Consider the following 72,089-nt stretch of genomic DNA (forward strand, 5'->3'; position numbering starts at 1 on the left):
TTTCCATTGAAGTAGTAAATTCCTTCTAACGACTTTAATGCTACAAATAATATTTATTTTCACATACATTAGAAGTAGTATTATAAAACTTAGTAAAACAAAATAAAACAGATTGGTTAACTGCATATTTACAATATCTTTATAAAACAAAAACTGACGAAACACACGAAAATAAAGTTGAATATCAAGCCTTACACCACTTAATAGAATTTGTATTTTTTTCAACATCTCTATACAAAACACTTATGAAACAATTTTGTAAAAGATGAACCAGAGCTTAAACTAATAAACCCTTGATTAATTAATACTTTTATCACCAGACTTTAACTACTTTTTGAATTCTAAAAGTAAAAGTTATTTTCATATAAAGGTTTAAAAGCAAACATTAATTAAATGATACGCTTAGAAAAACTAGTCTTTAATAGTAAGCAAGGCTCTCTCAATTTTAAACGTGATTTTAAAACTTGAACTAATTACAGTTTAAAATTACATCTGTGCACTTAACAATTAAAGCGATGGAAACCATGACTTCTTTATTACACAAAATTTCCAAGTTTATGTCTCGCACTTGAAAAACTTTCAATCAATTTAAATTCACATCTCACGCAGCATGATTTCGGGGGAAAGTCAGTGAGTGGCCACTTAAAAGCAAAAGGATAAAGCCGCACCGCCAACTATAACCAGATTAAGTCAAAGCCAAGAGCTTTGTTTTTGTCTGTTGTTGATGTTACGTGTAACAAAGGCCAAGTTGGGTTGCTTCTTAGAGCATTTTGTGTGCACGAAATTACATAGCTTCAAAGAGTATTAAAAACAACAAGCGACTGAAAGTTGTTTAATATGCTTAATAAAACAGGTGTCGCAAAAGATTGTGGTTACATATAGACACTTTGAAATGGTGTATTAGACTGTAGCTGGCATGTTACTATACCACAACGTTTATAACTAGTTTTTTTAACTAACTAGATTAACAATAATAGAGTTTATAAAAAGCTCAATCAACTCGTTTTAATTAAAGATTTTTTTTTACTTAAAGCTCACCCAAATAGTTTTGACTAGTAGAAAGTTCATAAATTTTTATATTTCTTGTTCCACTTGGTATAGTCACTATATCATGGTAGCCAATATCATCATACTGCTTTCTGTATCTTTCTAAAAAGTTATAAAAGTAGTAAAGATTTCAAATCAACAAGTGAAAAAAATCTAGCAAAAACATAAAGTATTTGTTTGACAAACTAAAAAATACTTTTTGTCAAAAAATTCAAATATATATATATATATATATATATATATATATACATATGGTTTATTTAACTATTAAAAAAATCACTTAGAATATTTAGTCTTAGGACCTGGTGCACGAAAAAACCTTTCGGTTATCGAGTCGCACACCTTCGATACCTTTTAACGTCTTGTCCAGATAAATAGTATACAATTTTATATTCAAGCCGTAAAATAAAGCCTTAAAAAATGACTTAAATATTTTTTTTGTTTCAAAAGTGTGATTTGATTTAAAGAAACGTTTAAAAAGTATTAAGTATCTTTTTTTAAGTTTCTATTTCTAAATACAAACAATTTTCTAAATTATGTACAAATCTAAGGGCCAAGTTTAATATAATTATATAAAATTGTTTAACGTTTTCTGTTTTTAAATGTTCAATTAAACTGCACTTTAAACAAACAACTTTGTTCTATATTCTTTTATAGTTTACATGACCCACTGTGAACTTTAAAAGACTTTCATTAACGAACATGTCAACGGATCGTTATCAAACATCTTCTGTGGTTTATAACGTTCACAAACAATTGAAAAAGATCAGATTGTAAATAATCAAAATAATAAAAAATTGAACTCAAGTTTGATTTTTCAAAAGATAAAAGGACCGAGTAATTGACTCCTAATTATCCGTGTAAACAGTGCTGAAAAGTGTTTTTATGTAAACCTGGCTAAAAGCTAAATTGTTAACAAGGAATATTTGTTTTTAAAAGTTTAAAAAAATATACAGCACGTATCTTTCAAAACAACTATTTAAAACATTGAAAACATTTTTGCACTCGTTATGTTCTAAAATTTCCTAATTTTATTCATTTATAGAACTAATGAAAAAAAACTAAATATAAACCTTCAATTAGCTGGCAACTTGAGTTGTTTCCTCCACAAATTCCACAAGAGTCCACAACTCTTTGGGATCCTGCAATGAGGTCACATCCAACTGTCTGCAATTATTACAATATTTTATTTTCTAAACTTTTTTTTTGCTTACTTACCAATTTTATCTTAAAGTTTACAAAGCATACACAAAATTTAGATTAAAAAGGTTTACATTTTAGTTGATCATGTCTCTTTTATGTCGAGCTTGTATAAACAACCTTGTGGTATTTCTCTTTAGCGTTGTGAATAAGTCAGCGAACACATTTTAAATTGGTTATCAATGCTTAAGAGCACAGACGGTAATGTTGTTTAAAGCAATTTATCATTGTTCAGAAATACGCCCAGTGTGTGTCGCACACTGAATTTGTTTCAATAATTTTTTAAACCACACAAACTCGATTCAACTTATCATGTGTAAGGTGCTGCTTATGGAAATGAGATTAATGCTGACCAAATGTTTTAGGTTTTATGAATTTTATTGGCTAAAAATTTTACTTTAGCATAAAATTGGATAAAGTAAATTAATACTTCTTTGTAACAAACAAAAGCTTTTCGTTTTAAACTGTTTTGCTTCAAGTCTAGTAGTTCTATACTTTTAAACGTGAAAAACATAACTAAAAACTAAAAATTGTTCTTTGACCAATTAGCTTGATTTTTTAAAACTATCACTCTTTATTTTTTGCATTTTTGAATTGTCTAAAGATCATTTTAAGTCGTTATGCTAAAACTAAGCAGTTTACTTTAGCTTTTTTCGATTTAATGTTTTTTAAAGAAATATCAAACATAGTTAGAAAAAAATACATGTCAAAATTGTTTTTTGATATTAAAAAATCAATCGTTAGTCTTATATATTTTCAAACATTTTTTTTGTTTAAAAATGTTCTTAAAGTATTCTAAATGATACTTTAATAAGTTAGGCAATCTGTATTAAACTTTTACCTTTGATAGTAAACAAGTTATTTAGAAACTTTGTTCGAAAACCTTTAAAAGTGCAAAAAATAAACTTATTGCTAAAAAAACTTATTTTCTTAATATGTTAAATGTTGTTTTCACATAAATATATCTTTTACAAAGTATACTATCAAATATTATTGCAAATCATAAAGTGTTTATTTTATGAAAAACATTTTATTACTTGTATCATATCAAATGCTCTAAAACAATAGTGAGGATAGATATCAGCTTTCAGCATCTATGTACGACCATTGTGCATTAATTAAAGCTTCTATTTACTCATTTCACTTTAGTTTAAATTACACCGGCCGCCATGCCTCACCATAAAACCGTCACGTAAAAAACACTGCTTGGAGAATTGTTGTATTTGTAAAATTTCTTAATGCAGTCTTTCCCTTAGCTCTAGTCTAGCGTTTAATTCAATGTGGTGTGTCATTTCACTTGTAAAAATAAAAATATGTTTCTAATGAAATGCATTATGCGCAGCTTTTATTTTAAATTCAAATTATAAGCCAGCGCCTAGCACGAAACATGTTTCGTCTATTGAATAATGTATACGCGCATAATTGTGACGCAAAACAGTGAAGAAAAATTTGGAGCACGAGGAAAGCTGAAATTAAATATTAAAATTTTCATGTTAGTTAAAAATATTAACTTGTTTCGCCTGATTATGTACATGGTATGATCTAAGAAAATAGCCATCTCAGTTGATAAGAGAAAAAAACTGTGAGCTGTTATCGCAATATGTAGTTCATATCTGTCTCAAGTGTAAGTACATTTTAAAAACATCTCACCTTTTTATGTTTCCTTTTTGCTTTTACTGTTATACTGAGTTGAAAGAAAAATATTGTGAGTGCATATATAAGTACTTTCATGTTAAAATAAATGCAAAGAATTTTACCAATTAAGTATTATTTTTCTGCGGAACAAACAGTATAAATTTAATTGAAACAGACACTATTTAATTAAAGTATGAAATAATATTTAAGTTTAACATAGTTTAGATATTCTATAAAAACAATTTTTAATGTCGTTAATGGTTCAATATAAGTTGAATCCAGTTATAAGTAACAGTGCTTAATCTTGTATACTGGCGTTCAAAGTCTTTCATGTCAGCTTATTGTCGGTCTATATATTTATTTTTCAGAACAAACTAGCATATGATGGTTTGACAAAGTATTTAGATCATTATGCTAAAATTATGATGTAGATTGCAGGTATAATTTAATAATCTAATTTTACGCAGATTTTTGTGCAAGCGATAAGTAAATAAGTACGATCAAAAATTTACCAGAAAAATTTGTTTAATCATAAAAAATACACAAACAACAAAGGTTTATAGAAAAATATGTTTTCAAATAATTTATTATTCAAATTCCGCTAATAACATTAAACAAATTCTACATTTTTCGATATTTATTTACAAAAGTGTTTTATATCTAAATTTTAAGTTTCTGATATACCAAAATTAAATATATTATAAAATTTTTTTCATCAATGATTTTTAATACAAACAAGAAAGATCTTTCGCAATTTTAGTAATTAGATTTTTTTTTTAAATAAGTTTTAATGATAGTTTTTTTTTGTTTAAAACTTTAACATGTAATTTAAATAACTTCAAACTAAAGTTTGCGTTTTTATATATTAATATTTTAGCATAATTACTGTAAGGAATTTAACTTATGTCAAAATATATCTAAAACCTAGTTGATTAATTTATTTATATATATTCGTGTGACGCAAAAAGAAATTTCTAGACTATTTTAAGTTATTTTAATTATTTCAATTGTTAACTTCAAAAAATTTTTTTATGGTTTTCTTTATTAAATAAGGTTTTAAAATATTTCAATCTTTGAAGTTTTAAATTTTTTCCTAAACTTTGCTAAACTTACAGTCTGTAAAAGTTCCTCTTTTATTCATGTATAGAAAATCTTTCCGGGTGTATTAATCTAAGCTTTGTACAGAACTTGTTAACTAAAACAAACGTAATACGTGTGATCACTAATAGAAAGTTAAAAACACATACATAATAATATCAACCTGAGGTGAAATACAGTCGAAACAAAATTAAACTTAATACAAATATTTAAGAGAACTTCAACGAACACACTAATAAATCTGCGGTACAAAAACGAAGTATCCTTACAAGAAGTCTTAAGCTAAAGCTAACGTGATCAATGTTATATATTAAAGCGACATTGCGACTAAACTGGACTACATTTGTCGCCTCGGCAGCGTATGAACACTTTTTTCAGTCAGCTCTCTCTCAAACCTGTTTTGCTATCGCAAGTAAAACCGCTAAGTACACCGTGACTTGGGTCGCGCAACTATCAGCCGTCGAAACGTTGTTTGAACAGCGGTAGTTGACCTTCCATCTTTCATTCTGAATCTCAAATCATATGCTGTTAGACATAAGTAGTTCGGCACTTTAAAATTTAAATAACTTTTTCTTTCATTTTTAATGTAAAACTTTCAAAGTTTCAAAAGTCTGCGTTAAACTGTTTCAAAAAAATGTATGTACAACCATTACAAAAATTAAAAGCAAGTATTTGAATAATAAACTTTTCTATTCAAGGATTTAATTTCAGCTAGTCTGTTTTTTGTTATCTAGTAAACTGAAACTAATGCAAATTATCCTTAATCGATAACAAATATAAAACTCTGTCTAAAAATAAAAGTTTAAAATTTACAACTTCATCGTCTGAAATATTTTTACTGCCAGGCTCAAAGTTTTATAAGACTGTAATTTAAACTAACACAAGAAAGAATAATTAGTTCTATGAACAGCAGTAAAATACTGTAATTTAGTCCGTTTTAAACAACTAAATCATTCTTAAACCACTTCAAATCAGTTCTTGATGCATCAAAAAAAAAACTTGTCACACTAAACATTTATAAATAGAGTAACAAAGCTATGAAAACTTTCAGAAAAAACATCTAAAATATTACGTTGAAAAAAAAAGTCTTCTACCGTTAGATAACACAATAAAAAGCAAAAAAAAAAACTTTTAAAACAATTCATTGTCAAAAGATCCAATCGTCTTAACTTAGTTGTGCAGTCAACAGTGTAGTGAAAAAATAAAGCATGTTTTGGACGCACCTTAAAACCAAGTTTTAATTGAGAAAAAGTTAATGTATACCGCTAAAGAAAATTGAACAACTACATAATTTTTTGTTTCTTTTTTGACTGACCGCCATAAACTAAAAACAGCTATATTGATCCACCTTCTAAAAGGGAAACTTATCTAAAACCCCTGATATGTTTTTAAATTGATTTTGTACTAACTATAAAGTTACATTCTTTAAAACAAAATACAAGTTATTTCCATATTTTTTTTATTTGGACAATTGTAAACAAAATGTAAAAATTAGTTTGTAAAAATTTGACAATCTGGTTAAATGGTTTATTCATACTAATAAACTAATAGCAAACAGTATATAAGTTTGACTATGTAAACAGTTCAAGAAACTAAACTTTTGTTTGTAAAAAATGTGGTAAAATGTGGTAAAGAATTTTTTTTTTAAAGAGTATCTTTAAGTTATTTAAACAAAAACAGTTTACTAGTAATGAATTGTTTTTAATTTTTTTCTTAGATCAATTTTGTTAGTATTTTCAGTAACGAAAGATTTTTTTTCCTAATCTAAGCATATCTACAAAAACAGGCTGTATGTGTATCATAAATGTTAAAAAAAAAATTCACAATTACACCTAGTTCTAAATTTAAAGTAAACACAAGTACTTAAATTTTGTATACAAATTGCATAGTGTATGTTAATTTGCTATTATGCTTTAAACTATTTATATGTTCACTACACGATATTAATCGCCTAAAAGTACTTAGTTTAAAAAAACTTTAAACTATGAAAAAGCTTTCAAAATTTAAACAGAGTAGTAAAATCTTAAAAAAGAAATAAAATTTGTCAGAATCTTTCCTTCTTGATTTTCGCTTAGACTTTTTTTTCATATTTCTTGTTTTACATGTAATAAAGTTTTTTTGAATGACTTTTACATAAAACACCCACCCGTCTTTGGTTCGAAAGATTTAGTAAAAACTATTAGAATATTTAAACTGAATAATCAAAAACAACATAATAAAGATTATTTTTAAGATAATAAGACTTAATTTGTTTATAAACAACATTATATTCAACATGATAATTTATGAAAAATTTGATCAACCAAAGTTAAATAAAAGCAATGATAGTAAAAGCGATAATATAGTATAAAATGTGCTTACTAAACTAAAAGTGATTTAATAAAGTATATAAAAAATCAGTAAATTAAGAAAATTAAAATATCTGATTTATTATTATCAATAGGATAAGTACAGATTGCTTTTCTATAAAAATAATTATAATTATCAGCAAAAGCTAATACTATTAAAAATAAACCTTAATTTACTATCACAGTAGTCCAAGAACCATTAACAAAAAAGTAGTTTAGTTACGACAAAATATAAAAGTAATTAAAATCACGTCTCATCATGAAAGCAAAATGTATCAAGTAAGTAATAACTGTTTTTTTTTTTTGTTAATCAACTTCATTAAGTTATAATGAAGTGAAAAAGTTTAAAGATCAACCTACTTCTAACATTGCTAACAAACTTGTCACTGTTTTTAAGTATCTTTATTGGTGTTTAGTTCACTAAACTTTTGTACATGCGTTGCTTAAAACACCTTTTCGCAGTAAAAGAAATTGCTAAATCTCAAGTTAGTTTTTGTTTATTAAACAGATTAATGTATTAATTTTTTACATCAATTAAGTATTTAGATGTAAATTTTGTTAAATTGGTTAAAACGTAAAAACATTTAACTACTTTTAGAACTCATTTATAGTTTTAAATTTGTGACATCACCATCATTCAATGACTTAATGTTTATTAAAAAATTGAATGTTTTGTAAGTAGAATAAGATGAGTCTTAATTTTAAATTAGTTTCATTTTAAGAAACCCATACAACAAACATTATAAAACCAACTGAAAATCAATTAAATGTGCTAAGGTGGTATAAAAAAACTAAGAATGTTTCTATTTACAAAATATCAAATTAAAAGTTAAATAAAAGTTTTACACTTAAATTAATTAAAAAACCCCTGAATTTTTTAGTTGTCCATACCGTTAGAAACTTGTATTAAACAGCTTTAATCCTTTTCTAAACGCTTTGTATATTTTTTATCTGTTTCTCAATACAACATTAAGTTTAGTATAAGGTACAATAAATAAAAATTAAAAGACTTTTTTAAAGTAATAAGTTTACTAACTTATAGCATTAGTGTTACAACACGGGTTTTTTATTTATTGTTAGGACATACTAATTCTAAGTCTAACAGAAACAATTTTATTAGATATTTTTGGTGTTTATATGCTTATTTGAACTTATTGTAATACTGTACTTTATTCTTAACTATATCAGTGTTACCACAACTATTTCTTTATTAACGTATTAATAAATAAAAATACTAAGCATTTGTTAATAGAAAGTTTTGTAATAGTGTTTTAGCTTTTTTATGTAGCATATGTAACTAGTTTTTAATAAGATAATATGAAACTAAATTATTTAAAGTTTTTTGAGAATACTTTCAATCTCTGCAACAATTAAGTTATAAAACATGTTAAGTATTTTATGAACTTTTTGATATATACTTCAAATTAGCATTAAATTTTTACTATGTTTACTTTAACGTATTCAAAAATTTATGCTACTAATTTAGTTTATCGTTTACAAAACAAATAAAACACTTTAAAGCTAAGTACTAAACAAATACAATTAAAATTTCTGTTAAAGTTTAAACTTAAAATAAATTTAAAAACTGTTTGTTTTTCTAATAATATATATTAAAATTATTTACTTACAACTTATAATATCGTATAAATACATAGTTTTTTAGTAGTTAGCAAACATGCAATCTTTACTAAAATGTTTTAATGGGTAAGTAAATACTGATTGTTTAAGTACCTTATTATAATTATAAAGCACATATAGTTATAAAACTCTTTTATAGATATGGAGAAATTAAATAAATTAGGTTTAAATATATAAATTTGCAAAAATATATACTTCCTTTCAAACACTCCTTTAAGTTTGTTTTGTAACTAATGCATTTTTTGCTTTGTAAGAAAGTTTACATAAGGATTATAGTTTCATTGAAAAAGTAAGGTTTAAACTAACAGATTTTGAATATGTTTATTTATTTACATAAGTTACAATTAAATTTTTGAAAAAGTATTATTATTACGAAACATTCAAATATAATTTAATTCTTATAAAGAATACATATAACAAAGCTACCAGTAAAATTTTAGACTCAAAATTTATAAGTACTTGTGATGAGTTATTTTAGTTTTTTTACAGCCTTGTACACATAAATAATTATTTATAAATAAATTTATATAAAAAGTATGTACAGTTTTTTTTTAGTGGTTTGAAATGATCAAGTCAAACTTAAACTAACAAAAAAAAAACAGAGAACTAAACTTTTCTTTAAACCAAAGCTAATTCTTATAAGTTTTTTTGTAGTCATTTGTTTTTGTAACTTTTAATTTAAAACCTATACTGATTTATTTTCAGAAGTAATTTTATAACTTTTATAGCATAATATTACTTAAATTCATCTTTTAAAGTAATTGTTTTTTTATTAAACCGTAATTTACAATTTAACTATTTCAAAATTATCTATAAAAAAAAATTTTGTGATTAGTTTAAATAAGTAAATTAACTTTTTTATTGTATTTGAAGTATTTTTAAAGTTTTATTATGCACTAATAATCCCTATAAAACTAAAATTTGTTTTTACTTCAAAACTAATTTAATCTATTAGGTGTTAATTAGCGATAGATAAAAGTATTAACCACTCTATATGCAGTAAAAGATAAATGATGTAAGTAACATTTTTTACTACATGATTAATCAAAAAATGTTTAAAACTAGATTTTTATATCTTATATTTAAAATAAACGGTATGACTTTGGTAATATCGCAAAGTTATTGCATCGTCGAACTTTTATTTTTTGTCTAAACCTTGTTTTTTTTTTTTTGATTAGCGCTTTGTTTATATTTTACAACTAGTTTTTATAACTAAGACAAACCAAGCAATGACCCTGAATGCAAACAGCTTTGTTGTTTGGAGTAAATCTATCAGTAATATGACACTCAGTTCCATCCGCTACTGTTTCTTTTGCCTGAAAAAACACTGCTTGTCCGACAGCTTTGCAGGTCAGCCTACACGGTAGACCACCTGCATTTTATTGGTTTGGTTTATTTTGAAGATACAATTTAAATAAAACATATTTGGTTTTAAATTTAAGTTTTTATTTATTTTTTCAGAAAACAACGTTTTTAAAAAGGCTAGTTTTAGCATAAAGTAGTTAAAGCAACAACTAATTTTATCAATAAATTAAGTAAAACTTCAAATCAAACATATTTTTTTTTTTACAATTCCTATATTTAAATAACTGCCAACAAAAACTACTTTTAAAATTTGATACAAAAAATATTATTTTTAAGGTAGACAACTATAAACATTTTTGTTGATGTCTACAACATTTTTCAACAAATTATGTAATAATAAGTTACCTTTGTCCCACGGCTTCCAGCTGTATTGTGTTTGTTGTTGCAAATAAAGTTGCTGGTTGCTTAAAGAATTGCATAATGAAGCACGACTGTTGTTACTACCATCAGCGCAATTCTGTTACCGTTAGGTGGAGTCGTGAGTAATCGATGACAACGATAATTCATTCGACGCGGATGAAAGTTATATTTTTTTCAAACTTTATTATTATTTATTACGTTACTGTTGTCTACTGAATTTCAATTTTGTTCTAAATGATAAATTATTTGTTTGTTTACAAATAATGTGAAAAATTTAACATTTTTTTAAAACAAACAACATTTTGTTTTTATGAATTTTTTTGTGGTCGAAAGTAAAAATTGAACAAGCTTTTAAAAACATCTTCAAGAAACCTGAATGTTGCATATTCTAAACTTTTTGCTTGCTCCTTTGCATGATGGAGGTAGTGGGCGGTAGTTTCTGTTAGGATTTTTTTACTTTTTATTAAAAATATTTTATATATGTTATACTATTTTATACTATTACATTTTTAATATTTTATACTGTTACAGATAGTTTAGAAATAAATTTTATTAAAGTTTTAAGTATTTGAAAACAATTAAGATAATAGTTGTACTTTATTTATACTTTTAATTCTTTTACCACTACCAAATTTCTTTATTAGGGTTTCAACTACCACTACTATTCCGTTACATTGGTTAATTCACCATTTAATTCAAACCAACTGACTGCAAGTGATGCGAGTACTGGTTGCTTCCTCTCGCGTTCAGTCTCCTCCTGTAGTAAGGAGTGTATGCGCACCTCCTCGTGCGAACCTGAACCCCAACACCGCAGCTCCTGCTGCATCCGCTCCACGGACCCCAGCTGTGCCAACCTCCTCCAAAAGGTACCGCTCTCAGCTGGTGGTAACTTGGTTTATTTCTTTTCGGAAATCCCTAAAAATTTAGTTTTTACTCTAAATAGTGCTAAAAGTTATGTTATTACTGTCAAACTGTATATTCAGTACTTTACGATAGATTTTCCGAGCTTTTTAAACTTTTTAAAAAGTAGTTTAATTTAAAATTACCTGCAGTATACTAGAATCTTGATACAAGCTTCTAGAAGGAATTTCTTGTCCGTTAATTAAAACATAAGAATACAAAATTAGTGGTAAAAATATGATTGTTGAAACTGATCCCATGGCTAATTTTATTTTCTAAAATGTATCTAAACGTATAAAAACGAATTACTTTTAGCTATAGATATCCTTAATAGAAACCTTTTTATACTTTAAACTATTTAAAACTCTCTTAAAGTTGGTAATAAATATTTTTTTTACAAAATTTAATTTTTTTAATGCTATTGTTCTTATTATTGTATGCATCTAACTGAAAAAAAATTAATGAGAAAATATTTTTATACTACTACAGATAGTTTAGAAATAAATCTTATTAAAGTTTTAAGTATTTAAAAACAATTAAGCTAAATATAAGCTATATAATGTATAAAGAAATACTACTTTAAGTATAAACTAAACTTATACTTTATACAATATTTTGATCTATGAAAAACTATTACTTTTTATTTAAGACAAACAATAACTAAAAAATTTATAGAAATAAAATCATATTTATTAATTGTTTAAATTTACACTTGATATCTATTGGCAAAATGGAGTATATTTGTGACAAATATGAAACATTAATTTTTGAAATAAATAAAAATTGCAGTAAAAAACAGTTCTATTTTAAAACTATATTAATAGTAAAACTCAATAAAGTTCAAAATTTTAGTAATACTAAAGTTATTTTTTCTTCACTAAATTTTAACTATTGACTTTTAGGTACCCTAACATTTTTTTAGACATGACAAAAACTCAAAGATTTATTTAACAATCATTAAATTAGTTCTCTATAAAAAAACTGAACTATAATTTTTGCTAAAAAACATTATAACTCTAGCTACAAATAAGCAAATGTTAAGACGACGAAAGCAGTTTACTAAAACTTTTATAACAAATGTCGTGAAAGAAAAAAGCAGAAGCTAACGAAAGGTAAAGAGAAAATTTTGAATATCTTGCTTTACACACTTCAATAAAGTGACGAATAGCTAAATTTTTCATACAATTTCTAATTTATACTTACCTCAATTTTAATAAATTTGTCTTTAATCTGTCTCTTTTTATAATTAATCAAACCTTCAAAAAACTATTATCTTAATATATTTTTTTTATGTTTTTAAAATTTGTATAATAATATTTGTTGTAAGTTATTACAATTATTAGTGTTTCTGAAATATATCATGAAGAATTTTTTAAATTTATTTTACTCAAGAAAAGTGTTTTTTTAATCAATATCTAATCATTATGGTAAAAATAACTTCTGTACATTTCTATATACATACAAAATATATAACAGTTCTTGCATATACTGGTAAAGTGCTATTCAATTACCTTCCAAGTGCCTTTAATCAATACAAAATTAAAGCAAAAGAAATGTATACAGAGATTTTGTTACATTAATTAACTTAAAATTAGTTTTAAATGTTTTTATCAATACATTTTATTAATTAATTTGTAGCTTGATGTCTACAATACATGTACATCTTTAGATATATTTAATAAATTATTTTATAAACTGACATTGTATTTAAAAGTTAGCCAAGTACTGTCTAAAAAGATGAAACTTTACCTCATAAGAACTCAAATAACTTTCGAAATGCTTGAGAATATTCCTCATTTCAATAACTCATAAAAACTAAACAAACTGCATATATTACTTATAAATCAAAGCCGCATTTGATCAATTACTATGACAAAATGTCAACAGACATAAAAGAATGTTCTTTTGAGATTCAAGTCTAACCTCCTTCTTTAATTTTACTCTTAATAAACACAGTAAAGAATTTATTTTCACACTCAATTCCTACGCAGGTGTGTTGATTTCACGTTTCGTCAAAATTCTTTTTGTTATGTTTTCACGGGATACTTTCACATACTGAAACACATTCTAACCTTTAAAACTTACATCCAACATTGAAAGGTTTATTGCTGTTACCAAGAAATATTAAAATCATTAAAAGTTCCATCTGACCTCAGTAAATAAATATCCAAAGCACACAAAAATTTTTTGTTTACAATATGATCTTTTTTCAATTATATGCGGTTTACAAGCCGAATTTCTTGTGTAATGATATATGGCTTCCAACTTTGTTTGCTACTCATATAGCAAACAAAAGAGTCTAAAGTATTTTTAAGCAAATAAAATACGTCATTCATACGGCTGCTCTGTGTCTTAAAAACTATTAAATAGTAGCTTAAGCAATTTTTAATTTCTTTGTTAGGGAAAGTTTTAAAAATGTGAAAAGTCATGTACTGTAACTCTTTTTAAAGTTTTTTCCTGATGAGAAAATTTCTTTATTTTGAATGTAAAGTTTGTTTGTAAGCATTTTACATTAAATTTTAAGAATTTCAAGTGCAAGTAATTTTTTAAGTATAATCTTATCTCTAATGTCAATACAAAGCGAACGTTAAAGTTAAAAACCTCTGTTTAATGTGTATTTTGTTAAGTGAGCACTACAAAAAGCATGAAAAATAACCACATTTTAGGAATGCTTTAAAAATTTGCTCACGTAGTAAAAACAGTTTTGCAAAATTAAATATTTCTCTTTTGTTCAATACATCAAAGCATGTAACGGTTGTTAAGTTAACAACTAAAAGTTTTGTATTTTTTTTCACGATACTTTATGTATTTTTCTTCAAAAACTTTTTTTTTCAAAGAGTTTATACTAAGCTCAAACTTATTTCAAAATTAATAATTCTTTTACTTAGCTTTTTTTGCAAAACATTTTCTAGTCAACTGAAAATAAATAAAAAAGCAGATTAATATTTTAATCAACAAAAAGCTGCAATAAAAAAACAAACACTTGTTTATGTTTCACGCAACACCACAATAAGATGCTACAATGTTAAAAAATGAAAAACATCCTAATGTATTCAAATATAGCTAAACGCAAGTCATACGCGCGCGCTATATTAAAAATACGACTGTTTGTTCAATACACGCACCACGCAAACTGTTGTAAGGTGCCTTTACTGTCCCGCCCTGGGTCAACAAAGTCCCATGTATGGAAAAGTTCGCTGGTATTACATCACGCATTATAGATCATTTCTTACTACTTGTATTTATGTGATACTTTTATTTAATTGGCAATTTCGTAAAATTTTTGATTATGAGTCCTTTTTTAATTCTGTGTCAAACAGTAAGTTGCATCATTAGCTTTTAAGCTCAATATAAACACTAGTCAGGGGTTAAAAAGTCAACATTCTGATAAAAATATTCGAATGTTTGCTTAGCTTGTGTAATTATTACGGTATTCAAAAAATGTTTGTATTGTATTTTAAGAGATTTACTTTGTTAGCTATTTTAATTTTACAACACAAACTAGTTTGTAATTAGTTTTTTTTAACTTTGTTTATACATATTTTATTTAATTATAATTTTAAATGTGTTTTAGTATCTTAAGTAGTTTTCAACAAACTAAAACTAAATATATTATGTACGTTTTTAAATCTAACAACAATTAAAAGATATTTATATATTTGTGGCAAATTAAAGAGCCTGTTAACTATAGTTTTAGACTACATAGTTTAACTAGTCTTAAATGCAAAAAAAATGGTAAAATATTTTATTTTTTGTAATCATCTTATTTAAGTAATTCAAAACAAAACTATTCACAAAGTATCTTAAAATTTAAAATTGCATTTAAGTATTGTGAATTTTATCTTAAAAATTATTGTACTTAAATTAAGAAACTTTTTAAGTAAAAAAATGAGTATTATACAAGTTAAACTTTATTAAATGTATAAAATACGATTTTAATAGTTTTATACAGTTATTGTAACATTAAAAACATTAAATTTCTAAAACGGTGAATAAAGATCTACGTAAAATATATTCTAAAATAATTCAGCAATTAGTCCTCAAGATTTTCTAACAGTCTAACTAAAAACTAGTACAAATTTTTACTGATACATCTTTAGTTTTTTTACTACTTATCTTTACACTCAGCTAACACAGGCATAACAAAAAAATGCTTAAACATTTATCATTATATCTAACAATCTTATAATGTTGTATTGTTTATGTTTCAAGTCGACCGATTGAAGCAAAACTAATATACAGCTGCAACTACAAAAACTTAATTTGCATAAAATAGTATTTCAAACATTAAGTTGAATTTCACTAAACAAAACTGATCTTTATACTAACCATGCTGCTCCTACTTTTTAAATGCTATGATTTTATAAAATTCAAAGTTTAATTGACCAACAATGTTTTTATGTTTATCAACATTGCGTTGTTGACATTGTAAGATAACAACTAAAGAATTTCTAATAAAATATCGATAAGTTAAACAATTGAATACTGTGTGTTGAGCTTGTGTGTTTAGTTGATCAAAAGTCAAAACTATATACAAACTGATTAGGAGCTGTACAAAGAACTCATTCAAAACTAACCGTTAGTTCTTCCGTACAAATTAAATGTTTATTATATTTTCTGCCGTTAGTTTATAAATTAATGTTTTCTAGTTGTTTTCATGTAAACATTATATGTCTAGATACAAGGCAAATAAAGCAAGTACAACACAAATGTGTGTTTACTTTTAACTCTGAGTTGTATTCAATTAAGCTCTTAATAAACTAAGTTTTTTTTTGTAGTATTATTTGAAAGCCAACATCTTTGTTTTTTGGTAACTAATTAATTGTTAAACTTAAAACTCTCAGATGTGAAAATAGTTTTATTTAAAAAATTATGATATTATATTTCAAATATTTTTAGGACGAAAATAACTATAAAAACTTTATATTAACTTCATAAATATATTTGTTTACAATTGTACATTTTAAAATTAAAATATTCATCATTAACTTAAAGATTTGTATTGAAATACAATAACAAAAAGTTTAACTTTTAAATATAAGCTAAAAAGTTATTGTTTTTGGTTTATGTTGTTTTTTATTTATTTAGTCTACTGATAAGGTTACACAACATTAACAAAAGTATTAATTAAAAATAACTTCCTCCTCAAAATTCAACCTTTTTAATTATCTTGGATATCTATTGATTATTATATTTTAATATTTTATTGTTTTTTAACAAGAGTTAGTCTATTTGTTCTACAACTATAAAAGTATTAAAAAAATACGATTTAATTCGTATTTCAAACACCAACTACTGGATCTATTAGTTTTTTAAAATTCAGTTTAGTACAATTAAGTTTTTTCCCTTAATTGTTTGATTTAAAAACTTATATTTAGTGTTTATAAATATAAGTAGTACAGGTTGTAAATCACAAAACTAACAATTTCAAAATAAGTTAGCATTGATGTATTAAACTCTTTCAAACTTCAACTTTTTATATCAATGTTTTTTTGGATAGTTTAAAATAATTTTCTATAAAAAAGACAACATGGTGTTTTTTAGTTTAGAAGTCACCTGTTTAAATAAACTATTTAAAATAATGGTTTTCAGTGTTCTTAAAACTATAGCTTAACACAAACTTAAAATACTTATTAATGAGGTATAATTGTGCTAGTTATTTTTATTATACATTAGTGTAACTAGGCTTATTTGTAATTTAATTGAATAAATTACTATGTTATACATCTTTTATAAAACACCTTAGATTACATACTACTTATATTTCCATAACTTATTATACTATTAATATTGTAATTTGTTTTAAATCTTACTTAATTTTACTTAAGTTTAGCATCATTAAGTTTTTTAACCATAAGTTCAATACTTTGTTTTTCATTTTGTTTTATTTGATATTTTTACATAACTTCCATTTAAAAACTTTTTTCAGATTTGTTTATAACAACTTATGATCTCCTATATGCCAATAGAAGTGAAACATTGTTTAGTTTATAATAAAGTGTAAAAATAGATAACTGATAAACTTATTATACTCTTAATAGAAAACACGTGTAGTTATAAAAAAAAATAAAATTAACTTTTGAATAACAAAATTTTCAATAAATATTTTACTTATCGAAAAAAAAAGACAAAACTCAATTAAACTAACCAATATCAACATTCTAAAGATATAAATATGGTTTTAGTCATAAAAGTTATGGCTAAGTAGAGAAGAGTAAAATAAGTTTTGTATAAATAGGTATGTATTTATATTTTAATATTAACAAAATATTTTTATCATTTTCATTTACTACATGTATTTTCTATAGTAGTATAATAAGTTTAGAAAGTCTTGTTTAACTTTTTAAAGTTTTGTTATAAGTTTGTGAACATTGAGTGAATAGTATATTTTATCAACCTCAAAAACTACTTGATATTTATTATTTTATTGGTAGTCTTATTAAACTAAGTTTTTACTTAAATGCAAGCTAAATTTTCCAAAAAAAAAAACAGTTTATAACTAATTGATTTTAGAACTTATTTTTTTAGTATTGTTTTCTTAATTAACTTTAAAACTAAAGTTAGACATTCAGTTATCTTAGTTGTAAAAAGTTAAAAACTAAATTTATTTTGCAAACATATAAACGAACAAACTTAAAATATGCACGAAAATTCAATACAATGTAAATAAATGAAAACAGTGACAAAGCAAATATTATTGACCTTTAAACAAACACGTTGATAGCTAAAAAGAATAGTACTGAAGAAACTTGCTTTTTTGTCTAAATTATTTTTTATTCCAAAGCTTAAATAATTTTAGTTGTCTGTACACTGTAGTAGTTAATTTTTGATAGTCCAATTCAAAATAACATAGACTTCGTTTTTTTTTTTGAATAAATTGCAAGTGTATATCTATTAAATAGTTTTTAATTAGTTCATATAGTACACTTTATTTTATTTTTGATTCACATAACTCAATAAGTTTGGTGGGTTTTAAAATATATATAACATAAGCATCAGAATTGTGCAGGTAAATTTTGTTACACAATTCGTCTAATTTTCTTAATATGTTTAGTACATAACTAAAAACTTCGTATTTCGATTATCTTTTTTTACCACACAGCTCTTGAAGTTTAACCCGTGATCAAAAATTTATAAAACTAATATATAAAGGTTGAAAATGAAAATTTTAGGTTGAATTTATAAAAATACTAAGCTAAGGAGTTAGGATACAAGGTCTAAAGTAAAAGTTTATACTTACGAGTTATAAGCTAAGTTTTATGGTTAAAGGGTAGGGTAAAAATTTAGAACTTAACAGTTACGCCTAAAGGTTAAGTTTATTGATTAATAGGTATAATATAAGGTAAGGATGCAAAATTGATAACTCGCACAAACATGTTATCCAAGCAAAAGTTAAAACCAATGCACACCTGAATTCAGCGCATAAAATTAAATATATAGTTAGTTTGATTTATTATTTTAGAAGTATGCAATTACTAAAACATGTATGCAGTTTAATCATAGTATCTGAAACTTTTATTTTAAAAGTTTTGAATTAGAACTACTACTAGAACTAGAAAAACCAGTCTAAAACCATTTATAGAAATATTTTTAAGGTATCAGTGGAGTATGAATCAATAAATTAAAGATTTTATTATTCCTTGGACTAAACTTTTTAGCGCTAAGTTTTATCGTTCAATAAAAATTACTGGTATATTTAAAAAGAAAACTTGTCAAAATTTGATAATACACACACCTTTATAACAGATTTATGTTGAATAAGCTAGTAAGAAAGTAAAAGTTTAAAAAATATACATACTACTTTCTTAAGAAGTTACAAATTTCAAATACTAACCAAATAGAAAAAATACTATTAAGCCGATTGTAAGGTACAAACTTTAAATGCAAATTTTTTTAGCATTGTTTCGAATACAAATTGTTTGATTATTTAAGGTTTTTATAACTTCGCATACTGTTTTCTTTTTTTAACTGTTTTAAGTCTTTTAACGTGTTATTAAGCAAACAAATAGTTTGACGATTTCAAATATTTATAATATCTAAAAAGTAAAACGTTAAGTTTAAGATATTTAACCATTATCATGTTCTATTAATTTCGAAAAATTAAATAACCAACAAGCTGTTTAATATTCATTAATAATTATGCTGTTTAAGTTCCATCACAAAATATTAAGATATAATCACTAAAAAACTAGTTGAAAAAATTATAGAAAAATATATTTCAAAGTGTTAAATTTATATAGTTAGAAGAATAAAAAAGATGTTAAGAGTTGAGTTAAGACAATTGAACTTTTTTTTAAGTTTTCTTATACTGTTAATCATATTTATTTAAGCATTTTTTTGTAAAGTGCTTTTTATAAGAATAGTTACCTAAAAAAGCTGTGTAAATAAATGTATGTCAAAGCTTATAGAATAAAAAAACTGTCTTTAAAAAATAATATATATAGGTTAACTCTTGATTTCTTTGCTTTCTTAACCTCACTACTTTTTTTTTAGTTTTTAGTCGGTTTTTATTTTTAAATTAATATTTTTTGTAAAAAATTTAGATTGCATACAATTCCTGGTACATTTTTTAATTTAAATAGTATACAGTTGTTTAACAAATATTTTTTAATCTAACTTATCGATTTTTTCTCGCTTGGTAAAAGTTTTTACATAATTAATGAAACAATCAACACTAAACAGGAGATTGCGTTTCTTCAAGTTACAAAAAACTAATATACAAACAGATCTTTTGGAGTCATCAATCTTCTTCAATTCTAGCGGTTCTTAATTTACAAGTAACACAAGAAGGTCAAAGTTAAAAAAAGATACAATTATTAAATTTGAAAAACTTAATTTATATCAGGTATGCTTGAAAGTACGGGAAAAGCTTTTATATTAAATGTTAAAATTACACCAAAATACGAACTAGACTATTAATCCTTAAACTTTTACCTATTAAAAATAGCATAAAAAGGATCAAATATATAAACAGAAATATAAAAAAAGCACGCAATGCTGTTTAAAAGTCTAAAATATAGGTTTATCTAAAAAAAATTGGAAACAAAATTAGGTTTCAAATTAAGCAAACTAAAATATTCAAAGATATTTTATTATTTTAGTACAATTTTTGTATTGTATTTTTAAAAAAGTTACCAATGTGTTTTTTCAATTTAATGTCTTCTCTTTTCAAATAATAGTTCTTGGAGAAATACGTTTGAAACAATCAGGTTGTAGGTAGATTTAGTTTAATAGTTTGAGAAATATAGAATTCTATCATTTATTTCAGAAAATTCTACAGTAAGTTTAACATTTTGAAATGCTGTTGAGAACTTTTTTGGATTGATATTTTTATAGGTCTAACGCATACCTATAGTGGGTCTTCTAATAAGCTGTAAGTTTTGTAATATCTTCTTTCAGGCATATTCACGACTATGTAAACTTATATTTACATACTTACATATATAATATGTATATGAACAATACTTTACAAATTTAGTTCGAGCTACTGTTTAGTTTAGTTAATACATTTCTCAGAAAGTAATGTTATAAAGAGACAAATACTCTGACTACAAAAATAAGATGGAATAAAATAGCTTAGAAAATAGCATCCTCATTATAGCATAGCAACTGTAAAGTATTATATGAAAAAAATTATAATTAACTAAACTAAATTCTAAATAAGCAATAATAAGATTTTTTAAAGTGTGACATGAGTAAGCTTTAGCTTCATTCGACCACAATTCGGATTTTTTTGAAATATTATTAAAGATATATTGATACAAACAATTAACATATTAAAAAATAGTACAAAAAACACATTGTATTTTTCAGATTTTTTATTTCTATTTTATTTGTATTTTAAAATCTTTTAAAGCTATAAAAATTGGTAAAGCGTCAAATATGCACAAAGGGACACTTTTGCACGAAGACACTTTAGACACGACTTATTTACTGGTTATTAATCATTGTTATTTCTTTCAATGATTAGTAACCAATAAATATTTAGAATTAGTACTTCCTTCATTTTCATGTAAGTAGTTTATATTATGAGTTGTTATTTTATTTTGTGTTTTTGCTTTAATTTATTTAATTTTGACTTAATAATTGCATGTATTATATATTTTATAACAGTCGGATTTAACATTAAGTATTTTATCTATTATTAACCATTAACCTATAAAAATCTATAGCAATTATTTTTATTTTTAATGGACACATGTATATACCTATTCTAGCTTCTATTCTTTCCTTACAGTAATTATTTTTTACAGAGCTCCGTTGAAGTGTGTTAATCCGTTAAACAGAAACATGTGTTAGTGTTATAAAAGAAGGATACTGTATAATTTGTTATTATTAAATAAAAATATATTAATAAAGTAAAACAAGAAAAGAAATAACTAAAAAATAAATTAATTTAAAAAACACTAAAAAAAAGTTACCTACCGAGGGTAAGGGTTAGGGGTAACAGTGATAGGAAAAATAAAACAAATAAGAAATTAAAATTAATAAAAAAATACAACAAATTTTAAAAAGTTTCAACCCGTGCGAAAGTGATTCTTCGTGCAAAAGTGTCTTTGTGCAAAAGTGACCCTTCGTGCCAAAAGTGTCCTTTCGTGCATATTTGACACCTACCCATAAATATTAGGCTTATTTTAAAACAGAATTCTAAAAATTTTTAAATAAGTATATAGTTTGTAGTTGTATACAGTCGCACACCTAAAGTTTAAAAACTAAGTAACTTTAAATTAAACCTGCTGAAACCGTAAAAAAAGGGTTTTCCGCTTAACATAAAATTATTTTCAAAAGTGTTGAGTCCGTTAGAGACACTTAAAAAATACTAAACTTAATCAATAAAGGTGTAGTATAAACAACATAAATATTCTTTCAAACGAAACGGTAATCCAAAACTAAAGCATCATAACTTTTAGACGCGTTTAATTTAAGAAAAAACAATATGATAAATACATTTCAAAGTTAGTCAAAGTAAAAAAAAAAAAAATTGAGAAAATTAAATGTAGTATAGAATATATTTTTTTGTTCCTGATATTTAGTATATCATTACTTAAAGATTAAGCTAATATTAATCAGTACATACCCTTCCTGATAAAAATTTTATGACATTTTTAGGAATATAAATTACAAAATTTTTTGTTTTATTTTTTCTATGGAAAAAAGTGTTTTTCTAATTAATGATACAGTGAACACTTTTAAATTTACACTATAACTTATCAATGTTAAATGAAATATTAATACATTACTTGGTTTTCGATAACTTTTGAACAACTTGCTTTGCAACAAATGAAATTTTATTTGATGAAAACTTGTTTTTTTAAAAAGAATAAAAATCACTAATTTCATTTTTTCCAACATTTTTTGTTTTAAGGAGAATTCTCTATACTTATTTTTTTCCTTTTAGAATTTCACTACCTGTCATTGATAAGTCTTTTTTAAACAAACTTTAGCAAAACTATGTCATTACTACTATCTATTACTTGGTGTTAAAATTATATTGCAAAACTCATATAAAATTATAGATTATGCAGTAAATTAAAAAACACAACTTGGAGGTCAATGAACATCAGCAGACTATCGTAATATAATTTAACAATTTAAGATAATACTTGATGAGAAGAATCAATAACAATGATATTTATATAGTAGTAGTTTCGGTAACTTTTTTTTCTTTTTTGTTTTGAAATCATTTTAAAGACTTTAAGAGACATGTTGATAAATCTTATCAATTTAAATTGTTCTTGTGTTAGTTAGTAAAATTCAAACTTGTAAAATTAAACTTTTATACTTATTTAGTCTTAACTAATTCAACAACCCGCTTTATACTAAATAGTAAACTAATGCTTAAAAATAATTTTAATTATTAGAACTAATGCAAAATATTAGTTACATCAGCAAGCAGAAATATGTTAATTAGATATAGTAGCAAAAAACACTAAAGTTACTACTACCATTTCTTTTTTCTACCATGTAAGAACAAAGAAATAAACGCTTTAAAGTTTACTTATAAAAATATAGGCCGTATAAAACTTCATCAACGATTAAAATGTTCAGCTTACACTTAATACAAATATGTTCCTTCAAAAACGTTTAAAGCGATTCAGATATGTTATACTGTTACACATACTAGTGATTTTCAACCGTTCGAAAAGCTGTGCATAGTAAATAGAAACTTAATTTTATGCACACTAGACTATAAAAATGTTTTTTTATAATATTTTTTAATACTTTAAGAGTCCTAACATGTAAATAATTTGTTAAAAGTTTTTAAATTATTATAAAATAAAATTATACTTTTATTGTAGAAAAAATAAAACAAACTTCATTTATAAAAAAAAAATTATCTTACTATGTTTTCTGTACACAGTTAAATAAGTTTCTATGCACAGGTGTACACCGTAGATCCTATTAACCTGGTTGATTAATCAACATCATAGCATACCAAAGTAAACTAATTCGACGGACATAATTTGTCATTTGCTTTAAGCTTATCATGAAAGAAACATCAATAAGAATATAAGCATTTTCGTTTGAATACAATTTATTCCAAATACCATTTATAACATGTTAGAAGTTTTTTTAACTAAACGTTCATATAATAAAGTGGTCTAGTGATAATAAAACAAAAATTTCTCAACTATTACAAAAGTTTCTAAACTATTTCTTAGACTAGCCCTAAAAATATTTTTCAGATTGAACTTTTTGTTAAACTAATGATTTGTTATCTTAAGTTTTTTTAAATTTTGCACCCTTAGGACAATTTAGAACAATAATAGACAACAAAAGGATGTAGGTAAGGTATTTGTTCTAGAGTAGAAAGAAACAAACAGCTATTATATGGTTAGATAAATTAAAGTAGTCACTAAAAATTAATATATTCTATATAAAGTAACCTCTTTGTTGGAAAATAATACAAAGTACAATTTTCTTTTAAACATCTAATAAAACTATGGAACATTATGATTTTAAAATAGGTAATTACAAAAACTGTATAGTATAAAAATTAATAGTTTAAAACTATTTAAATCAACTTAATTATTCAGAAAAAAATTATATATTAGTTTTCTTAAAAAGCTATTTTTCTGATAAAAGTTAGTTCTAAGTACTTAAATAATGATATACATTAATTTTTATTTACTTTTAAGTTTTTCTAAACTTTAAATAAATATTACGGTAGAATTTTAAAAAAGGTAAATTTTTTCGTGTTTGTTTTTGCTGAGGTCTTTTGACTTAAAGATGGTAAAAATATAAACGTTATTAATTGCTATTTTTATTTAGTTAGTTTTTAATTAATAAAAACCATTCAAAATTTTGACGTTTCAAATAATGTTTTTGTAAGTGTTTTTAAACTAAAAAAGGATTAATTATGGGTAAATTACTGACCATATACAGTACATATATAACCCTTTTTACTACAAAAGTTCCCAATTCCAATTAAATTGTGCTATTAAATTTAGTTTTTCATACAGAAATCGTTATATTGAAGTCTGTATTTCAATGTGCGTTTAACATTTGACAAATCACGACTGTAGTTATTTATAAGCTATAACCTTATTTGTTAGTTGTTTCTTTAAATACTAGCAGCATTCTATAACATATAAATAATTTCACAAAAAAGCAATCAAATATTATTAAATAGATGTTTATAAAATCATTTAGTTTCAAAAATTTTTTTGGTATTTGAAAGTAATCATGAAGTCATAAAAAAAGTTTCATTTTATTATTTTAATATGTATTAATTTAAAGCAGAGGTCGGCAAACTGCGGCTCGCGGACATGCTATGTTGGCCCACAAAAGAAAATTTTTGAAACTTACACTAGGTATTCTAAAGTTTTAAGTGAAAACAAAAAAAATGTCTAACGTAAAATAATCTACAAAATATCTGAAAAAAAATTGTAATATTTTGGAGTAGTAAAAAGTACAAATGCGGCCACAATTTTTGTTTTCGAAACTTGGCCCGCGACCACCAAATACCTGCCGGCCCCTGTCCTACGTTAAAAAATTTGAAAATATTTAGTATATTTTGTTACTCGGGATAGAATACAAAGTAATATCACAAAATAAATTACTATACATTTTATACTAACAAAATAAAAATCAAATTATGTAGAAATACCACAACCTACTAAAAGTCGCGTATATTGAAAAAAAAATATTTTGAGCATTGAAAACATGTTGTAATTTTTTTCTTTCCTATAATTTAAATTAAAAATCTCTGAAACATGAAATAGTGCTACACTGCAACAATATCAAGCATATTTACGAAAATAAGTTAAAACTTAGGCAACCAAGTTCAAACATTTAACCGTATTTTATCAACAAAAACATCGGCGAAAGTCTGCAGAGCAGAGGTCTGGACTTTCGTATGCCGTGAGACAAGCTCAAGTTAACAAAAGAGTTGATCATACCAATTCGATCATAAGACTACAAGCTTCGATAGACTGAAACCGGTTTTTTATTTTCGTCCTTATTAGGTCTCAGTCTACTGAAGCTTGTGGTCTGGTGATCGAATTGGTATGATCAACGCTTTTGTTAAACCGTATTTCAATGACAAGTGTGGAGCTGCTAAATTAATCTATCTTTTTATGTGCTTTTAGTTTCATTTTATATCTTCAGTACATTTAAAAGTTTATATAGACACTCAAAATACGTTTTAATGGTACATAATTTTCAAATTCAAGGTAGACCTCAACTATTTAAAGTAATAAATCCAGGATAACAGTTTATTTAATTTTTCTTTCGATAACATACTTTACGAGTATAAATTCATCTTATAAAAGTTTTTTTAATTCTTTATAAGAAAGAAGTTACGTTGCTGCTAACAGGCACAGTTATATAGTTTTCCATTTAAGTATTTTCTATTTCTTCAATTTTTTCCTTAGAATGAGTTTTCTGTTTGCGCAACATAAACTTATATTAAAAGCATTAGATTATTTATAACATAAAAGTTCTAATGCATTTTAGCACTAATTTTTTTCACCAAGTTTAGATTTTGTTAAATCAAAACTTCTTCAGCAGCTAAAAAACATTATCTTAGAAGCAAAAATTACGAAAAAAAGTAAAATAAAACAGCATATAAAGTTAAACAAAAGAGAGTGAGCATATATAAAATATATCTAGACTATAAGTTAATACTTATTTGTAGAGATCTACCGGATCCAAGATCCAGATCCGCCCATCCGGCCGCATCTGAATCCGGCCGGATCCTAATTTTTTTTTAATCCGGAGTTGGATGCGGTCAAATCCTAAAATTGAAAAAGGTCCCGATCCGGTTAGTTTGGAAAGACTTTGTTTTCCGAGATCAGCTTCTTTCAGTTTTATATACCTAGACTGTTGTGTTTTTGATATTTAATATATACAAAGTTAGTCAAACAAAACAGACTAATTAAAGTTTAGTTAGTTTAATAACTTGTTGTAAACATACAGGTAAATACATCCTTTAGAGTAAAAATAGTCAAAAAAAGGCCCGTCAAACTGCTGGCCACTTTAATCATGCTTTTACAGCGTGCAAGAAACTAATAAAAATCCAGATCACTTTAGGTTCAACAGTGTTAATGCAAAAAGCCTTGCTACTTGTGCAAGATGTTGAAACAAGGTGGAACTCAACCTACCCTATGCTTAAAAGACTATAAAAATTAAAAACAAGTGTCTAGAACTACGTGGCTAACAACAAATTTAAACCCGAAAATTTCTTACAGCTGATGAATGGAAACTTGTTGGCCTCCTTTAGGAACTGCACGAACCTTTTTACACAGTAACGCAGCAGTGTAGTAAAAACAACGTTACTGCAGTTAAGTGTAATCCCGCATGCAGCAGTACTAAAAAAGATTTTTAACAATAAAGCTAATAGTCCACCTCGTGAAAGTAGTTCTACAACTTTGGCAACCATAGCAAAAAAACATAGAAGAGGCTTTCAAAAGAAGTACTAATAACAGCACACGAATAAACCTTCATGATAACGACTTTTTTTTACTGACAACAGCTATTGATCCACGGTATAGACTTTTTCTGCACTTTAAAATCTTTTTTTGAATTTAAGATTCAGCCGGAACCGGATCCCAAATAGTGGATCCGGTAGGTCTTTACTTTTTTGTATCATAAAAACAAATTTTCACAGTACTCTTTTTATGTTGAACTATCATATATTCCTGTGTGTTAAGAAGTTTACCCATTTCAACGGAGCTATAAATTCAGTTATTATATACTCCTGCGAACTTGTTCGCTAGGATCTTTAACAAACAATTAGATCGAAATTTTTAATATTTACTTATTTATCGCGACTTAAAATCAAACATGAAAAAAGTATTTATAGTTCAATCAAAAACATCTATGTCTAAAAATACAACTTAATACTAAGTTTTTAAATTTTTGACTAGCATAGTTTGCATCTGTATGATGCAAACTATGATCTTAGTATAAACTTAAGAAAAAACTTATCTAATTGTTTTAAAAAAAAATCTAACTCAATGCTTAAAAGTAACATTTTGAAATAACAAAACCATCGTCAAAACACTCCAATAGCAAGGAGATTTAGAAATTTCGCAGGAAAGTGCTTAGCATAATTTTTATGTTAGCCCCAAGCATAGAGTCAAACATTACTTGTTATGATTATTACAGATCTTGGCATTATTAAAATTTTGCACCCTTGGTGCTTATGTAACCCTTGAGGAATGTCTTAAGGGATTACTTATAGTAGAATAAAATACAGAGCTAAAGCTCCTTAAAGTTTTATTGTTGTTTTTCTTAAAGGCCAAACGCTTAGAGCGTTTGGTGCTTGGGGCAAGATCTACGTTTTTCTGCTCCATGGTTATAAAAATGTTTAATAAAGTAAATATTAAATACAAGAAAATAATATTAGATATTTTATTTTTATTAGTTAAATCTAAGTGAGAAATCATAACAACAAGTTTTACAGTTACACATAGTTTAATCTTTCTAATTTAAGTTATTAACACCAATAAGAAACAACAATTTATAAACAATATGTACAAAATTAGTTTAAAAACAGCTTACAATAGCAACAACTCAGTAATATAAAATATTAACCGCCAACACACGACAAAAATGGCTAAAAGTAAAATTACAATTTAATAAAAAAAAGTGCGAATTTGTCACACTTATTAATAACACATAGCTTACTTTTTACAAAGTTGGTATGTTTCTTAAATGCTGTAATATATTTTAAAAAGAATGGTTTTTAGAATACTAAGTTTGAACTTTTTCAGCTAAATTATTATACAAAATTAAAAAGATGTACATACGCTGTTTAATTTCGAAAATTTGTAAAATTCTTACTAAGCTACGTCCTTGGTTTTGACATTGCTAACATTAAGAATTGGTTTTTTTTTTTTAATATGTCGTGTCAAAGTATCAATAAATAAATAACTTATTAGATACAAACCTTTTTTTGAGGTTATACTTTGTTTAATGGCGATTTTAACAAAAAATATCATTTGTACCCTTTATTTAGAACAATATTTCAAATTCAGGAAAATATTTAAAGTATGATGTACAAATTTATAATTACTATAAAAAATATCGGAACTTACCTCGAGCGCGATTTCATTTTTTAGATATTTTCCCGCCATTTAAAAAGGCTGCTGAGTGCTGACCCACATATTAGTTTGTTTATAAGTATAAAAAATTCAATTAATGCCTGAAAAACAAATAATTATCAATTAAGTGTTTTATTATGTTAGAGCCAGCTATTAAGGAGAAAGGTCTGAACAGATCTTGAAGAACTATTGATGCATACTGAGTATTCAAAATTAAAGCTAATATGTTTTAAATGCAGTAGATCTTTATTAGCAATTTTTTTGATTGATCATCTGCTTGGGAAAAAAAACTAATTCACTTATTATTATGTAAATAGTATTATTATTTAAAATTTATGTACAGAGAAACTCTAATTCTTTAGCCGCTTTGTTTGAATTTGATACTGTAAATGCTGTTTACTGTTCAATGATACCATAAGCCAATATGTTTAAAACTAGCTCGAAAGCAAATATTTTTGCTGAGAAATATCATAATTAAAGTTTGATATGTAACACAGATAAAGTAGAACAATATTATTGACACCGTTTTAATTCACATGGCAGCTATTTAAAAAGTATTTATAGAAATTAATGATATGTATAATATTTAAAGTGTAAATTAAGTTTTTTAAAAAAAATACTTTACTTACTGCACATATTTTCACCGAGTTTGAAACTATTTATTTCCATAAAACATTTTATATTCAATTTTAAAAAAGGTCTAAACATAACTAAACTTAAATAATCTTAATAGTTTAATTCTGAATTTTTAATGCTAATTTTTACCTTTTTTTAATAAACACAGTCCCTGAAACCATAGATGCAAAATAAATTTGTTTAGTACGAAATATAATAACGTATAACAGTTATGTATCAGAAATTATACAAATAAACTTTTAGTCTTAAGTATATTCAACAGTTTCAGATTTAACTGAAGGTTGTGTTAATCATGAGTGAAAGTGATAAGGAAAAGTCCAACACTTCAAGCAATTCAAATCGTATCAGCAAAACTTCTGGTGAAGTGTGCCATAGTTCAAAAGAAAAGGAGAAACAAGCAAGTGACCTGGGAGGTTCTTATGATAATAAATCGCTAAAAGGAATGCAGGAAAGCGAACCCCAGCCAAATGATCACGGTTTGAGTAAAAATGAAAACAGCGCACACGAGGCTGGAAACAATGAAACTGATGAAGCAGGTGATTGTGACAATGAAAATACTTCATTTTATCGCAATGGATGCGTACCAGGTGAAAGACTGCGTTTGTACGAAAGAATTTGGAGGGCAATGAGATTATTTATAGACGAAACGAGACAACAAGATAAAGATTTAGATCTGAAAACCACCAGGTTCATGGTAAGTTTTTTTATAGTATTCACCGTTTACAACTATAGATTTTAAGTATTTCTATTATACATTTTTAAAAGTATACAATACTTACAGCTGACCTACCCTGAGAGGAGCTACGATACTGAATTTCACACAATGCCGGAGTGGCATGGTCAGTTCATGCGAGTTGTTATGCATGGCCGCGGTGATCAAAGGCATAGGGTGGTCTTCCATTTCGTGTACTTCGACGGTAACAGAGGCGACGCAGTGAACTGCTTCACAAGTTTTACCAGGCTTTGTGCATTGAGGCAAGCCCATTTTAGTGCCAATAGTTTCCAATTTTTTGATACTGTCAAACAAGGTAAGCAAAGTTTTACAATGTAGAAACTAGCAATTATGAAAAGTGAAGAATCTATTTTAAGTTGTTTTATTTTAAGTAATAAAGCAGTGGGTGCTTAAACTTTTTTTTATTTAAACCACTTATTTACATATACTTAACATCAAAAGAGTTTTAAAAACTTCAGAATAAAGTTAAAAAAGCTTCAGAATAAAGAGAACTCAAAAGTTTTAAATGCAGGAAAAAAAAAAGTAAATTATCGTTATTTTTTATTTAGTGATTAATAAAATATTTGATTTATAACTACATATACAATACGTATAAAAGTTTTATAATTTTTCATTATATTAACTTTGTAAACTTTAAGATTACGATCAAAGAAATGGAGTGTGGACAAATGCAGATAATATGCACAAGAATCCTGTTAGATTCTTTGATGACGATGCTGAAAAACACTTAGTCCAATTAAATGAAAATGATTGACTGTTTTTTTTTTGTCTTGGATGAACGCCATGTTAACAGCTGCGTTTTCTTTAAACAATACTAACTTATGTTGTTGGAATTTGTTGTAATTGAATTTGTTTTGTTACCAATTTTCTTTATTGTGTTAAGTTATACTGGCATGTTTAGTTAATCTTTATTTTATGTGATTTTTTTTGTTTCAATCTTCTGCTTACTTTTGTTTTATATGTGCATTAATAAAATTTTGACTGTACAATTTGTTTTTATAACTAATAATTATTTATTCAAAAAATCCTTTATTGTAGTTTGTATATTAAGATTTACAAATACGCTTCAAATAAAATTTTGGATGAATAATAATGAAAAAGTTTAACATAATTTATTGCAACCGTGAGTAACTTATCATTTTCTTACAATAAATAATTTATAACTGTATAGTGGTCTCTACATATCGGGTTGGAGAATGACCGGACCTTTAATGTTACTAAAACTTAATTAGAATATGGCTCTTGAAAAGTAAAACTGCGGCTGAAGAGTGTAATCTGACCCGCTTACACTGGGACTAAATTTTTAAATTACACTAGATATTCTACGGTTCAGAGCCATGAAGAGTAAAGAAAATTTACAATATACGGGAGCTTAAAAACAATATAACCAAATAGATGACCTTCCAGAAGCATTGTTTATAAGAAATAACACATTTTTAAAAATTAATAAAATTAAGTACTTAATAATATTTTATTTTATTTTGTAAGTTCTACCAGTTTATAAAGTATTCAGTTTAAAGTAAGTCTATTGACCGAAGTTTATTGATTAAAGAATAAGTTTTTGATGCACACAAAGTTTTAGGCTTTTTTCGTGTTAAAAACTTGATCCTTTTTTATTTATAGAATTTTATATAATTTTTATATCAATTTGTGAAGTTAAATTAATCTTCAACTTTATTTAATAAATATTTATTTACCTTTTAACTAAAGTTTTATTTTCTTAATGAAGATGTTTTTATACACTTTTAGTAAACAAAATAACTTGATAAACTTCATAAACTTTGTTAAAAAACAGCAAAGTTACTAAAACTAAGATCGATTTGTTTTATAACTTTATTTATAAGCTTTTTTGCAAGTTGTACATCTTTGTTTACACCAGTAAAACGCAAACTTAAATTCTACAAAAGGATTTATAAAATTCATATTTAAATTAAAATAAACTGATCGTGCAATTTTAATTAGACATCTATTAAATTTTTTTAAGTTTAAAACATTTTTATGTGTAAGAAGTTGAACTTACCCTGTATTTTTATAAATGCTTCTATTATATTTTAGGTTTAAATATTTTTCGACTTACACATATGAAATGTTTATTTAGAATTTGTTTAGAAGTCTTATAGATATTAATAAAATCATTAACAAACATGAACAATTGAAAAAGAATACGGATCCGGCCGGATCCTACTTTAAAATATTAACCGGAACCGGCTGAATCCTAATGTTATGGGTTTATTAGGTCACTGAATATGCTTAATTGTTTTAGTTTTTCTGCAAAACATGGTTAAAGATATATTTGAGGGTTTTGAAAACTATACTATACTTTCTCGAGTTCATAATGAAGAGCAATAAAAAAGATCTGAGGCGTATTTAAGGGTAGTTTTGAAAGATACATTAGATATTACGAGATTATCTGTAAATTTACACTAGACCAGGGTTTCTCAAAATAGGTAAAGTGGCTCACTTAGGGGCCATCACAGAAATTTAGGGGGCCATAAGCAGCCAAGGGGCCAAATTGAAAATTGGCTTCTTTACTGCTTATGAAAGCTTTAGAAATTTAGGGGGCCACAAGGCCAAAGTTTGAAACTAACACTAAATATTCTGGAGTTGATGATAAAGAGCACAAAAAAAAAGCTCCTTAATGGTAGTTTTTAGAGAAATCGTGTTGGAGAATGGCATAGCTTTTTTAAGTTCTTTAAAGAAGGCTATTTAGAAAGTTTGGAAATCCTTGCACTGGACATTAAAGAGTATATATGAATTTATGAAACATACACTATATATTCTGCAGTTCACGATAAAGAGCAAAAAAATGTATTATGCATATATTAGGGCAGTTTTGAAAATTACCCTTGATATAATGGGAAAGTTGTTGAAAGTTACACTAGATATTACGAGAAAATATGAAAAATACACTAGATATTCTCGAACTTATGATAAAGAGCAAAAATAAAGGTTTTAAGCGTACTTTAGGGTAGTTTTGAACTTACATTAGATATTACGGGAAATTTTAGAGATATTTAGGATCTGGCCGGATCCAAGTTCTAAATTAGATTCAGATCCGGATTCGGCCAGACACTAGTTTAAAATAAGACCCGGATTCGGATCTAGCCAGAAATATTTTATTTTGGATCCGGTAGATCAAAACTTTTTAAAGTCTAATTAGGAAGAAGTATAAAAAGAACCTAGAGTTTTATAAAGCTTATTATACGATTGTTCGTGTTCCATAAAAAAATAAATAAAAATATGAATTTTTAAGTTAGATTAAAGCAGAAGTCAGCAAACTACGGCAAATGTAAACAAAATTTTAAGTTAAAAACACGCGAAAAACAACTTAGATTAAAAGTATACCTTTGAATTAATTGTTAGTGAGCTCTGGTGCTATAAACTAAGTAAATCTTTCTTTCAAAATAAATGTTCAGAATTTTTTTAGTTTCCCGTAAAACTTTATAAAAATATAAATTCTTGAAAAATACTTCATCTACTTTATATGGTCCATTAATTATAAAACACTAAAGTTCGTTGGTCTGAAATTTTTTAAAGATAGCTGAAATTAAACTAGCTTATTAAAAAGACATATAGTATTGCTAACCGAATACAATAAACAAGCGAACCCTAATAAATCTTGAGCTTTGCATTGTTTGATTAACATGAAGATTACAAATTTTTTTTAGTATTTGTTGTTTTTTATGAGGAAAAATTTTAAAGACAATCTTATTTAGAATATCATTAAATTGCAAAAATTCACATAAAGCAAAAGTAAAAGATTTGAACCGTGAGATGTAAAACAACTTGAGATAATTTTTTATAGTAAATTATAAACAAAATTCAAGATATTTTTTGCAAATTATTAAGTCAATTTTTATACTAGAGGCATTGTTTATATAATATGAGTTTTTGCAAATTAAGTTGTCGTAATTTACATTACGGTAATCGTAATGCGTCTAGGTTTCATAAGCTAAATGCAAAAAATATTTTATTTTAGATTAGTTAGACTTAAGGAAGCTTTATCCAAACGGCTTTTCTTGAAGGCAAATTTAAATTTAGTCGTGAAGTTGTGATCTAATGAAGTTTATGGTCAAAAAATTCACTTACCAGTCAGATCCTGTTTAACAAGTTCAAGGTGTACAGCGATCATATTTTACGATTAATTTTTACGTAGTTAAAATATATTAGGGATTTTTGTAATATTAGTAATTGGGGTTGATGCCAAATATGCACAAAGGGATACTTTTGCATGAAAACAGTTTTGCACGGCGTCACTTTTGCAAGGGTTTAAAGCTTTTTTTTTAGTTTACTATTACTGTTACCCGTAACCCTTACCCTTGATAGGTTTTTTCTCATCTTCTTATTTTTACTTATCAGCTTATTTGTCTTTTTTCTCATTTTTTTTTTAATTTTCTTTTTACTGTTACCCCTAACCCTTACCCTTGGTCGGTATTTGTTTTTATTAGTTTCTTTTTTTTAATTATATATACTTTTTTATTCTCGTGTAAAAGTGTCTTCGTCCATATTATTTCCCGTCCCCAAGTAATTGAGCGTTTAAAAATGGTATTATATTTTATAAATCTAACATAGCACACAAACTAGTATGATTTAAAACTTTAAGTAACGAGTTGCTAATATGTACAAGTTACCTTATAAATTAAAACTGAAACCCAAGGGAAGTTAAAGAAATATTAAAAAGATTGTAAAATTTCTTAAAATTAAAATTTTGAAGCAATAAAATTTTGCAACTAAATGAGCACATCAACAAGCTAATTATCACAATTTAAATATATGGGAATATATGTAATGTTATGTTCATTAAACGACAAAAAAAAGACGCTCAAAATATTCGGTCCTAGGACCTATTGCACAATAAATATTTTCGGTTATCGAATCGCACACCACTTGGATACCTTTTAACGTCTTGTCCAGGACTTGTTCAGGACTATATTATTATTTACTCAAACATTTAATGTTTTCGAAAATTGTTTTAAAAAAAATCTCTTAATTAAAAATTATTGTTAGTTAAAAATAATTTTGTATATACAGGATTGGCAAAAAACCTGAAATCCTGAAGAACCTTTAATTTAAGAAATTTATAATAAAAACGGGAAAATCTAGAGTTTAAAAAAAAATCACTAAAAACCTGGAAAAACCTGGAGTTTTACGTTATTTTTTAATGTAAAGTAACGAAATTTCGGTAATACACGAAAAATCTCTAACAAAGATTTTTTTGTATTAATATTTTTTGTTAGAAAACACATTTAAAGTAAGTGTACATTACTTTAAAATGACTTTTTTTTATATTTAAGACATTTTTTTTTAGTATAACTTCATACCATAAATCCACCAAAAAAAAATTATTTAAAAACCTTGAAGAAATTAAGAAAACCTGAAAGAATTTTACAAAAGACCTTTTGCAACCCTGTATATAGATATCAAATTACACTTATTTTAGGAAGTCGTGTAACTTAAAAAATGAATATTTACTTTTACATTAATAAATATTCAAAAGTTATTAGCTTTTATTTTTGACAACATGTACACGACTAATTTTTGTTAAGTTATTAATTTTGTAAAAACAAACAACGCTGTGAAATCAAACTTTAAATAAGCATTCATATCTTTATAGTTTTTTTTTTATAAAACTAGCATTGTATTTAATTATTCTGAAGTTTTTCTAAATCAAGACACGGCAAAAAATATATAACAAATAAATATAAAGACTTCTTGAGGTAGTTGGTTTGAACAAATTGTTCCTGTTTTAAATTATTCGTCTTTTTTTTTGTTCTTTCAGTGGTTTTTACACAAATTAAAACAATGTAAACTTAAATTTAAAAAAAAAATAAGAAGTTTAGAAAAAGATATGAACTCTGGTTTATAAAGGCAGTGTTTCTCAACGGGTGCACACGTTCGTTTTTGAGCAGTAAGAATGTTCAATAAATACATGGTTTTAATGTTTTGTAAGTGCAATTTAAAAAATTGGATAGTAAGGTGATCTTAAAATATAGATTTTAAAGAATTAACATACAGTATTTTTTAAACGTTAAATGAAACAAAGTGTTAAAATTTCGAAGATTTTTATAAGTCTAGGCTTTTCTATTAGCATGATATGCATTTTATTACTTACAAGTGCAATATAGAAACAAAACATGTCAATAAAATAACTAAAAAGAAAATCCTAGCTTTTACGATCATTAAATCTTTAGTGTACTTAGTTCATTCAAATAATAATGTATGCATTTTATTTCTAAACTTTACTTTCCATCATAACAGGATAATTTAAATAAGATATGTTACTAATAAAGAAAAATAGTTTATTAAAAACATTAAACAAAAAAATTATAACTTTATAAGATAAACTTTATGTCAAAAACAAACAAAATCAATCTTGAAAAATTTTTAGATGAACTGTAAAACAATTTTAGCGTATAAAAAACTAGAAAACTGGCAGTATGATAGCTAACATTCAACTTATTATCGTAAGAAATTATTTATAACTTGTTTAAATGCTTTATTTTTAATATGTTTAATATTTTTGAAGTTATTTTCAGGAATAAAATAACTACAAGTCTTTAAACTGCAAAAAATAACTAGTAAAATTTAAATTTACAAAAAGTTATTTTAGTTAATGTTTTTATGTTTTCTTAGTAAAGTTTTTTTTTTAACATACGCTAAAAAATGTAGTATGTTATTTTTATACAATCTTAGTCTGGATACTTTAATAAAAAGCTTAAGTGTAAAACTAAAGATTTTACATAAAAAACTGTCTTTGAATAAATACTGTACTGAAGAAATGTTGTAATTTAGCTTCAGAAATTGTCTAAAGAAAACAGTATGTACTATGTTACGTAACTTTTTGAAAATACTTATATTATGTAACAAAATATAAACTATAGTTAAATTTGTTTTATAAATTTTAGTTTTGATTCTAAACATTCTAAAAAAACTAAGCAATTTTAAAACAGTGTTTGCGAGTTTTACTGCACACTCTTAAATTCGTAAAAAAAAATAAAAAAATGTTTAAAATCAAAGTAAAACTGTACTAGTAGTATCATATCAAATGATATGAAAATTCTAATCATTTTAGAAACTAAAAACTAGCTATAAATGCGTCTTTAATTGGGTTAGGTATGATTTATTAATCTTTTAAGTTAGCATGTGGTTGTGAACTTTAACTATATACTATTGTCTACTAGATTATAAGTTAACTACCTGTAATTTGAAGCTTAGCTACTATAAGTTGCTGTGCTGGAACGTTTGCCAATACTCCATAAAACCAACTTTCAATCTTTAGAGATTGACGTTTCAAGCTGAAAAGACAATAGTTTTTTTTCTAACTGTAAAAGTTAATTATCAAAATTGTTTGCAAATCTGAATGCGGTCGTCTGTTCAAAGCAAAATTTACTTCTTCTCTTTTTCGCCTTTTTTTTACCCTTTTAAAATGTATATATTTTTACTTATACAGAACAATATATCACTTTTACAAACTTTTTATATTAATGTAAACTGAGAAAAAAATTATAAACTAAAGTTGTTGAATGTTGTATCGTAGAACAAAACGAGTTTTTTAATCCAGATTTAGTTTTGTAGCCAAACACGCAGAGAAAGTAAATTGTGTATAATAATGTTTGGTTTTTTGTTTAAAAAATTTTTTTTTAGTGTTTTTACTTTTTTTTCTTTAAAAACTACCTGTATATTAAGTAAGCATATTTTGAAACATTCATTAATTAATCATTTCACGAAAACCAATGCAATGTTTCATTTTCAGTTAACAGTACTGCTTGTTTCATATCAAGAAAAATATCTTAACTATAAAATCAATCGAAGTAGGAATACTTATATTTTAAGCTTGGTTTCTCTTTGGAACACATTCAGCTTTTAAAAAACCAAAAAAAACATTATCTTAGACCGAATGCACACCGCTAAACCTAAAAATACAGTTTACAGAAAGTAAATAGGTTTATTTTTTAAGCAAAAGTTTTTTTGTTTCGTATATGCGTTTTCATTTTGTTTTTTAGTTTTAATTAACTTTTTTTTTCCTTTTTTGTTTTTAAAACAAATAAGATTTGAGGCATAAGTAGAATAAAATTTAATTTTTTTTAATGATAAAAGGTTTTTTCATCAAGCTTAGTTATAAAAATCAGGTGAAGTATACTTAACCTATGATCAAACTTTTTTTTTTCAATTTTTAAACTTTAATTTATTTAATCTTGCTTTTTCATCTGACAATAAGATCGAACATTCAATTACAGCTACTAGACACTTTAAGGTTTTTATACCTTAAAAAATATTTTTTGTAAAGTGACTATTAGGCTTTAGTTAATAATGTTAATTATAATAATAAGTTATGAAAATCAGGTGAAGTATACTTAACCTATGATCAAACTTTTTTTTTAACTTTTAAACTTTAATTTATTTAATCTTGCTTTTTCATCTGACAATAAGATCGAACATTCAATTACAGCTACTGAACACTTTAAGGTTTTTATACCTTAAAAAATATTTTTTGTAAAGTGACTATTAGGCTTTAGTTAATAATGTCACATATAACGCATAAAAGGTGTATGTTGATCTTTGTTCGCTATATTGAACTTTAAAGGTGTTGCACAAAACACAATAAGCTACCGTGTTTACTTCAGAACCTCAAATATCAAATGACAGTTTAGCTAGAATACTGCATTTAAAGTTCAGATGTACATTACTCAAAACAAAGGTTTTATACCGACAAAATGTTTTTGAAAGTGTCATTTTCTATTGTAATTTTTTGTTAAATGCTATTGTATGTATTAAAAGCTAAGACATGTTATAGTCAAAGATTTAGTTTAACAAGAACTAGTTATAAATAATAGAATAGATTAATCTGTTTAATAGCTGCAATTATAGAATTTTAAGAAAAACTTTAGAGTCGAAACATATGTCAAGTTGTTAAATAAGCAATATACTGCTCGCTGTAAATATACAACTATTTATTTTATTTTATTGAAATATAAGTTTAGTCTACCTTTAAACAAAATATTTACGTGTATTCGTAGTAAGCAACCACTATTTGTATATAAGTAAAGTTTATGTCAAAAGAAATACTTGTATAGTAACGATAGCGATTTGTTTTGGGTAATAAAATATTCAAAAATAAATATGTACGGCAGGGTATGTATGTTGTTTTGATTAATAATTCACATGAGCATTAAGTTAAAGTCAACTGCACCTCATATGGATTTTGAAGTCAAAGATAACTTTTTTTAAGATATTGTCTTTTTTTAACAAACATTTGAGTTTTTTTTTTCATATATTTTTATTACCAGCTCTAAATAGTTTATCTAGTCTGTATATAGTATTTTATTCTAACAAACTACTAGTTTTATTTTTGTCTATCTAAAAAACTGCTAATTTACTGTAAAGTATCATTTGAATTTTTAGTGCTTATGGTTGTTTGTGAACAGTTTCAAGTTCTATAAGTTGATCAAGTTCATTATTAATTAAAAAATATAAAGGTTTGTTTTAACTGTTTAGATGTCAATAAGTTAAACATCTTGAATTAATAATTTTTTAATCCAAAAATTTTTAACAAAAGAATTTCAATAAAATTGATGCATTTGAGCGAAAAATGCTTTGAAGGTATTAAATTTTTTATTCTTGCACCATTCAAAAAATGCAAAAATATAATTTAATGAAAACGCACACAAAGCTTTAATCGGATGCTTGCATAAATTAGACAAAGTTGTCAGAAAAAGATATTTGAAACGTAGTAAAGCCTCACAAGCAGACATGAGCTATGTGATTCTGTACAAAAGTCACATGATATATTAGTTTAACCAATGAAATCAAAGCACAACTCGAAACGATTAAAAACGCTCTGCATGGGAGCTCAAAATGAATTTTGTGAGTTCGATATATTTGCAAATTACAGTTTTACTTTTTACAAAGTCTTACTACAGTATTTTTTTCTGTCCCTTTTTTGTGCGTGTTAAATACTTTTAATGTATTAAAAATTTTAAGTATTTTAAGCTTTAAAATTTTTTAAAATTATTTAGCTTTGATCAGATGCATAGAGCAATAACTATTAAAAATTTATACAAAAATTTTTGTTGATATTGCCTAAAGAGTACTTTATATAAACTTGTTTAATGTAGAGTTAGCTAAAAATTATAAAACTACAATAAGTATCCATACTATAAGATGCCAAAATTATGTTTTAAACTAGTTTTATTTCCAGTGTAAATAAAAAAGTTTTTTTAATGGTTAAAGTCATTAGAATGTCATTAAAGGTTTTTAAATGTCTAAACAAAGGTTAAAGCAGTTAAAAAGTAAGCATCATAACAACAATTTTGGAATTTCAGTTATTTACATGTATGCTGAACTTTATTATTCTAACAATTTTAACTATTTCAAAAAAGCAAAGTTGCTTTTTCTTTTAGCTTACTAAAATGTTTTATTTTTTCAGTTGACTAAACAATGAACGTAAAAATCATTCAAGTTTGAGAAAACTTTTAGAATTTTTTTCTTTTTCCTTACTTAAATACAAAATAAACAAAACCTGTTTACGTCTCGTAAAATGTTTTTAAGATGACTGTAGACTTAAACTAAAATACTATTTTGATTTTAGATAACTGCAAACAGACAATATTTTAAAACACGTTTAGGTCATTATTAGATTTTAAATTAACTAAAGTAAAAATTAAAATAAAACTATACAAAGAAAATTTAACTGGTTGTAAAAATGAATACGAGGTGTTTGTTTATTTAGTGTTTGTTTTTTTTTTCTGTGTTTTTTATATGCAAGTTTAAGTCAGCAAATTGTTCTTAAATCCTAGTGCATAAATTTTATCGATTTAGTTACAAAAATTTAACACTTTGTTAAATGTATTTTGGAACGTTAATATAGTCTATATTTGAGTTCTATCAACAATTTTAAATTTGAGATAAACATCATTGAAACTAAAAAATAGTTTGAGGCTTGATAATACAAGAATTGTCAGACTTAATAAGTATGAGACGAGATATGTATTTGATATATAAACCAATTCTTTAAAGTTTTTTTTGAGAATTAACTTAACTTTGTTTTTTATGATAAAATAATGAAAACACTTAGTTCTAAAATAAAAATATTACTAGATATATTTTACGTATCAAGTAATTTAAAAAACTTTGTTAATCAATGTTTGTAGTTTGTTAGTTTTTTATTATCATTTTTTTTTTAAGATTATTGTATATTAGAAACAAGACTGTTTACATTATCATATTTAAGTTAACTTAATTACAACAGGTAAAAACTAAGCTTTTATGTGATTAAAACCTTTAAAAAAGCTAATGAATTTAATCGATCAAATAAAGCTAGTAAATTAATAAATGAACTCCAAAATTTTTAACATATGCCTTGTTTCATTTGTTTTCTTTTTTATTTATTGCTTTTTTAGTCTTACTTTTTTATAAAACTTTTTTATCAGTTAAATCGGATAATATTCTTATTATATAAAATCTTTATTTAAACTTTAAAGAAATGTATGTATATCAACAAATGAAAAAAGTTAATGTCTTTCTTAGATAATTGGTTCAAAAACAATTTTGTAATTTGAAAATTTTAAATTTATGATCATTATGTTTAAATTTAATAAAAATTGGTATGGTTTGTTAGGTATAACAAATTACTAAGTAAACTTTTTATCTTAATTTTATCAAACCTTTTAGTTGATCTATTTACAATTAGGTTAAAAAACTACAATTTAAATATTATATACTGTCGTTATTATCTACTTTAAATTCATAATATACAAAACATTAAGTTTTATCGGCTGACTTAAGTTTCTTAATTTCTGTAAGTCATTTCTATAAAGCTTGATCGACTAAACTTGTTTAATCTACTATACAACCTTAATTTAACTTACTTTATAAATTGTTTTTTTGTATTACCTAACTTACATAACTTTTAAATATGCTTAATGTAGGGAAATTATACATATAAGTTTTATTTTGCACATGTAAGTAAAATCGTAAGTGTTTCACCAAAAAATATTAAGTACATGATGCTATTTAAATATTAATGTATAAAAATTATAAAAAATAGATTTTGAAAACAAAAAAATCATTCTAGTTCGTTTTTTAGTTTATAATTACTATAATTACTACCTAGTCAAAATTACTTTTTAAAATTTCTGTTGCTTTTGAGAAACTTATTACAGTCTTAAAGAAAATAAGCGAACGTGCAGCTCCAGCATATTTTTTAGGTAAAGTCAAGCAAAGCTGTTAATTACTTTTTGTTTAAGAACTCTTGTTTTTAGAGAAAGGAAGCGTTAATTCCTCGAATGAGGGCATTCTGTTTCTTGAAAGTTCGTCAGAGCGAGATTTTTTCTTGTTTAAAGACTAATCTAGCATAATTAAAATATTAATCATAAACTTTTTCTTTTCAGATGTGGCTTGAAAATTTTTCGGCAGTTAAAAACTTGCTAAAATCTTTGGAACTAGCAAAAACTTGTTTTAAAGGGTGTTTACTATAAAAGGATGAATTTTGTTATTATATAAACTTACTTAAAGTTTTTTTGAGTAAAGTTAAGTTATGCATATATATAGGCTTCTATTTCAAATATAAATATAAAGTTAAGTTTACGATTGAAAGCTTAATATAAAAAACTAAAACTGATTTCTTAAATTATAGCTTATTTTTGCTTAATATTAATTTTCTGGCAAATTTTAAGATTACTTCAAGAATTTTTGTATTACTTGAAATATATAGAAATTTTAGTATGAAATATATAAAATAAGCTAGACACACAGCTATGCTATAAATAATAAGCTATACCATATGGTTTTCAAACTAAGTTAATTGTGACTATTTGTATATAGAAATTTAGTATGAATGATATAAAATAAGCTAGATACAAAGCTATGTTACACATTATAAGCTATACCATATGGTTTTTAAACTAAGTTAATTGTGACTATTTGTTTATTGCTATTTTTAAAAAATGTTAAACATAGTAAAAATTACCCTTTTCGATTTAATTACTTTTTTTTTTCTCTTATTAATAGGAAATTAAATATATATATATAATACCAAAAAGCTTATACAACTGTTTTTCTTAACTTTTTCCTTTTCTTTACAAAATTTTAAAGTTATAAAGTATTAAAGTAAACAAATAAATAATTTTTCTAATGATAAAAATAAAGTTGTTATATAAGAAAAAATTAAGATTATTGTAGCTATCAAAAATTTATTCTTCTTAAAATAAAATTAAAAATTACTCTTTATGTAATATTTTTCTTCTTCCCAAAAAACTATAAGCTATAAATAAGTGACATTTACAGCATTTTAAATTCAGGCTACAATTACAATTTCTCCCTTAATAAAATCGTTGTATTGCTGAAATTGCTAAAATTGTGTGCAGATTAAATTTATGCGGTTATGCGATTTTTCCATGTGTGAAAGGCAATTTGAAGGAGCGATAGCCACTCAGAACTGCCGCGACGAAATCTATCGTTGTTTTACTTCAAGCAAAAATCGATGCGCTCCGAACTAACAAAAGCAGACACACACACACACTTATACAAAAAAAGGCATGATATAAAACAATGGAACAGTGCGAATTTAAGCCACACACCACTACTTTTTAGAGCGTGATCTTTGAAGATTCGGTCGCGTGCATGACAGATAAGAAAGGGCAGCTAGCATTGTTGTAGTTGCTACTAAGAATTCAACTTCCTTCCAATTAAAAAACTGATAATTTATTTATATTGTTTTTAATGTAAAGTTAAATTTAAGTTTTTTAAATAGAAACTTTATGTTATCGTAAAATTCAAAAAAGAAACTATTCTAAACAAGTTTATTTCTCTCTTTTACTTAAGTATATCTGCCTTATTAAATTTTCATCAGTTTCATATAGATAATGAAATTTTATAAGAAAATTGAAAAGTTTTAACTACTTAGTTTTTTATTTCTTAGTTTCAGAGTACCTTTTAAACAGATATATAAAGAAAAGCTTTTTAAAATGACACCATTAAACTATTCAACTCATTCAAACAACCTATCCTCGAACTACACTTCAAACTCAACAAACTACCTAAAGGCCGAAAACTTGACGCAGGAAGTTTTTCCTGGAAACCTGGTCAACGATGACACGTCGCACAACAAAAACCACCACAACAAAGGCACCAACACTCACAGTCACGTGTTGGACAGCACAGTGAGCATCCAAATTATCGGGATGAAAGACGATCCGACGGACGGTAAGGAACTGAACGAGCTCGGGATAGAGGAAACCATCATTTACTTTTTACTCTTTCTGCTTTTGGTGTTTCTATTCATGCAGATGGCCAGGTGCATCCGCACAACGCTCGACCCGTACCACACGTTTGCCAGGGCGGCCTGGTTTGACACTCTGACAAAAGTCAGGACGGATGCTTTCGTTTGAAGTTTTGAAGAAATATTTTAATGTTGAAAAATATCAAATATTCAAAACGGTTTGTACAGTCAGCCGCCAAAATAAAACTAAATACTTTATTCCTGTTTTTAGAAATGTTAGTACATTTTTCATAAAACTGAATATAATATGAATTTTGAGTACTAAGTAACAATTAGATTTTCAAACTTAGAATTCTGCTTAGTAGTTGAAACTTTTTACTAGTATTTTTAAAATTTTTGTAAGTAAACTTTAAAAATAAGTGATGGACATAAACTATAATTATTTTTTTTAGAATTTATATGTACTAAAAATGATTGTAGCTCTATTCTTTTTTTCAGTATAAGGCTTTCGAAAGAAGTAAAAGTAAAAAAATTTATAAACTCTTATTTTTTGCTACTAACTATTAATTTTTTAAAGCAAATGATTTTTTCAAACTACTTTTGTTAAATACAGCAAAACAAATTCTAATTTTTCATTTAAGAGATTTTCTATAAAAAATTAAAATACATGATATTTTCAATCTTCAACTTTAAACTTGTTTTTTGTCGTAAAGATTTTTTCGTGCTACATTCACACAAAACTTTCTGATGAAATTAGCTAACTAACCGTTATTAAATTAACTTTTTTTTTTTAATCACTGCATTTACTTAAATGGAACTATTTTTTTTGTAAAACAACAATAAACCACTTAATATAAGTGAATAAAAGATTATATAACTATCTAAATTTTTGATAAGGTTATAAAAGCATTTTTACTTTATTGCTAATTTATCTAAAAATTTTTTGTTAACACTAGTCACTGTTTGAATAATAACTTTAATAAATGTATTCTGAATGTAAATAAAAACTTCAGATGTTTCGTAACGTTTATAAATCAAAATTCAGACTCAGTATTAATAATATATTAGTTTATTTATAAATGCATCAGCATAGCTTTCAATATGTTTAAAACACACTTTTTTATTGTATAGACTCGTTTAAATCTTTAAAGTATATTAAATATTTAATCTAAAAATATATGTTTGTTTCTTCTGACTATACCTATTCTAAATATATTAAATATTACCAACTTTTTTCGTTGTTAAATTAAGAGATTTTTTTAACAATACAAAACTAAGTACATTTCTTTCAAAAAACTTTATTTTTGTTAACAAAGTTTTACAAGCTTTGTTTTGGAAAGTCTGGAAAGTTTCATTTTATCTTTTCATGAGTTTCTTTTTCGTCAGAGTCATTTTATTTATATTATTCTTTACAGTAGAAAATTTATATTAAGTATAGTATTTAACTTAACAAATTTTTGTACCTTTTATTACCATCCTATTCATTAAATTTTCACGCATTAATAAATTACAATTTAATAAAAGTAACTTTTTTTAGGTGTAGTTTTTATTTTAAGTAATATATTACTTTTAATGTTTTTCTCTAATTATAGTACTTTTGTTAATTACTTTTTTAAGTGCAAAAACTTAAAACTTTTGTAGATTTTGTAATTTTTTTATTGCAGTTTGTTTGTTTTTGAATAAAAAATAAACATTAAGAGTGTTTTAAAAATAATAAAAGGTTTGAGTATTTAAAACAAGTATTTTCTTTTTAATCGACTAGATTTTTAGACACAAAAAAGGAAGTAAGTAAAGTTTACCTCCTCTATTTAAAATTTTTATAAATTGGTAAGTTTTTACTTTGCATTTTTTAATGAATAATAATATTTTTAGTAAAATCGGCATTGTTATATATCATAAAAGAAATCTAATAAAAGTTTCTAAACCTGTATTTTTTTAGCGTTTTTTTTTAAGCTAAAACTGCCTTATGCAATTTATTATTATAGATATTGTTCACTTTGACAAAAACAAAAATTTTAGTTCGTTCTTGAATTGATCCATAAATGTACTTAAAAAAAGTTTCAGTTTTATAACATAATAAAACAGATAACTATAATTATTTTTTATGAAAAACGTGTTTACAATTTCATTTCATAAACAATTTACTGTAAATATTTGTGTTTAATCTGCGAGTTAAGTTAGTTTTTAAGATTTTTTTTGCACTAGTTTATTTAAAGTTAATATTAAAACCATGACAAATACAAAAATAATAATTTAATTTATATATATTCTAAAAACGTTATTCTTTGAAAACTTAAGTTTTGTTCGTTATTTCTTTCTCTATATTTGTTGTATTTTACCTAGTTTTTACATTTAATTATATAAACTATCTAAATAAGCAACAACCAATAAGGTTTTACTTTATAGAAATTTTATTTATGGACAACTTAAAGAGGTACAAAACAAATACATTTTAATAACTTTTACTTTTTTAAACATTGTATTATTTTCTTATCAAATTTGTCAATATAAGTCTAAATAAATTTAATTATATTTGAGTTTAAAATTATCGATGGACACTCTTAATACAGCGTTAAGACACTAATGTCTACTCTAAATGTAAAAAAAAAAAACTTAAAAATGTATTTTATTATTTTTTATTAATTGCAGTTAATAATTAGAAGAAAAATTAAATATTATTTAACTGAAACTAATTGAAAAATTAAACTATAGACTGACTACTTTTTACGTATAATAAGTTGAAGTGCTTGTTTATCACTATGTCCCTTATAAGTGTTTTTTTAACCAAAATTCAGAGAATTAAAATTATAATAAACAAAAAACACAAGCACTAGAAACTGCAACTAAATATACTTTAAAATTATTTAATTGCAAAAGAATATACTTCTGATTAGTTTTTCAACATCTGTTTTTAATTCGATCTTATGAAGTTGATGTAGCTTTATTTATGAAAACCCTAAGTTTTGAAAATGGGTAACTACTACCAAGTTTATACTTTTGTTAGTAAACAATTACAAACATAATAGTTCAAAACGTTGTATATAACTGAAAAAAGATATACTTGTTTCAAAACATATTGAAAAACAAGGGCATATCTAGATTTTTTCAGTGGGGTTGCACTTTTTTTCTTCTCCAATACTAGAACACTTTCTTTAGTATCTTTTAATAACATACTTTAGAAAATTACATAACTGTCTACTACATAACTGTTTGAAAAATTTCTCAGGTACATAAAAGTGTTTAAAACTTGAACAGTTTGAAAACACCAGTAAAACAGAACTCAAAATCTTAATAAAAAAACCATTTGTTAGATTTTAATAAAGTAACTAAACCTGTGTCCTGTTGGAATTGACAATATGAAAATTTTGCCTTACATTGTGAAGCTATTATGTATAACGAAATCTTTTATACATAAAAAATTAAAAACAAAGTAGTAATCAAAATTACTAATTTACTTGCCTTAATAATCGAAAAGCGTATCCAATGGTATGTAAATAAATTACCTAGTCAAACAGTTCCAGTTAAAATAATTTTGATAAAAATCAAATTTAATTCAAAAACAACCTATATTTTGTAAACAAACTAATAGCAGACGTTAACAATTGTTATACAACATGATGAAAAATAGTAAATTATAAAGCTACGGTTTTTCTAAAGTTTGAAAATAAAAACAATATGCGATTTTGTCAAAAGTTTCCAAGTTAAAAAATAAATCATTGGAGTTGTAAAATTTTTCAAAAATATTTTTTTAAACACTTTTGATTGGCTAATTTTGAAAAGAAAGGTTTCCCTTTTCAAATGTCATCCATTCATAATTATAAACTTTTGTATAGTACATATTTTTTTTACAAAAAAGTTTATAAACCTACTTGATTTTTGTAGTAGTTCTTAATAAAATATAAACTATAAAAACAAACATAAAACAAATATACAGAGCTTTAAGTTAAATATTTTAAGATTAAACCATATTCAATCGCTTATTTATTACGTTTATTCCAGTTTTTTTTTTAGGGGTCGCCCAGGAAACACTAAAACCAGCCAAAACACGCCCATGTTGACTACACAATATACTTTTTTTGAATTTTTTTCACTCTACATCAAACTTTCAAAATACCAACTAAAAGCTTTTAGAAATACAGCATTGAAATTTCTATTATATAAAAAACAACTAGCCAAGTGCTACAATGTTTATTTCGCAATAGTTGAATTTTTAGGTTTAGGTATTTATCTACTGTTTTAAAAATTTGGTAGTTCAAATTTGGTAGCAAATTTTCTTTTTGTTTTAAGCGCACAGTTTTGAAAAGTTACAATTTTATCTACTTTAACAAATTAAAACAGATTAATGTGATTTACTTTCTAAATTTAAACTGACTTCTGTTTACTAATTAAATACCACTTTTTTTTAAACTTAAAGGTTAAAACAAAAAAGGACTAGCTAAAATTATTGATAAGATTTAAATCTAAAAATATTTTACCTAATGGTTATTATTTTTTATTTAAAATAAAAATATACATTTTAAGCATCTTCTATTTATTTTAAATTTTTTATATCGATAAAGTTTATGTATAATATATATTTCATTATTATTACGTTTTTATAAGCTTTATTTGCTTATTTTCAAAATAATACTATCATGTTTGTATAAATTTAAACTAATTAGTGTGTTTGTGTTTATAATTACGACAGAATTTTATTTATCATTTATATTATTATTTTTCAGTTATGTAGAAAATAATAAAAATGATTAATTAGGTCATTGTCTAAAAATAGTAATAAAATATAAAGTTTAAAGTATAATAGCTCACTTTTTCTACTTTTTAGAAACTCATATACATTTTAAGGGTCCGAATGAAATGTTAAGGTGTATACGCTAATGTTTGCTGAGTCTGCAAAATAAAATTAAAGCTTTTCAATTGTTTTTTTTTTAACTTATACCTTTATCCCATCCCACCTCACCCAAACATATTAAAAACTAATCAAAAAAAAGTTTTTAATAACTAAAGATAATAAGATCATAAAAAAAAACTTTTCTATTTTGCTGACTCAGTAAATATTAGGTGAAACACCTCAACATTTGAACAAGACTTACATTTTATGTATCTTTTATGTATTTAATATTATTTATTTAGATACAAGTTTATTTTTTGATCGAGATGTATATTACAGTCGTAAAAACTAATAGTTTAAAAGTAAGTACATTTTTTCCTGTAAGCAAATAATTTTTAACAGTTAGACTTAGAATATTTTCTATTTATTAGAAATTGTAAGAATCTAATTTAGCTCATTTTATATTGAAAGGCAAGTCTTTTACTAATAAAATACTTAGTTTTTATTAAATTTATTACTAAACTAAATTCCTTAAATTGTTTAGATTCTTGATTGTATTTTTTAGATACCTAGAGTTTAAATTTCAAATAGTTAGTTTTGTTTATAGATCAAAATATACTAAAAAAATATATGTAAAGTTTATGTCTAGATGACTGTTGATATAATTTACCCTCGAGTTTTCGAAAAAAAATCAAAAATTTTCAGTTTTCAGAAAACTTATTTTACTTTTGAGTAAAAACTGAGTAAATTTTTGTATAATGCTTAACTTAAAAAAAGTAAACATTGGCCACACTTTACTTTAAGTAAGTCTTAAAATGCTTAGAGCAAAATAAAACTAGTTTAAGAAAAAAACTTTTTTTTAGTCCACTTATGCATGACACTTGGTTTTATTTTGTAACCAACGGAATATTGAATGTCTGCTTATCAGCCCAATGTGCAATCATGTTTAAACAAATCCCAAAGGTTAAAACACGCTTTACAAGACTCAACCGTAAAAGCTGCCCAGCAGTATACAAAAAATAAAAAGCAGCTAAAACTTTGGTTAATCCCACCTAATCTAGATCTATAAAAACAAACTTTGGCAAATATTCTTAAAAGTAGTCTACAATAATTTTGAGAAAAATAAAGACACTCGATAAAAACTTTAACAAAAACAATATAAAATTAACCTACAGTAATTTGTCAAGTATTATAATAATTATATTAAAACTATAACAAAATTCGATAAATAAAAATATAATATAGATAAGTCATATAATTGTAAAAAAAAATAAAACGAAAATTCGTCCTGAAAGTAGAAAACTGTACATCAGAAAACGTTATTTACTCAGCAAAAATTAATAAAGAAACTAAAAAAAATCATATTAAATATACAACAAGTTAAAAAAATACTGTTAGTTCGTATAATTCTAATCAGGCCAGTTTACTAAAATTTCAGTCTGATTTGCATATTTGCTGAGTCCAAAAAAAAAAGTTCATGTTATTTATAACTTTAACTATTTAATATTTTGTGATTACTTTTAAATATATTTGGGAAAGGTCAAAGGTAGGTTTGGAATAAATTAAAAAAAAAAAAAGTAAAAACCTTTTAAAAATTTGCCGAATCAGCAAATGTGGAAATCAGACTGACCTTTAGTTTACTTTCCCATGAAATATCTTTGTAGGTCGGTCTGTCTAATACCTACAATTATTTTTTCGTTTTTGGTAAAAATTTTTATTTGTAAACATTTCTTTATATTACTAAAAAATAGTATACTTTAAAGCTTATTTTAGCCATATCTTCAGAAATATTTCAAAGTTTTCAAAGAAATTAAACTTTTAGGTATCCATTAGATTAGGGGTGGGCAACGTACGGCCCATGGGCCGGTTCCGGCCCGCAGAGTGAAAATGACCGGCCAGCAAGTGAAGTGAACGTCCCGTCAAGGTCAACATTACAAAACTTCTAAAAACTTTGTATCAATTTTTTATAGAATAAAACGTAAAAGTTATACTTTAAAAACATGATTAATTTGTTTTTTAATATATGTATAGTATCAAATTTGTCTTAATATTTTGTTTTTTTTAGACTGAGTTGGAATGTTCTTTCGTCAAATTACCCTAGGCAAACTTTTTTATCTTGAATCTAATATTTTTGTATCTTCCTCTGTCAATCTACCATGTCAAGGGCATTAATAAACAATAGACGAGTCAAAAACGATATTTTCTCCCGAATAAATAATGAGTTGTTTATATTGTTATTATAAAAAGTTTTTTTTTCCTTACAAGTAATTGACAACTATTTTAGTCAAACTGCTCAATTTTACATTTTAAAAAAGTTTAGAAAAAGTTTTAAGGTGCGTTTGGGACCTAAAGTCGCGAATTCTACAGCTTTTTAAAATGAAAGAAAAGTATAAAGGTTTTACTCAAATTTCCAATAAGTATCGGTTCTTAGATTTTGCATTCATGGTAAATTTGTTTAGGCATATGAATGAAGTGAATACAAAACTAATGGGGAAGGGTACTTTCGTTCATGAAATGTACTCTGTTGTTGAGGCATAAAGATTAAAGTTCAAACTATTTTCTCCCCATCTCAGTAAAAACAACTTGACGCATTTTGCAACACTTACAAATACAGAACAATCATTAATATCAACGAAAAGTACATTAATATCATAACTTCAGCTAATAATGAGTCTGGTGTGACAATGAACTCCAGTAAAACTGAAAAATCCTATATAAGTTCAAAACTGAAAAATCAAAAAAAACTTATGATACACTTAACGAGTTAAAGTTTGTCTCGAGTAATTTTAGTAATTAAATTATCGCATTTTTAAACTTAATATTATTTCTGCCCAGGGTTATAACAAATATAAAAATCTTAATATTATTGTTTATTAAACGAAAAAAAAAAGAGCTTAAAAAGTTTGGTACCTGGTGTATGAAAATTCTTTCGGTTAGTGAGTCATACACCAAAGTTACTCGAGCATGATATTTCATGTTTAAACAATTTTACATTTGTTCAGTGTTCAGATTTTTTTTCTTGAATTATAGCAAATCTAATCAGAAGCAAATATAAAACATTTATTTAATTCTTTTTTTTATAAAAAACAAAATTCAAGCATATGTAAGAACAATTACTTACGTACTTTTTAAGTGTTTTATCATTGTTTAAAAAAAAAGCTCACTTAGACCAGGTAATAATCTAAAAAGTAAAAAGAAACTAATTTTGTATTTTTAATTAGCTTATTTTTAGTAGTAAATTGAGTAATATTTTTTTATTAACAAAATAAAACTTTTTATTAATTTTTTAAAAGAAAAAAATACGTTGAAAAAATGTTTATTTTAATACTTAATAGGTTTTTTTGAAGTGCATAATTTTTAACTGAATACTGTTGTTGAAGCTGAATATTTGTCCTGGACATGGCTTTAAAATGTATCCTGGTGTATGACTCGATAACCGAAAGGTTTTTCGTACACCAGGTCCTTGAACCAAATATTTGAGCGTTTTTTTCGTTTAATAAACAATACTGGACCTGTATTTTCAGCTACTAAAGTAAAACAGTATTTTTAAAAATAAGCCAATTTGCTAAAAAAAACTAAATTTACATCCGGGTCTTATGAATGACTTGATATCTACAGTTCTATTGACAAACTTTTCCAGCTAAGATTGCAATTTGAAGTTCTGGAGAATGAATTAAGGTGTTGTTATTAGATATTTAAAGAATGTTAAGGTATTAAACGAATTAAATATGAGTAGAATTAAATCCTTCTACAACAAAACTTAGTAATTATTCAAATGATTTTGTATTTTATTTCAATACCTTATTTGTAGTTTAAAATAAGGTTACTTAAATGTGAGTTTATAAATAAAATATTAGCTTAATAAAGTTTAAATCCAGCACTATAAAATAGCACATCCAGCACTGTTTTAATTTTTAATGTCTTAAATTAATCTAATTCATGTCTTCTTCCTAGCCCCTTTTAAATCTTGTCATTTTAAAGCAGTTTCCTATGTGATCAACAATTTAAAGTTGTTTTTGTTTAAATTCACTGATCATGTAATTTTAACTTTTCTTGTTCATGACAATGACTGCCAAGAAACTTATAATTTAAATGACTTACTTAAATAAAAAAGTTTAAAAGTCATCTTTCAAAACAATGGGTTAAATTTAGTTCATCAAGTATTGCACTATTATTTCAACTTGAAAATTTATATTATAATAAAATTAAATGATTATAGCCCTTGCTATTTTCAAAATAGTAGTAATTTAAAAGATTTGGGTTAACATAGGATAATAAATGTTAGAAAAAGAAGCTATAAAGCCAATCTTTTTTCTTATTGTACTATTGAGTTAAATATCTATAAATTAATGTAAAAATTTTGATCAATAACAGGGTTGTGAAAAAATCTGGAATCCTGGAAAAACCTAGAGTTTTTCAATTTAGACCAAAAAAAACTTTGGAATTTGAAAAGTTTTGAAAAAAAAAAGGAATTTCAAAAATAAAACACTGAAATACCTATAAATTTTGAGTAATTTTACATGCATAACTAAGTAGTTTAGATAAGTTACAAAAAACCTATTGTATAGATTTTTTTTGTCTAATGATTATTTATTTAAACACATTTAAAGTTGCTTAATAGTATCTTTTTAATGTTGTTATGCTACTTAAAATAGTTTTTTACTTAAATTTTATATTTAGAATGTAGTCATAAAATTGTTCTGTTAAAAACCTGAAAAAATTCTGAAAACCTGATAAAAATTCTCAAAATAGCATATACAGTCTAATAAAGAGTAAAATTATATTTCTTTACAAGGTCAGTTGAAATCAAAACACACTCTAGCTAGTCTAAATTAAAAAGAAACTCAGGCTACTCTAGACAACTCATGCTAAATGGGTATGTCTTCCTGATCTCAGACTATTTTTTATGACTGAAATGTCAGTTTTTATCTGAATTTTTTTCAAGATATATAGTACTATAGTTGGTATTTTTAAGTATTAAACAGTGTTGCCACATTACTTGGAAAAACCTGGAATTTTATAATTCAGGCAAAAAAAACTTTGAATTTTAAGGTTTTTCACATGTTCAATTGTAAAATTTTGATTTAAATCAAAAATTTATGAAAAAATTTATCACCATCAAAAAATTTTTATTTTAAAAATTTTATTAAAAGTAGTTTAACAGTTTCTTTTCAATGTTTTTATTTCATTTAACTCAGTTTCTTACCTAAAACTTAACTTTTAGCTGTAAATATACCCAAAAATGGGTATTTTTAAAAACCTGGAAAAAAATTGAAAAAAAGAGTGGGAACCTTGATCAAATCTTAACATATTTTTAGTTTTTCTTTCATACTTATTTTCTCTTGCTGATTCTTGTGACTCAGAATAGTTTATGGTCACTTAGGCTAGCTTTTTTGCTTCAGAGAGTGGTAATCATTTTATTGCTTAAGAACTATCATTTGAATTATAAGTAAAACTAAATATGAAAACACTGTATAATTTTCCTTATAATATTATAAATAGAAAATTCATTTTGTACAACTGAAATTTTAAGTGTGGTATTTTTTATAAATTGTTTAAAACCAACTGATAAAGTTTTTAATTGTTTTATATCATCTGAATACTACAAAAAAGATTACTACTCTAAATTTTTACCAGAAGTTTTAATAAGAAATTAAAGTAATGACATCTGATTACACAATGGGTAAATCTCGCAGGCGATATGAAAGCTCAAATTCTGATGTGGAAACAAAGAGCAAGCGAAGGAAGTATGATAATTCGCATTATGAAGCAGATTATTATAGGTTAATAAAGTTTCTAGTGTTATTAGTTTCTTAAAAAATGCTGAAATAATTTATTAATAATTACCACATTTTACTTTTCCTGTTTTTATTTTTAAACTGATAACAAAGTTATAAACAGTTTTTCAAAAAATCAAGTTTTTTAAAGATAAAGATAATATTTAAATTAAGGGCATAATGGAGTAATTCACCCTATTCACAATTTAGTCTGATTTTATTGAAATTTAATTAAGCTACAAGTTGCTTTTTACTGTTTTTAAAACTCAAAATTATTTTTGAGGTATAACCAGTCTAAATCAGAGACTACAATAGGTTTCTTATGGAAGACACAAACCAAGGCGGCAATTAATTAGAAATCACAATGATCTATCTCCTCTTACGTTTTTTAAGATAGTTACCCCAAACTATCAGGAAATTCCCCGTGCAATATTAAAAATTTTCTATTGGAATTTTTTTTTAAAAACCAATAAATTAAAACTTGATAAAAAAGTAAAAAAAAAACTTTTTTTTAATCTTAATATTTTTTAAATTTGTTCTGACAGAATTTTCTAAAGATTGTAAGGAAAATTAAGTTTGAGTTAATTATATTTAAAAAATGTAGGAGGAAATAGATATTTAGTGAAATAGTCTTTTTTTACCTTTTAGTTTGCGCCTCCCATAAGGGACCTATTGTAATCTCCGATTTTGAGCTTCATTTTGAAGAGATTTAAGGTATCTTGCAACTAAATGTTCTAAAGTTCCAGGAATGACCATGAAAAATATTAAGACCTTGTTTCAAATAGTATCATTCAGGGTTGAAAAAATCTTTTAATTTACTTAAAAAACAAGTTATCAGAAGTTTTAAGTATTTAAAGATTCTAGGGTAAACCTGCCACTATTTATACAGTTTCTTTTAGAATGTTTATTCTTAAAAGTTAATATATATGAAGTTATTTGTTTTCTTAATAGAAGTTTTAATTAATATTAGCAATTGCAGTCAAATCTTTCCAAATTAAAAAAAAAAAAGATTTATTGATGCACAAAATTATTCTTAGTATATTTCAAAATACTAATAAGTATTAAGGTATCAAAGCAAGTTTAGAATTTGGCTAATATGAATGCATTTTGTTCTCTCAGCTCAAAAAGCAGCAAAAGGTCTCACAAGCATTCAAGAAATGGTAGTTATTATAAAAGAAAGGAATCTAAAAGAAGTCGTCATTCTAAATATGATAGAGATTCTTATAAAGAAGAGCGTAGGAGAAGAAGAAAGAAGTATAGGTCTAGTACAAACAGATCATCCGTGAGTTAACATTTTTATAATTTTTAAATTTTGTAGTAATACTAAAGTAAGTTTTTATATAAGTATATTTTGAATATCTGTGCTAGTATATAAAGATTAAAATTTTTTGTAAATATATTTTAATGTTAAATTACCAGTAGTACAGTGGTTCAAAAACTGTAGGGCAGACAAAATGATTTTTTAATTCAAATGATCCTTTTACAGTTTTAATCTATGATAGTTTTTTAAATATTAAGAAGCTTAAACCTAATATCTCTTTTCTTGTCCAATTTAATTAAAAAATAAAGGGGTTTTTAATAAAACAGTTAACAAACCACTACTGCAGATTTATTCTAAAAAATCAGTTAAATGTTAAATGACTACATTTAAGTTTTAATGGAGATTAAACAACTGTTTTTTTTTTCTTAAAATGTTGAAGTTCTAAACTTGTCCTAATGCTTTAACTTATCATTTTGCTTTCAAAAAAAAAAAACTAAATAGTGTATTAGCTTAATTTTTTGTACAAAATTGTCATCAATTTAGTTTTAATTAAATGGAATTTATAAAAAATGTCATGTTACAAGTAATTGTGTTATTATAATATAAGATTTTTTTATAAACAAAAAATATACTGTGGTTTTTTCTATCCACATATTTCATCGTTGCGTTTGAATGGTGTCAATGAAATGATGCACTCGTTGTTAATCGCTGACTTCTTTAAATTCTCCCAATTTGAATTATTTTCTGTTGAAATGAAATCAGGAAAACAATAAAAACGGAGTCAAAAAGATAAAAGATGATGAAGAAGGGCATTTAATTTATGAAATTGGCGACATTCTGCAAAATAGATGTAAAATACTCTTAAAGTTTTAGATCTAAGTATTTTACTTCCCTTTCTACAGCTTTTTTATCAAATTAAAACATCTTAAACTTAAATAGCAACTTATGAACTAAGAGTTAGCAGTTTTAGCCTGCAAAATTATTTTTATTACAACAAGTTTTTGTTTTCAATAATTTTTTTATCCTTATATTAAAAAAGCTTAAGTTTAAAGTAAAGGATTTTATAAAGTTTTCATGAATATAATAAACTCTTAAATTTAAAGATATTTCACCAATATTGCAGATAGAATAAAATCAACCCTTGGAGAAGGAACCTTTGGAAAAGTCCTTCGATGCAAAGATCTTGACACGTTGGTTTTTAAAATATTTTTGATATGAATTAATTACATTTATATCATATTTTAATTAAATATATATTTTAGAAATGAAACAGTAGCTGTCAAAGTAATTAAGAATATAGAAAAGTATAGAGATGCTGCTGATCTTGAAATCAATGTACTAAAAACGATTGCAGAAAAAGATCCAAATCAAAAATAGTCAGTAATAAGTTATTAAAAAATTTGGGCTTTAGTAAAGCAAAATGTATTTTGGTTCAATAGCTATCAATAATTATTTTAAAATTTTTACAGTCAATGTGTCCAAATGCTGAACCATTTTAATCTTCAAGGTCACATGTGTATTGTTTTTCAACTACTTGGACAGAGTACTTTTGATTTTCAGGTAATATTTTAATCAACATATGCAGCTTAATTACTATTTTATCTAACTGTTTTATTTTAATAAATTTCAGAAGGACAACAATTACATTCCATATCGGTTTGAACAAGTGAAAGATATGGCTTACCAACTTATTTGGAGTGTCAAATGTGAGTTAAATTAATGTGTTATTATTTTTACCCATAAAACTAAAATTTAAAGTAGAATTCAGATAAAGATAGGTAAAATTGTGATAGAATTTTTATAAATATTGGATCTAAAAAATCTAACTTTTTTGGTAGTTAGTACTTAATCATGCTTACAAAATGGATATTAGCCGGCGGGGGTAGTTGTTCTTTATTAGTAGAAGTAATTATTAACTTAAGCCTGATTAATTAAGGATAAATATGATTTCATCAACAGTTTTACATGACAATCATTTAACGCATACTGATCTAAAACCGGAAAATATACTCATTAACGACTCATCATATGACGTGGAGTATAGTTCATATTATGAGAGAAATGAAAGAGTATTAAATAAGTCTGACTTGACTGTCATTGACTTCGGCTCTGCAACTTTTGATGAAGAACACCATAGCACTATTGTATCCACAAGACATTACAGAGCTCCTGAAGTTATTTTGGGTATGATAATTATTTGATTCCCCCTTTTATTGAAAAATAAGCACTTGTAATGTGTTGTGGCCATTAACATTAGTTACTAGTAGTAAATTCGATTTAACAGAGCTAGGCTGGAACCAGTCATGTGACGTTTGGTCTATTGGCTGTATTATTTTTGAGTTTTACAAGGGGCAGACAATGTTCCAAACGCACGAGAACCGTGAACATTTAGCAATGATGGAAAGAATTTTAGGTCCCATACCCACACATATGGCTAGAGATTCCAGAAAGAGAAAGTATTTTTATCATGACCGCCTAGACTGGGATAAACATTCCCGTGCAGGCAAATATGTCAGAGATAATTGTAAACCTCTGATGGTAAGAAATAATTTTTAATCCAAAGTTCATTACTCAAGTAAAACTAACTTTATCTTCATCCTATCTCATATTTTATATTTTTTACATTATTTATATTAAAAATTTAATAAAACTTTTATTGTAAATGTAAAAAAAAACTAGTTAATGTTGGATTCTTTTATCACTGATAAGTTAATTCACTTTCTAATACACCTCGGTTAAATAAACATCAATTTTATACTTAAATGACTTTTAATACTTTTCAGCCTTATTTTTTAAACTTAATGCTATGATTGTATTTTCAACAGCAATACATCCGCAAAAAAGGAAGCCGCGAGCACGCAGACCTCCTTGAACTGATTTCCAAGATGCTCGAGTACGATCCTGATCGAAGAATAACTTTGGCGGAAGCGCTCCACCACCCCGTGTTCAACGGCTACAGGCCAAGAAGTCACCCGTCGAAGAACGGCCGCAACAAAAGTCGAGACGGTAGCCGAGGCAGCGCTAAAAGTTCGAGACACTCTTCAGCGAACAGTAGAAGATGATTGACTGTTATAGTACGATGTTGCACATAAAAACAGTCTTACGGTAAAAAAGTTGCACGCGCGGTTTTAGATTTGGGTGTTTTGTTTGTGAGTAGTGCTCTGACTCAATGGAGTAATATTTTATACAAAATATAGTTGAAGTATAGAACGTTTATCAAGTTGTTTTTAATAGTCGTTCTTTAATTAAATTGTATAAGTTAACTTTTATTGCATAAGTTTCTTTTTATTATATTTGATCTGATTTCGTTTGTAGTATTATTGCTTTTACTTGCTAATTGACTTTGAATATAACTATATTTATTTTAATAAATAAAACGTCCAAAACCCATAAGTTGATGAGTTATAAAGATTATTTAACATATTACATTATTATATTTGTGGGTTAGATTACCTTAATAAAACTACATATATGTATTTAGTATATAATACAAAATATTTTGAACAAATATGTATGTTAAAAAAATATTCTGTAGAACTATTGATATTTATTAAGGCCATAGGGGGGGGTAGACCATGTTTTTTACAAGTTGATCTTATTTTATAGAGTTTTTACTAAGCTTCAAGTTGCTTTTTACCGTTTTTAAAAATTCGAATTAGTTTTTGAGATATGACCGGCCAAAGTCGGGCCGCATAACAGGTTCCTTATGGGGAAGGAAAACTAAAACGGCGAAAAAAGACTAATGCATTCAAAATCTATCTCCTCCTTCATTTTTTAAGCAATCTTCTTCAAACTTTCACAGTCTATTCTTTATACAATAACAAAAAAACGTTATTTGTGACTTTAAAAAATTTCAAGTAAAAATACCTTTTTTTTGTAATTTTATGACAAAAATTAAAAAAAAAAGTGAATTTTCATCAAAAAAATTTTTTTTTTACAAAAAAAAGGTATTTTTACTTGAAATTTCTTAAAGTCACAAATAACGTTTTTTTGTTATTGTATAAAGAATAGACTGTGAAAGTTTGAAGAAGATTGCTTAAAAAATGAAGGAGGAGATAGATTTTGAATGCATTAGTCTTTTTTCGCCGTTTTAGTTTTCCTTCCCCATAAGGAACCTGTTATGCAGCCCGACTTTGGCCGGTCATATCTCAAAAACTAATTCGAATTTTTAAAAACGGTAAAAAGCATCTTGAAGCTTAGTAAAAACTCTATAAAATAAGATCAACTTGTAAAAAACATGGTCTACCCCCCCTATGGCCTTAATCCTTAATTTTTTAAAAGTTTGAACTCTTGATTCCAAAACTGAAATGGAATAAGAGTAAAAAAAAAAAGATTGTAGTTATCAAGTATGATAACGAAAAAAAAGGCGTAAAATCCAGAGAAATTAAATAAAAGCAATTGTTTCAAGTATTTCAATCTTATATTTTAATTAAAACCAATACCTAGAAGTTGTAGATGCTATCATTTAAAATTTATCGTTTTATAATTAAATAAGACGCTAAAAATGCATGTTATTACAACGTTGAGTACAACTATTTTTCGTCCTAGCTAATTTAATAATTCGATTTAATTTAAGAGACTTGAATATTGAGAGAAAGTATAAATATGTAAATACTTTCATGTGAAACTACCTACAATTTGTACAACTTATAAACTAATTAAACTTACGTAACCTAAAATTTAAACTGATAAATTAATTCTCAAACCCTGTGGTATAAAGATTATTGGCAAATTCGTACATAATTAAATGCAGTTTATGAAACAGTTTCTAATTACAATTGATATACTTTAGTATTTAAATACCCGTATAATTTTAACTTCGCATTGATAATTTCTTAAATAAAAGAAATATCAGATAATCTTGATTTCAGTAATTATCAAGGATGAAAAAGCCTAGAATTTTAAACAGTTTTTAGGAGTATTGGATAATCTATAACAAACAATGTTATTTTTTTCTATCATTTTCAAATTAAGAATAAATATCTTTTCATACCTCAGAAAATCAAAACAGTTTTTAACCTTTTTTATTGTAACTCTTTGGTAAAAAAAAACCTCGAGTTTGAAAAAAACCAACAGTGAACTACTAAAATCATCAACAATTTTTACTAGTATGTGATAACATTTCGATTTTACACGAACATCCATAGATGGAAAATATTTCTAAACAAAAACACGTTTAAAGTAGCTTTACAGTATGTTTTCGATATGGTTGTACTATTTACCACAGTTTTTTATTTTATACTAAGATAGACCCAAAAATTTGGATTTACGTTAAACTAAGAGTTCGGATCCGGTCTGCAGAGTGAAAATGAACGATTCTCCAATAAAAACTAAAAAAAAAAAAAAACGTAATCTGACCCGCAAGCATTCAATATGGCCTGTTAGTAGTGATCTACCGGATCCGCTGTTTTGGATCCTAAATGTTTTAAGTTCTACGTATTTTAAAAAGAGAACAAACTTATAAAACTTAACTATTATAAAACCATTTATAATTATAAGTTTTGGTTTTAAGAAAACAAATAGAGAGATCTCAACTACTGGAGGAAAAATAGTTTGTAAAATAAATTTTTGAAAGAATAAATTCATAATACCATTTATAAGTAAAAATGATTTAATGCAAACATTTTAATGAAAAAGTACACTGTTGATGTCTAAATATTTTATTTGAACACTAGAAAAAAAAAATTATTTAAAAAAAAATATTTATACGGTATCTTAGCTTAAATTTTGAGCTACTTATACGACTAAATTTGAATACTATACCTTGTATGAGGTGAAAATAAAGAAATTAAATGCTACAATGCTTTGAAAATTAACGAACATTACTTTTTTCTATGATAGACTTTACATTATACTTTTATTTTTAAAAGTTCGGACTATAAGATGAACAATAACTTCTTTAGCAACTGTTTACACATACAAAAGTAAGTAATTAAGTAAATAAAATTTACTAATATTAACGCCATGAAGATACAACCTATTCTTGTTTTTTTAAGTTGTGATGAAGAAATAAAAGCTTTTCGCCGGTTTTTGGAAGCAATCGATTTCGCTTTTGTTTGTGCAATTTACTAGCTTCTGAAAATAAGAAATCAGAATAAACAGATGATGGTAGTGCTGAGGGGTACCTTCTTGCAAAACTGGCAAAATGTGTGATTTTTTTCCTGTTTGAATTATACCAAAACATGACTTTAGCTTTTTTAACATCTTCAGCAGATAAATTTCTTTTAGAAAAAATCAACTAAACACCTGTCTCAATCTCTTTATCAACTGTATATTGTTGCTCACTTTCGTGAGTGTTTGCATTTCCTTCCGATTTAAATGTCGAGTAGAACGACAAAAATTTTAAGGAACATTATTTTTAGGTAGTTGATTTATAGGTTTATTAGCCGGTACTAGAATAATTTAACCACTTTGACAAATCTCAAGACAACTATGAATTTTTTGCTTTTGATTTCAGTAGCCTTACAACCTTCTGTTTGAGACTAGCAGAGAAAAAACCAAGTCGATACCATGGATTGCTGTTGTGAGTAAAAACAAGTCGTTATCATAAAGGTTTATTCGTGTGCTGCTATTAGTATTATAAAACCTTCTTTCGAAAGCCTCTTCTATTTTTTTCTGCCAAGATTGCTAAGATTGTACAACTTTGATCTAGTGGACTACTAGCTTTAAAGTTAAACTTTTTTTAATACTGCTGCACGCGGGATTACACTTGACTTCAATGCGTTGTTTTTACTACACTGCTGCGTTACTGTGTAAAAAGGTTCGAGCAGACCATTAAGAAGGCTAACAAATTTCAGTTTATCAGCTATAAGAATATTTTTGGGTTTAATGTTGTTTGCCACGTAGTTCTGGACACTTGTTTTTAACTTTTTTAGTCTTTTCAGCACAGGGTAGGTTGAGTTTTATATTGTTTCAACATCTTGCACAAGTAACAAGGCTTTTTGCATTGACACTGATGAACCTAAAGTGACCTCGATTTTTTAGTTTCTCGCACGCTGTAGAAGAATGATTAAAGTGGCCAACAGTTTGACGGGCCTTGGCTATTAACACACTTATGTAATTTTCTGAAAACAGTGAATCTTTAATTATCAGTTGAAGCGTGTGAATGAAACAGGGTGCTGGAGAGGGTTCTAACAACAACATACCAGCCTTCATGTTAAATCCATTGTCGTGCAAAATAACACGAATTCGATTCATATTAAAATTTTAATTTTCAAGCATATCCTTTATGTTTTCACTAATATTAAAGCAAGTGTGAGAACCTTCTGTTTCCTTACAGTGGAAAGCTCGGTGTTTGTACTTAAAGTTTTTATTTAACCAATGCGCTGTTAAAGAAAGATATGATGTCTTTGTCTTCAAATTTTTCGTTATGTCATTTGTAAATTACAATAGGAAGCTTCTGATAACTCAGTTTGTTTTTAAAACTTTCTAAACTAACTGGATTTGGATCCGGCCAAATTTCAGCTAGAATCCGGATATCTTTTTTAATTTTAGGATCAGACCGAATCCGGATCTTTTTTTTAAATTAGGATCTGGCCGGATCCGGATCCAAGACAAAAATGACCGGATTCAGCTGGATCCGGTAGATCACTACCGGTTAAACTAATTTTTTAAACCTACTTTATGTATTTACGGAGTTAATATGAAAAGGTAAAAAGAATGGTCTTTGGTACAATTTCAGGAGACTTAAACTTAGACTAAATATAGAAAAAATTACCGCATAATTTTTATTTTGTCAGAGTTGAAGAATAATTAAGTAATTTTCTACGTTTAAATGAAATTGAAATGCTCTGGTCCGCCAAAGTTTAGTTTTAACCACATCTGGCTTGCCGACGAAAAACATTACCCACTCCTAGTTTACAATACTACACCAATGAGTTTCAGTGCTACGCACTTAAAAATGAGTAATGAAGATCTCCTTAATCATATATTTGGTATTCTCACGCTTTTTACCTATACGTTATAGACAACCTAACCTACTACTAGATATATTAAATAATGTCGAGAAAGTCCTAAAGTCTAGAGGTAAAAGAAACAAAAAATGCATATGATTACGTGCGTAGAACTGAAACTCAGTAGTGTTTTAGCGATAGCATACGAATTTTAGAAACAATCTTTTTAAAACAGAAATTCATTTTTATAATTTTAAAGCGTATGAATATTTTGTAAAAATAAATTTATTTGATAAGCTTTCTCAAACACTGCTCACTGTTTTTCACGACAAAATTACTTTAATTCTCTCGAATAAATAAATTTGTCGTGAAAAACAGGGAGCAGTGTTTGAGAAAGCTTATCAAATAAATTTCTAGCTATTTATTCGAGAGAATTAAAGTAATTTTTTTGCGTTTGTATAGGCGGTTGTTTTAAAAATAATGTTACTTTTTCAATATCTTTGGTTTATACGGTTTTTGCTGAGGTTTATTCAATTTAATACTTTCCGTTCGTACGTGAAGTTTGAAAACGCTTTTCTCTCAAAACAAGCGGCGCGAAAATAACTTCGACTCCGCGACGAAGAAATCAAAACTATCGAAGCTTCAACACGTTTTCGAGCAAGGTTCAAAAGGATATTTCTATCGAGAACTGTAAGTATTACGAATTATTTGTGTAGTTGTGTGGCGCTCTCACCTATTGTAGTTTAGAAATATTATTACACTTGATTCACAATTAAAGATTGTCTATATTAATTAAACCAGGAACTTATATTAAAAAAAACTATATTAAACACCTAATCACGGTGCGCGTAACAAGGAAACAAAAACGAAGAAACTTTCCGTCCAACAAATAATAACGCGAGCCATCAGTAAGGACAAAGACGTCAGACAGGAACAGATGGATACCAACGCAGGTAATAGTGTAATATTCTGAGTAAACCTCAATTACAATTATATCATTTTATTCATATACTGAATATTTGTTAAAGGACAATTCGTTTCTAGCTATAGTTTTAAAGTGGTATTTTTTTTTAATTTAGTTGATATTTTTAACCTAGAACTGTATATGCTTCTATAATCTAAATTTTTTTAAGTTTGGAGTTTTATTGCCGAACACCATATTTTTAAAATTTGTGTAGTAAAAATTATTGGTAAATTCAAATCTTAACTATTATCTTAATTAATTTTTTTGGATATATTACAAACAAAAAAAAGTTTAGTGTTAGCAGTTTAAAAAAAAAAAAAGTTGTTGATCTAATGCAGGGGTCGTGCAGCCTATTGTTAGAAAAGTTCAATACTTACTAAAATTTCTTTGCAGACAAGAGCTTAAAAAATTACAATTAATAGTAAGGAAATAAATAAAAGCAAAATGTAAAAAAACAAGAAGCAGTTTACTCACAAGAAAAATACCATATTTGTAAACTTATAAAAGAGTTAGAACTTAGTTACCTACATTAGTTGTTTTTGACTAAAGACTACGTCACGAGTCAGACATCTTTGCTTTATGGACCACAGTTTGACCATTGGTCTATTATATGCAAACAATTATAAACTATGCAAGTTTTTATAAATATAAATTGTTATAATTTATGTTATAAAATGAACAATAAAAGTTCTCAATTTTTATTGATATACGGTGAACAATTATTGAGGTATTATTAATATATTCTAAATATGAAGTTATGTTTTGCCATGTAAGGCTCTCAAGTTAAAACTCTTGTTCTCTAAAATATTTATATATATACTCGAGTAGTTTTTGTTTCAACAATGTAAAAGAATTAGCTGAGTTAATTTCTTGGTTTAAACATTCTAGTGGATTTTTTACGGCTTTACCTATTTTAGTTAACTGAATAAATCGAAAGTTCTCATATACTGCTTTAAGTTTTTTTATTGACTTAATAGACAACAACTCTGTTTCATTTAACATAGTTCGTACTTGTAAAAAACGTTGTAAATCTAAAAGCGTATGGTATCGTAATTTTTTGAAAGACAAGAATGATCTCTTTAAAATTATATTCGTTCTTAAACCTTAAATTTAGATCTAATGAGCCAAAAAAAATAAATCTAGTAGAAAATAGTTGTTATATTGTTTTTTTTTTTTGCAGAAAGGCATAAAGTTCAACTGTCATTTTTTTATATAAGTAATAAAAAAACACACATTACTACACTAATCTATAATCTTACAACTATGAAAATTATACAATAATATACAATTCTTACTATGCATTCAGTATATCATTACTAAAGCAGATAAATTTTTGTTTTTAGTGAAATGCGATACGCCAACCGAATTTAAACTGAAGGGTTAATAAATAAACAAAATTAGTTCAAGCATGAAGTAGTTGCTCAGACAATTGTTTTAACTCATCGTTGTAATTTAGATTCAATATAAACAACCTTAAATAAAGTTTGGAAAAATTCTTAACATAAACAATTAATAAATAATCTACTTGTATGATCATTTTAAATACATTTAAAATAGTTATCATTAGAGATGTACAACAGAACAGAGTAAAATTAAAATAAATTTGTTACATAATGTAAAAGCTATTTATTTTCCTCTGATCCGTTGTACAATTATGTTCAGAAGTTTTGAAATTTGCGAGGATTTATGTTTGTATTATCAAAGTTTTTTAAGTAAAAAAAAAAAAAAAATTATTACTCAATTAAAAGAACAATAATACAAGTAATTAAGAAAATAGTTTTAGTTAATAAATATTTTGTTTGTTACACGACTAACAAGGATAACTTGCAATGTAAGTCAAAAATCTTTACTTTTTTATAGGCTTCTATTTTAAAACTTTTAAGGTTGTATAAAACTTTTAGTCCGTTAGTTTTAGGTAATTTCTACTACATTGGAGGCAAAAAATATTTTCTGGTAACATCTATGATTAAAAACTGTATACTTAATTGTTTAAATCGTGTATGTAGTACTGGTATAAGCTATAAAATAAAACCATTCCAAGTTCACAGAAAGTCATTAACAGGGAGAAAAGTTATTTAAAATAAGAGTTAAATAATTTATACAAGTTATTTAGATTCTAGATTTACCTTAAATTTTTATGCCAAAACTTGCTTAATGTGTAAAATATTAGCTTCTTTAATAACTTTTAAAAAATGTTTTCAACAGATTTAAGCCTTAGATATTACAGATGACTAAACAAATATTTCGCTTAAACAAGTTCCAAAATACTAAAGTTTAACTTGAGTTTTGCATACAGATTAAAACTTATGTGAACTAAAAGAAAGCAGGCCCGCGCCACTTGAAATTTAACTTGACCGGTATGGCATACTTTTAAAGACTAAGTGTGAACAAGGATAGATTATAATTTTTTCAAAGTAAACCTTGTGTCTAGTAAGTTAGGATAAACAGTGGCTTAAAAAAAAACTATAAGTTAAATAAGCTCTAAAACCAGTAGGCAACCAAAAAATTATTTATATATTGGATTTTTATAGCTTATAACTAAATTTATAAACTAACATTAATAACGTTACCTTTGTGATAAACGAAATACAATCAAAATAAGTAGTTTTTAGAAAACATTAGAAACCAACGTAATTAAACAAGATTATAATAACAAACTATCGACTGTAAATTTTTTTCTTAAATAGTTAGTATTTAAAATGTTTTTAAATGCAAATATAAAACTATAAAATGTGGTTTTTGTTATTTTTTTATGTATTACGTTTACAATATATTTTTTTTAATATATAAGTTTTATATTAAAATTGTTCAAACTCTATGGTTTTGATATTTTTTAGTGTCCTTAGCTCCCTTTTGTTCTTTTAAATCAGAGTTTCCCAAACTTTTTTTCAACTAGCCCCTTTTAAACAAATTGAAAAGGCTATTTTCACTTCAAAAAAGACTACTCAAATAACTACCATTTATAAAAACCTAAGACCTTTTTTTTGCTCTTCATCTGCAACTCGAGAATATCTAGTGTAAGTTTCAAAATTTTATGACTGCCCATAGTTTTAAAATCCCCCCTTTCCCCAATTTACTAGTTATTGCCCCCGATTTACTAAAATCACCTACAGGGGGCGATACTGCCCTCTTTATAAAACCCTGCTTTAAATCAAACAAATTACAATATTAAATTTTTCACAATATTTATGGCATAAAGTTTCATTTCGACTCAATAAATCTCTTACATACAGCTAAAGAAGAAAAAAACTTAGTATAAAAATATAATAATAAATAAAAGATCCGCTATCAGTCGGGATCGGCTATGCGTAGTTGTGCATAGAGAATAAAAAAGCACAGTGATGCAATAGATAAAAACACAAATGAATAAAGTGCATTCTAATTCTCCTTTATTTCTTAAATTTTCTAATGTATTCTTTTTCCTTTTTTTTCAGTCTTTTGTGTGCAGTAGATCTCCGTTTGGCGCGGTCATTAGCAAGCAATTCTCACTCATCAGTTCTTAAATTCAAGATTTTTAGGTCGCGCTTGCATACGTCCTTAAAACGTATTTTTGGACGACCTCAGTTGCGTTTACCAACGACCAACTCGCCATATAACAGAGACTTTAGGATTTGCTCAGCACCCATTCTCAGAACATGACCGAGCCAGCGCTGACTGAAGGTAAAGTACATGGTGGTAAGATTAGTACGTCTCAAAACTTGCTCGTTGGTTAATTTTTGTTGCCATGCAATTCTAAGGATGCGACGAAGGCATCGTAGGTGAAAGGTATTGATTTTCTTCTCCTGCACGCTAGACAACGTCCATGTTTCATCACCGTAAAACAGAGTACTGCATACACAGGAACGATAAACGTTAGCCTTTGTAGGAACGCTTAACTTTCGGTTATGTTTATAGAATACAAAAAAATTGTTTTTATTAAAAAAACTTTTCACATAAATGTACAGCTATAATAAAAAACTGATTTTGTAATCAAAAAAAGTTGGAAAAGTTCCCAAACTGTATTTAATCATATGCATTAAAAAAAAAGGTCAACGTAGTAGGTACATTTGCTACCTTTCTTTTAGCTACGAACTTTTGAAACGGACACAATGTGCGTAGATTTGCGAGAACTGAGTGTAATGCAATATATTTTTGTATAGTTAAAATATTATTGTGAATTAATAAAACTTTTGGTAGGTATATTGGTAGCTTATACTGTATACTAGAGAAAAAAAAAATAAATTTCAGGAGCAACTAAGTTATATATCATAACTTAGTTATTACTGATAGTTATTTTGAGTTTAGACAGAACTTTTATTTGGAAAAGTTACAAGTTGCTTAGCCTACTATATTACTAGTAGTCCTTTTAATAGTTTAGTTTTCGAGATTTTTTTTTAGAAACATTTTAGTTAGTAGAGTTAAAACATGTTTTAATTTCGTTAACATGATTTGGACATTTTTGTTGTTAATATTTAAAAAAATTGTAATCTAGTATTTTACAAAATATTTATTTCTGTATCAAACAGATTATCATTTTAATCTCTTTTTTCATAATATAATAAAACTAATTTTTATGTTTTTACATAACTCTAATTATATCAAAAAGATCAGTTTTCGTCATCACATTATAAAACGAAGAAAATGTAAATAAAATTCACGAGACTTCTTAAATATCATGATGTCTGACTTTTATAAATGTCTGATACTATTTTAGTCGTAGACACTTAAACCTTAAAAACTAAAAAGATAAACTTAATGATTTGTGGATTGTGAAAATGTGGAACAAACTTCCAAATGAACTAGTATCGTGCAAAAATCTTAAACATTTTCGATTAAACTTAAAAAGATTTGATTTAAATAAAATATTTACCAGTAAAATTTATAAGTGATTAGTTTTGTTCATCTCTTTAGCCATTGATTTGGTGTGTGGTATGTAGTTTATTGGTAGTTTAATCTGTAAGCTACACCTTCCCCTTATAGATTTTAGGTACTTTTCAACTTTGATTTTTTGGAAGGGCTGTTGTTAATGTGCTTTAGATTTTGAAACTATTGGATATTCAGTTGATTCCTAAGCTAGATTTGTGAACTGTTGCTGCCAAATTTTTGAAGTGATTTTTGACTGAATTTGCCGTCATAACGAGTGGCAAGTAGTAGCTAAGATGAATGTTCTTCAAGATGAAGACAGCTTCTGAAGATTTGACAGAAATGCTTGTTACAGGGATTTGTTGCTTTGGAACGTATAATTGGAGATTGGTGACTTTGGATTTGTTGAATATTTTGTTGTGAAAGTTTTAATTTATTTAGTTTTTGCCTTGTATAAGTTTTATTTTTATGTTTATTTAATCACTGTAATTTGTTTTTTCTTTATGTTAGTGTCTTTCAGTTTAAGCGGCTTAGGTTTTAATGCCTAGGTCCTTCGTTGGACAATAAACTTAATAATAATAATTCAAGTGTTCTTTAAAATAACTAATAAGAAACCCTATAACTGAATATATAGATAAATTAAGCATTTTTTAACAATTATCATGAACAGTAAACAAAATACTTAAATTAATAACTGTTCGAAAAACTTAATTGCAGCTTATTCTTATAATATATATTTAACTATTATGTATTATTTAAACAAAGGAACATAATTAAAATTAATTATATATTAAAATATTATTCAATGCAAGCTTATGAAGTAACTTTATTTATTATTGAAACAAACGAAAATAAAAGAACTTAAAAGAATAGATTTCCAAAAGAAATAAGTATCAATTATAAAAAAGAATTACGAATTCTACTTCAAAGTCATGATGAATAAAAAACATGATTAATATTTCAAATTTTTTTTGAAATATAAAAATGAAAGAATTTATTTCAATCACTTTTCCTATAACTCATGAAATTGTTGTATTTTCATGCAATTGTACGGCTCCAAATCTTTCGTAATTTCGAACGATTCTTCTGACCATTTCTCCTCGTCCACATGATAAGAAACCACTTTTGGATAACAGGCTGTATGGAACACAAAAATTTTCCTTCCCATCAAAAAAGAACAGCTTGTGTTAAATTCCAGCCAAACAAAATCTGGTGGCAGCTTCAAAGCGGTGAATCTCTTGCAAACAGAGTCATAAACCTCGCAAGTAAGGGTGTTCCCTCCGGTTGCGAATAATCTGTTGCCTACTGCAAATAACTGGTGATTGTACCTCGAATGAACCATGCTTGGCATATACGACCAAGTACCAGTCACGTGATCGTAAGCCTCAATTGTGTTTGTTCCTTTGCTCGGACCGAAACCTTCTAATTCTGCTGTTCCGCCAGACACGACGATTCTGCCTTCAAAAACTACTGAGTCGGCGTTTATTCTTATTTGGTTCATGTTTGCAATTCGTCTCCACTTCTTAGTTTTTACATTAAATTCACAACAATACTTAGTGCCATTATATTGGTCATCGTTAAAAAATCCACCCATTATAAATATGCTATCCATGAAAGTGCACACACAATAACCTGTAATTTTACGGTCACAAAATTTGTCCAATGTTAATGTTTCCCAAATTCTGGAAATTGGTGAAAATTTCATAAATGAAGATATTTTACAACCATCGTTTACTGGACGAGAAAACAAAAGGTAAACTTCACCTTTCAAACAAAAAGCATCATAAATATTTTCTTT

The 72,089-nt window shown here is 25.7% G+C and overlaps 4 protein-coding genes across 4 annotated transcripts in view; 2 read left to right on the forward strand and 2 right to left on the reverse strand.

Moving 5' to 3' along the window:
• Positions 1 to 11,878, reverse strand: part of LOC145832861 (thrombospondin type-1 domain-containing protein 4-like) — a 21,033-nt gene extending 9,155 nt beyond the window's left edge. The window contains exons 1-8 of the mRNA XM_082940104.1: positions 11,738 to 11,878; positions 11,401 to 11,606; positions 11,064 to 11,130; positions 10,677 to 10,788; positions 10,190 to 10,338; positions 2,121 to 2,214; positions 1,039 to 1,149; positions 1 to 40 (exon numbers count right to left, since the gene is read on the reverse strand). The exon at positions 1 to 40 is cut by the window's left edge and continues 139 nt beyond it. Of these exons, the coding sequence (XP_082796230.1) occupies positions 1 to 40; positions 1,039 to 1,149; positions 2,121 to 2,214; positions 10,190 to 10,338; positions 10,677 to 10,788; positions 11,064 to 11,130; positions 11,401 to 11,606; positions 11,738 to 11,851 (893 nt within the window). The 5' untranslated portion in view covers positions 11,852 to 11,878. The remainder of the gene's footprint in view (positions 41 to 1,038; positions 1,150 to 2,120; positions 2,215 to 10,189; positions 10,339 to 10,676; positions 10,789 to 11,063; positions 11,131 to 11,400; positions 11,607 to 11,737) is intronic.
• A 32,595-nt stretch (positions 11,879 to 44,473) lies between these two features.
• On the forward strand, positions 44,474 to 44,975 carry LOC145838307 (uncharacterized). The gene has a single exon (XM_082945880.1). The coding sequence runs from the start codon at positions 44,474 to 44,476 to the stop codon at positions 44,894 to 44,896; it is 423 nt and encodes a 140-aa protein (XP_082802006.1). The 3' UTR covers positions 44,897 to 44,975.
• A 10,222-nt stretch (positions 44,976 to 55,197) lies between these two features.
• On the forward strand, positions 55,198 to 59,986 carry LOC145832706 (dual specificity protein kinase CLK2-like). The gene is made up of 10 exons (XM_082940020.1): positions 55,198 to 55,338; positions 56,452 to 56,614; positions 57,356 to 57,443; positions 57,717 to 57,783; positions 57,856 to 57,969; positions 58,063 to 58,153; positions 58,224 to 58,299; positions 58,553 to 58,777; positions 58,878 to 59,131; positions 59,419 to 59,986. The coding sequence occupies exons 1-10, from the start codon at positions 55,217 to 55,219 to the stop codon at positions 59,653 to 59,655; spliced, it is 1,437 nt and encodes a 478-aa protein (XP_082796146.1). The 5' UTR covers positions 55,198 to 55,216; the 3' UTR covers positions 59,656 to 59,986.
• An 11,317-nt stretch (positions 59,987 to 71,303) lies between these two features.
• LOC145838318 (kelch-like protein 40) overlaps positions 71,304 to 72,089 on the reverse strand; it is a 1,293-nt gene continuing 507 nt past the window's right edge. Inside the window, exon 1 of the mRNA XM_082945888.1 lies at positions 71,304 to 72,089. This exon is cut by the window's right edge and continues 507 nt beyond it. Within this exon, the coding sequence (XP_082802014.1) occupies positions 71,304 to 72,089 (786 nt within the window).

Source organism: Thalia democratica, chromosome 1 (assembly GCF_965202585.1).
Source record: "Thalia democratica chromosome 1, ktThaDemo2.hap1.1, whole genome shotgun sequence".
In the NCBI taxonomy this organism is placed as follows: Eukaryota; Metazoa; Chordata; class Thaliacea; order Salpida; family Salpidae; genus Thalia; species Thalia democratica.

Excerpts from the sequence above, each read along its gene's own strand:
- LOC145838307 (XM_082945880.1), top strand. The coding sequence starts at position 44,474 with ATGACACCATTAAACTATTCAACTCATTCAAACAACCTATCCTCGAAC.
- LOC145832706 (XM_082940020.1), top strand. The coding sequence starts at position 55,217 with ATGACATCTGATTACACAATGGGTAAATCTCGCAGGCGATATGAAAGC. Across the intron at positions 56,615-57,355 it reads CTAGTACAAACAGATCATCC|GAAAACAATAAAAACGGAGT; the intron begins GTGAGTTAACAT and ends AAATGAAATCAG. Across the intron at positions 58,778-58,877 it reads AGCTCCTGAAGTTATTTTGG|AGCTAGGCTGGAACCAGTCA; the intron begins GTATGATAATTA and ends TCGATTTAACAG.